Source organism: Zootoca vivipara, chromosome 9 (assembly GCF_965207765.1).
Source record: "Zootoca vivipara chromosome 9, rZooViv2.hap1.1, whole genome shotgun sequence".
Taxonomy (NCBI): domain Eukaryota; kingdom Metazoa; phylum Chordata; class Lepidosauria; order Squamata; family Lacertidae; genus Zootoca; species Zootoca vivipara.
The window spans coordinates 49383850-49439076 of NC_142592.1; the positions used below are offsets into that span (position 1 = coordinate 49383850).

The 55227-nt window shown below is 43.2% G+C and overlaps 1 protein-coding gene across 1 annotated transcript; it reads left to right on the forward strand.

Annotated features, from left to right (window-relative positions):
* The first annotated feature begins 1937 nt into the window (after positions 1-1937).
* GNPTAB (N-acetylglucosamine-1-phosphate transferase subunits alpha and beta) lies at positions 1938-53885 on the forward strand. Its single transcript, XM_035126756.3, has 21 exons — positions 1938-2116; positions 4595-4680; positions 13220-13339; positions 14334-14375; positions 17872-18077; positions 20736-20800; positions 21034-21168; positions 31172-31333; positions 31940-32119; positions 32342-32512; positions 35120-35243; positions 36208-36411; positions 37618-38747; positions 41147-41346; positions 42444-42663; positions 44896-45009; positions 47272-47357; positions 48961-49059; positions 49605-49772; positions 50500-50590; positions 51952-53885. The coding sequence occupies exons 1-21, from the start codon at positions 2000-2002 to the stop codon at positions 52027-52029; spliced, it is 3798 nt and encodes a 1265-aa protein (XP_034982647.2). The 5' UTR covers positions 1938-1999; the 3' UTR covers positions 52030-53885.
* Positions 53886-55227: the final 1342 nt, after the last annotated feature.

The window sequence follows — 55227 nt, forward strand, 5'->3', positions numbered from 1 at the left end:
ATTCAGCTTGCAAGCTTAATATTGGCAGGAGCTGGCTACAAATTACTGTATAGCATAGTCACTCTGGGGAATTTGTCCTTGTCTCCTCTCTTCCAATTAACCTCCATCTCCAGGGCCCACTCCATGACAACACAGGGGAATGCCCCAGTAATGTCACCAGGAGCCACCACTAAGTCTCAGGTTTGGACCCTGAAATCTCTGTGTCTGGGATACTCCTGACCTGGCAACCATAGTCCTCAAAGGGTTTCAGGGTGTGGGGTGTGGAGGGTGTCCCACCATTTGAGGTTTTTTTTTGGGGGGGAGGTATGTCCAGACCTAGCTGCATTAAATTATTTTAACTTATCCATTGGTGTATATGGACAACTCTCTCTTCTATACTACAATAGGTCCATTTCTAACGAGATAACACATTCCAGAAGACAGTGTTGGGAGGAGACTATAACTGTTTGCTCCATGGCAATTGTGCAATGGTGTACCAGAGTTCTATCCTTGTTTAACATCTACATGAAACTGTGTGTGATTTCATCAAGGAATATGGTGTAAGGTGTCACCAGTATGTGGAAACACCTAGCTGGTATTTCTTTTGAGTATTCAGATCAGCAGAAGAGCCTCTCCTGGCGGTTCCTGAGTTGTATTGTGCAGGCCCACGAAAAAGCCTTTTCAGTGGTGCCTCCACATCTGTGGAGTGAGGTGTGTCTTGCCCCCAAGTCTGTGTTCTTTCAGATGCTGCATACAAACGCCACCTTTGTCACCAAGAAGACGCTGGTGGATTAAGTCCTTTTTAGGGTGTTTTAGATTACACTGTTTATGTAATTTATGAGCGTTATTTTAATGCTTTTACATAAGTAATCTCTCTCTCTCTCACTCTCACTCTCTCACTCACACACATTAAAGGCTGAGGAAGAAAAATCAAGCCTGTTGCTGCCTCAAAAATCTGAACCATCATTCTAGACCTGACTGTGAAAAGCTCGTAAGAACACAAGCAGAGCTTGCTGGATCAAATAGCCCACCTAGTTCAGCATCCTGTTCTCACAGTGGCCAATCAGATGCCTATAGGAAACCCCCAAACAGTACCTGACTACTCTCTGCTGCTGTGGTTTCCAGCAAGTGGTATTCCGAGGGGAGGGACAACACAGCCACCATGTTTAGAAGTACGTACGGTAGCAGCAGCAATAGTAGTAATTTTATTATTTATACCCCGCCCATCTCGCTAGGTTGCCCCCAGGCAGCCCTTTCCTACACCTATCTGTATAATCTTTGACAGCCATCCAAGTTGGTGAGGTGACCATTGCCTCACCCTGTCGGAGCAGATTCCCGTTCGACTACGCGCCGTGTGAATAAGTGTTTCCCTCCCTTTTTGCCTGTACTGAATCGTCCCACTTCCCAGCTTCCTTCGGTGCCCCAAGAACCCTAGCAGCGCTACGAGGCAGAAACAAGGGACACGGGTGTGTGTGTGGAGAGAATAGACAGGGGGACAGACCCGTGTCTGCCCTCCCCTCCCTTTTAAACTTTTCTCATTTTTAAAACGCTTGCATTTGGCTGGGCAGACCTTCACGCAGCGTTTGCGGTTTAGACTGATTCGTTTAATTTAAAGACTGCGAGGAAGAAGGCCTTTCTTTAGCCAGCGGTCACGAGGCCGTGCAAAAAGGCCGACGAGCGCATGACTGTTCCCCGGGCAGAAAAGGGGACTCTCCGCGCAGCTGTTTCCTCCTGCTGCCGCTCGGAGCAAAGCCGCGCGCGCGCCCCTTCCGCTCGCGCAGCAAGAGGAGGCGGAGGCGGCGCTTGCCCGCTGCAGCAGCTGCAGGCCCGAAGGTGGCGCCGTGGCTCCGTAGATGGCGCCGTCGAGCCCGATCCCGGAAGCGGCCGCCTTTGGGATGCACCCGGCAGCGGGGTTGGGTGACGGCTGCTGCTGCTGCTGCTCGGATTGGCCGCTGGCCGCAGGAGAGGAAGGTGGGCACCGGCGGCGGCGGGCTTGTAGGGTGATGGTGGCCGTCGGGTCATGCTGCTGAAGCTCCTGCAGAGACAGACCTATACCTGCCTCTCCCACAGGTATGGGCCTTGCCTTTGCCTCGGAGGCATCGTCCTCATGATCGTCTCTGCCCTGCAGTTCGGAGAGGTGAGTGGAGACCTGCGGGGCCCGCTCAGGAGCTGCCGCCAGTAGCCAGCTGGTAGCCGGGGGGTTGTTTTGTTTGCAGAGCAGTATCCCCTCCCTCAGCCGCGCTTCCAAGATCCTTCTCCCGACTGTACTTTCCTTAAAATCCTGCTAAGGGTTCCTTCCCTCCCTCCCGCCCTCCTTGCATGTGACAGACAGTCCCGGTTTTCCCTCTTCCCGTCTCCGCTCCACTCCCCCCCCCGCCATCTTTCTTTCCCCCTGCATTTAAGCAGCTGCGTTACAGGCACAATTATCTGCTCCATTGCATCTCTTTTAAAGTCGGGAAGATAGCCTGTTGGATGGATTTCGGCCTGGCAGGTATGGTATGTGGCTCCTAAAGACACGTACTTTAGCAGAAACTTTATTTACAGCACGTGCTGTGCCCTTCTCATCTTCCTGAAGCCCCCATCCATTCTTCTACACGCACATCGTTTCCCTTGCCACTTTAATCGCCAGTTTTTCTTATTTATATGGCGCCCACTTCCCCCTGCATTCCCCCTGCCTTTTCTCTGGATTTCTCCTTGCATTTGTTATACTTCCTTTCTTTATGCATAGCTCCCATTACCTATTGTACAGTTTCCTATACTGTACAGTACTCTCCCAGCCTCCTCCTCCCGCCATATTCTATTCCTCCATAAGTTTTGGGCTACAACTCCCAACACCCCTCCCAGCGGGCATAGTTGTGCTGACTGGAGCGGATGGGAATTGTAGTTTGAAACATCTGGAGGTCACCAGGATGGCCAAGGCAGTAGTAAGGATTATTCCCAGTACTTTATGATGTTACCCAGGGAGTTTTGCTGTGTGTGGAGTTGGGAGTGGAGCAAAGAGGTGGAGAACAATGAGGAGAATTATGAAGGGTGACTGCAGCTGGAGGAAGAACAAGCAAAATGGATGTGTGTGTACTTGTCCCTTTTCCTTGTGAATGGTGGCAACCAAAACTTGGTAACTGTCAGCAGAGACAGTGGTTAATGATAGGCCCTAAAAAGTACTAGCCACTCCACCAAAATATACATGTTGTTGTTGTTTAGTCGTTTAGTCGTGTCCGACTCTTCGTGACCCCATGGACCATAGCACGCCAGGCACTCCTCTATTGCACTGCCTCCCGCAGTTTGGTCAAACTCATGTTCGTAGCTTCGAGAACACTGTCCAACCATCTTGTCCTCTGTCGTCCCCTTCTCCTAGGGCCCTCAATCTTTCCCAACATCAGGGTCTTTTCCAAGGATTCTTCTCTTCTCATGAGGTGGCCAAAGTATTGGAGCCTCAGCTTCACGATCTGTCCTTCCAGGGAGCACTCAGGGCTGATTTCCTTAAGAATGGATAGGTTTGATCTTCTAGCAGTCCATGGGACTCTCAAGAGTCTCCTCCAGCACCATAATTCAAAAGCATCAATTCTTCGGCGATCAGCCTTCTTTATGGTAAAATATACATAGGATACTTGCAGAGAAACTGCTCTTGACAGTTTTTGATGCCTGTGTTCATGCAGATCTTGTGATCTGATGTGCCCCTGCTCCGTTCTTTATATCAGTTTTATCTCATTGTGTATCCCCAGTGTTGGGCCTCAGTGGGGAACAATGTGCTTAATAACATATGTTCTTAGCTTAAACAAGCTAAGAACCCAGCAGCAAACTTTTGTGTCCTAGTTATCAACATAAAGTCTTCATGTTGAAATAGTTTCTGGGATTGAAGCACCCGATTTATCTTGCTGACAGGGGAAGGGAGGGAAAGTGAGATAAGATGTGAACATTGTGTTTTCTAAATATAAAAGCTTAACTGTCCTTGAGTCTGACAAGTTGTGCAGATTTTGTAAATTTCTGGATGTAAAAAAGAATTTGGTCATCTAAAAATGATTTCAACATAGTTTGGATCGTCTGGAATGGCTCTTGAGGTTTGCATGTCTATGTGAGTAAGATGGAGAATTTCAGGAAAAACCAGATATAAGCATTGCTCTTCTTACAGTGTAATCCTAAACATGTCTACTGAGAAGGAAGTCCTGTTGTATTCAGCGGGGCTTAATCCCAGTGAGCGGGTTTAGGATTGTAGCCTTGGTATAAATCTTTTCAGTAGGAGGGAACTCAAACATTGACTTATTCCTTGCTGAAGCGTAAGTGGTTCTGCTCTTCTTTCTCTATTGGCCTCTCCAGATGACCTGTTTATTGCGCATTCATCCTGATTTGTTTGCATCCCGTTAGCAATTATTTCTTCTCACACTTTGCAGTGCATTTTCTCGTCACTTTCCAAACAGCAGTGAGGTGGAAGGATGCTATAATCTTCTTTAAATGTGCAAACCTAAAGTTCTGGTTTATGATCGATTCACTTCTGTAAAATAATGACAGCCTGGGATTGCCTTATACTACCATCTGAAGATCAGTGCCACTGATTTTAAATGTCAATCTAATGCATCACCATTTTACGGTATGAAATAAAATTCTACTTCTTTTGTAGGTTGTTCTAGAGTGGAGTCGGGACCAGTATCATGTTTTGTTTGACTCTTATAGAGACAACGTTGCTGGGAAATCATTTCAGAACAGGTAAGTCCCAGATCCAGAATGGCAGTCCCCCCCCCCTTGGTGTTTGTGAAAGCATTGGTGAACAGTTGCACAATGCGTTCTTTCCCCACCTTCAGCCATTTCATTTCTTCAAGCTGTCATTGCTAAAACAGTTTTCGATGGTGGGGGAAAGTGCCCAACAACTTTGCCTGCATGTTGCTACGCTTCTGTCCATCCTTCCTTCCTTCCTACCTACCTACCTACCTACAGTCTATATATGAATCAGATTTCTGATGATGTGGCGGATAATGCAGAAGAAAAAGTGTGGTTGCAGAAAATGGCGATAAAACTTTTCCAAATGCTTGGCTGTCGCTTTGATACTCTGTCCATCTTTTCCATTGAACCTGTATATGGGTGTGCAATCTTTGTATCTATTGCCCCTTCTGCACTGTACATTTAAAACTGTATTATGCCATCTTGAAGAGTCATGACCTTCCCTAAAGACTCTTGGGAACAGTAGTTTGTGAAAGGTATTGAAAGTTGTTAGGACACTGTGTATCTCTCCCCCCGGAACTACAATTTCCAAACTTAACGGTGAAGAAGAGATATTAAATCCACCTGAGAATTGTATCTTGTCTGTTTTGACTTGCTCCTCAACTCAGACTCTTTGGCGTAATGCAGCATCACTTACACACACCTTTCCTCAAATCTTCTGTGAGCCTCAAGCAGATGGAAGCAATGCAAGAGACTCACGCTGCTCCTTCCTAATGCTTCCCTGCACCCCAAGTCCTCTGCACATGGCAGAGGATTCTTGTGTTCTACTGAAGCTTTGGAGCAGGCGGAAACTTTTGCTTGTTTTTAAGCTCAGCACATTGTGTGAGACTTCCCCCTGAGTTCTCCAGTTTTTGGAGGTGGCGTAGGGTACATCTCGTAGAGTCATCTTATCCAGAGAATAGTATGTCGTCCCTAAGAGCCAAGGATAAAGGAGGGGCTGCTTTTAAAAGAGGGAGTATCTGTAGTCGCAGCTGGTCTGATTGCAATGCCCTCATCTCAACAATTAAAGGTTCAAGCAACCTGATAGCAAAGTCTTGATAGAATGGATACACCTCTGGGTAGTCAGTTGGGTATATGCTACATCTGATTTTCAATATCATATTGTAATATTAGAGGGGCTCAGCCCTCCTGTTTGCTTCTCTTGCCAACCCCCCCTGAGAACGCCCTAGACCAGGGTGGCTGCAAAATAATAATAATAATAATAATAATTAATATTTATTATTTATACCCCGCCCATCTGGCCGGGTCTCCCCAGCCACTCTGGGTGGCTTCCAACAGAAGAATAAAACACAATAATCTATTAAACATTAAAAGCCTCCCTGAACAGGGCTGCCTTCAGATGTCTTCTAAAAGTCTGGTAGTTGTTTTCCTTTTTGACATCTGTTGGGAGGGCGTTCCACAGGGTAGGCGCCACCACCGAGAAGGCCCTCTGCCTAGTTCCCTGCAACTTGGCTTCTCGCAACGAGGGAACCGCCAGAAGGCCCTCGGTGCTGGACCTCAGTGTCTGGGCTGAACGATGGAGGTGGAGACGCTCCTTCAGGTATACTGGACCGAGGCCATTTAGGGCTTTAAAGGTCAGCACCAACACTTTGAATTGTGCTCGGAAACGTACTGGGAGCCAAAGTACTTTGGCATAGAACCTGCAGGCTGCATTCTTCTGTGTCCTGCAGAGAAGCAGGAAGAGAGCCCTTCTGCTGCCTTCCCAAAGCTGGATAAGTGAGGTGCCAGACTTTGGGAAGGAGGTGCGAGGCTCTGGAAGGGAATCCTCCCTCTTCCTTTCCAAAGCTGAGAAAGCACTATAACTAAACTTTCGGAAGGAGGCTGGATGACTGTAGGATCCTGTCAGGAGAGCCCTCACACCTCCTTCCCAAAGCTGAGTGCTGTGCTTATTCAGCTTTAGGAAGGCAGTCTGAGATGGGGGGGCATAAAACGTAGCTGAGGGCCGCCCAAGAAGGCATTGAGGGCCACATGCAGCCCTCGGGCCATGCGTTGGACCGCCCTGCTCTAGACCTTCCTCAACACACTGTGCAACTACAAAGCTCCCTTTTCACCTTCCTAACCTCATTTCTGAAACATTTTTTCTCTTTTCCCCAGGTCCACTTTCTACCCGCTATTTCTCTTTCACCCATATGGCCATACCTCTCCTACTCTTATTTCTGCAACTCCACCCTCCTTATTGTTGAATTACTTTGTTAGAAATCTATTGGAATAGAAGAATGGAAACAGGAACAGTAAAATGTGTTACAGCTCACTAATTTGGTTTTGACTGTGGTGGAGAAGTCATAGTCATGCCAGGTTTGAGTTTGAATCATAAAGATTACTCACTTGTTTCCGTCTTCTGACTTCAATTCCAAACAACCATTGATACACCCCCCACCCCCACCCCTGAGAACCACAGGACGTAAGTAACTGTGCATTATTTAATTAGCTCTTAAAATTTATAATGTGATCCTCAAGCTTCTTTTTCTTTCTGAAGTAATTAGTCAAAATAAATTCGGGGGCAATTGCATTGGCTCCCTAAAGTTCAGTAAAGCAGGAAAATTGTCTAGAAAGGTAATCTTCATTGAAAGCAGGATGTAGTTTTTGAGGTCATGTTGCTACGAAACATTTGTGGCAATTCTTCTCCACAGAAAATATAATCACTATTAGACATTTTAAATCCCCAGATATACCTTCCACTCACCGGTATAGTATACCTCCTGTCTACCAAGTAAAGTATTTATTTTCATTGTTGAACAATGAATGGGGTTTTTTTTCTTTGTAGACCGCAGGCCAATGAGGATGTGGCTGATGTTATCAGTCTTAATATTTCAGTTGGCTGCAGGGATCTATCTCTTCCTGGTTGCATGGCCTGTAAGATAACAGTATCTTTATATATCTGAAAATACAGTGTAGAACGTAACATCACCTTGGATATTAGCATCTTCATTATGTGTTTAATATTGAAAATATTTGTTACGGCTGAGAAATGGAGGAAGAGCTGAGAACTGGGAGCACAACCTGTACCTCTCTTTCTCCTCTTCTAGTTCTTTAGACAAGTGGCAGCTGCAGAGACTGGTTTCCTGGTTTGTTTTTTAGAACATCATCAGAATCCTGCTAGACCCGACCAAAGATCTGTCTAGTGCAGCCAACTAGATGCTTGTGGGAAGCTCACAAGCAGGAAATGAATGCAACAGTCCTCTCCTTGCTTGTGGTTGCAGCTGGTATTCAGAGGCTGCCTTTGACATTGGAGGCTAGTGGCATTTGATTAAAACCTTTGCTTAAAAATCTCCCAAGGAAGGAGAGCCCCACTACCTCTTTTTGGAAGCCTTTTCCACTGCTGAACAGCTCTTACCGTCAGAAAGTTCTTGGGATAGTGATTTTTATGTCTGAACTGAGCGATTAAATTTGCTCATTGTGGGTTTTAAGTGGAATTTACATGTGGTTAGGTTCACAGCCTTGGTTATCTTGCCTGGCTCCTTGGGAGATGCATTGATGGAGAATGTAGATGCCTTTTGAAACTCAGGAGCTTTCAGCAGCCTAGATTTCAAAACACTGACAATTTGGGAGCATTCACAGCTCATTGAAATAACACTTCTGCTTGGGTGAAAGCAGTGTTGGCCCAAGTGAAAAGTGGAAACTTGGAGAAGGGCTCGCAGGCCTCCTTTAATCCGATATTTTCCTGGTCGGTTCTGTAGCCAAGAGAGGATGGAATAAGGTTTTCTGTGCAAATACATCAGACTGACAAAGCAGCACAGTAAACCTAAAATAGGGAAAGGCTGTATATAAATAAAATCGACACTGGCATTGATAACTCAGAATCTGCTATGGAACAGATCTTTTAGTATAAACCATAATCTCCACCCAAGGGTTGTTCCCAGTTAATGTTTGGATTATCGTATCACAGGTTTTTCTCATGGTTCCTTTGACTGTGTGCTCCTGTTTCCTGGAGGGAACAGGTGCTCACATCCAAACTAAGCAGAATTTAACTTTCCAATTGTCAGCTCTCAAACTGAGGTTAAATCCTGCTGGGAACAGCACTGGGGAAAACACAGAATTGAACTCTCCTACCCCTCAGCTGGGGACGTGGGTGGCGCTGTGGGTTAAACCACTGAGCCTAGGGCTTGCCGATCAGAAGGTTGGCGGTTTGAATCCCTGCGACAGAGTGAGCTCCCGTTGCTCGGTCCCAGCTCCTGCCAACCTAGCAGTTTGAAAGCACCTCAAAGTGCAAGTAGATAAATAGGTACCGCTCTGGCGGGATCGCCAGAAGCGGCTTTGTCATGCTGGTCACATGACCCAGAAGCTGTACGCCGGCTCCCTCGGCCAATAAAGCGAGATGAGCACCGCAACCCCAGAGTCGTCCACGACTGGCTCTAACGGTCAGGGGTCCCTTTACCTTTACCCCTCAGCAGACATCACATGTGATGTCCACAGATTGACAGGTGAATGTGGGTTCAGGGTAGGGGCCCTCATGGGTTAAATGACTGATGGGGCAAGATTAGAAACCACTGGGGGGCATCCCTGGTTTAGAGCAACTGTTCTCCCAGCCCTACCTAGAGATGCTGAGGTTTATACCTGGGACCTGCAAAGCAGGTTCTGTCCCACTAAGCTATGGCTCTTCGCTGAAGAGCTATGTGCTCTTCTCCTAACCTTCTGGAAGAGGAAATAATGGAGTCCTCCAAGAGCCGTCTTTTGTTCCATCTCTGCCAGCATCGCCTCCTGATCAGAAGCAGTATTTCAATCTGCTGCTGCCGCCAGACTGAAAGGAATTTCCATTTGTTTCTGTATCATGCCTTCCTTTGTGTCCTAAGTGTCGGCCAGTCTCTTTGCATAAGCCAGGTGATTAAAAATAAATTGTTTTTGGATAATTGGTGGTGTAGGATGGCTTGCCAGCATTTCAAGGATTGGGCAGACACAATAAATGTTTTAATTTTCCTTAACTAAAATTAAACTCCCTAGGGATGCCAGATTTAACTTGAGACACTTGTCTATCTGGATCAGCTCTCGAAAAAACTCTTGTTATTTGGCCAAAGCAAACCTTCCATTTATACAGCTGTGTGGGTCATGTTCCAGCTACTGAACAAAGTCTATTTATCATTAAGAGGCATGGCTAATTTGGGGTGTAGCAGGGTATTAAGAATATCCCAGTAGACTATGTTTTTGTAAGATAAAATAAGGTGTTGCAGAACCATTGCACGTGTGTTACAGGACTTTAATAATGGTGCAACGGCAAGGTTGTAAGGAAAAGATTCACCTGTAAGCCAATTCATGCAGGGTTCGGGGTGCATATATTCCCTGTCTAGCAGGTCTTGAAAGGAATCCTCATACAATGATATGAGATAGAGATTTTTCCTTTTCTAAGACTGCAAAAGTAGATGTAAACGAATAGATATAAAGCCAGTCAAACCAGGCAGTTTTGAAGCTGGAATTAACTTTATAATTGTAATTAACTTTTTTTTTTTAAAGGCAACTACCCCTATTAAGTATACTTATTAAATATCTACTTAACTCTCACACACTATCTATTGGTAAACAGGAAAACAAAGTACATGTAATCCAATGTGGTAAACTGGATCTCAGATAATTTATGACAGGCTTCCTCAACCTTGACCCTCCAGATGTTTTGAGACTACAATTCCCTCTTAGAATTTTGAAGTGTCAGGCATAGCTCTAGTGGCTTTAGCCCAAACGTAGCAGAGTTTTCCTGCACAGCGCAGAAGCTAATTGAGGTGGAAATGACTAGTTGGCTAGACGCAGAATAACTATTTACAGGATTTAATAAAAGAAAATAAAACAAGCAGAGTTTCTGCATGCAAAGCAAAGCAAAATAAATCCTCTCTGTCTCTCTCTCTCCAACCATACACAGCACTCCTACTCCTAACACCCAACAAGAAACAACTGTGCTAGCATTCCTAGATAACAGAGTTCAGTGCTGGTCGTTAAGCGAGTAGTTTCCAGGCCAGGCAGACCTTGGCTTTCTGCCAAGAGTAAATTGACACTGCCTTGAGTTAACTGTGTGAAGCAAGAATCTGTAAGTTTCCCATGAGAATCAATTAACAGAAACTGAACATTCCCATCATCCCTAACCACTGGTCCTGCTAGCTAGAGATCATGGGAGTTGTAGGCCAAAAACATCTGGAGGGCCGAGATTGAGGAAGCCTGATTTAGGACATGGAGAATTTGGGGCCCCTTGCAGAATGGCCCTCATTGCCCCTTTTCCTCACTTTGTAGATATTTTTTAGTATGAACAGAGATGTACCTGCATACATTCGGGGGCCAGTGGATGCCATTCACTTGTTCTTTTTGCCCCAAACAAGTGATGGACAGATTGTAAGCGGTTCCAGGGGCAGCAGCATGCTGTGGTTTGTACGAAACATGTAGATGAAAGGAATCACTTTCTTGCACTGCAAAGTAGTTAAACTATGGAGGTCGCTGCAACGGTAGCAATCGCCACCAACTTTAGAAGGGGATTTGACAAATTAATGGAAGAGAAGGCTATCAGTGGCCACTCGTCATGGTTTGCTCTGGAGTTCCTCGGAATATTTGGGATCGCAAGTGGAAGTGATCCGTTGTGCTTGTGGGCTTCCTTGATTGGCTGTTGTGGGAACAGAATGCTGGGCTCGATAGACCTTTGTTTTGAACCGGTACGGCTACTCTTTACATTCGTTCCTTTGTATATCTGTGGGTGAAGGAATGAGGCCTCCCTCGGTCCCTTCCTGGACATTTGCTGATCATAGGCACCAGGTGGGACTGCATGTGAGCTGGTACTATGTGTGTTAGAAGAGGGTGCGCAGGGGGTCTGGCTGTGGCGAAGTCAGGAAAAACAGGCAGTCAGGATGTCTCCTTGGCCAATTTAACACAAACAGTGGCATAGCCAGAATACATCATGAATGGCTGGTTGTGACACATTGTTTTCCTCCGCAGAAGTGTTTTTAGAAGGGTTCCGACAGAGGCATAGGTGGAAAATGTTACATTGAGTTTGAAAATCCATACTGGTTTTGAACTTGGGCAGGATGTGCCAGCAGAAAATGTGATTTGCCCCTCCTACTTTTCATAAGAGTTTTCCAGAGTTATAAGTTAGGATCTGAACTCCTGAGTTAAGAGCTGAGTTTAGGAATTAAGACAGTGGTTGTCAAACCCTGGGGAAGACCATGGAACACCTAAAAGAGGGAAACAAACTTTTTGGCTTCCTGAGGCAGGTGGGACCTTCCTCTCCACACCAGCCATAGATTAAATGCCTTGTGGCAGAGGAGCCTAACAGATTCACGCTGGATTTGTTGAAGTGCCCTGCTTCCCCACTTGCCACATTATAATCCCATTCTTGTTTATGAAAGCACCATTGCTTCGTTCTAATGGTGTGTCTATATGGTTTCTTGATGGATCAGAGATGGCTTAATGTGGGAGGTGAGTGCCTTCTTCCATGGATCTTTGCACACAGTGATGGGTTGCATGCAATTATGACCCTGTGCAAGGAGCTCTGCATAATCTGCTATGGGAGGTTTTTTTTGGGGGGGGGTATTATGGTAGATGTAAGTTTTATTTGTCCATGGAGTTTTCTTGGCAGGGATACTGGAGTGGCTTGCCAGTTCCTTCTCCAGGTGGATCACGTTTAGTCAAAACTCTCCACTATGACCTGTCCATCTTGGGTGGCCCTGCATGGCATAGCTCATAGCTTCTCTGAGTTATTCAAGCCCCTTCGCCACGACAAGGCATTGATCCATGAAGGGGAGGCATTGATCCATGAAGGGTGCTGGAGGAGACTCTTGAGAGTCCCATGGACTGCAAGAAGATCAAACCTATCCATTCTTAAGGAAATCAGCCCTGAGTGCTCCCTGGAAGGACAGATCGTGAAGCTGAGGCTCCAATACTTTGGCCACCTCATGAGAAGAGAAGACTCCCTGGAAAAGACCCTGATGTTGGGAAAGATTGAGGGCACAAGGAGAAGGGGACGGCAGAGGACAAGATGGTTGGACAGTGTTCTCGAAGCTACGAACATGAGTTTGACCAAACTGCGGGAGGCAGTGCAAGACAGGAGTGCCTGGCGTGCTATGGTCCATGGGGTCACGAAGAGTCGGACACGACTAAACGACTAAACAACAACAACAAGTTTTATTTATGTATTAAGACATTTATATATCTCCTGGTCTAAAAGCAGCACACATTTAAGAACGGGGATCCAAACTCAAAAATAAACATTTGAGAAATACTGCATTGGAAGGAAAGAACATAAAAAGTTGCAAGTTTTAAGAAGCTTTCTAGATGCAGGCAAAAAGGGTGCAAGATGATGACTAGAGTACAGTAAGTGTATTTTTAGTGTGTGCTGATGCAGAAGCACATTGATTAAAAATGAGAAATTGATGAAGAGACAAAGCTTAACTGAATGTTTTGATTATGCCACACATAATGGAAAAGGTTTATCGTTTGAAACCCATGAGTTTCAACTGACTGTTTGCAGGCGAACGTAATCTGTCCTGCTGTGAATTGCTTTTCAATTTAAGCCTGGACAGGTTGAGCAGGTTTCTCTCTCTTAATGGGATTTCTCTTATAGGCTTTGCTTGCCAATGCCTATTGATGTGGTGTACACCTGGGTGAATGGCACAGATGTTGAGCTGATCAGGGAACTGCAGCAAGTGAGGAAACAGATGGAGGAAGAACAGAGAATGATGAGGTAAGAACACTTCTCTGCAAGCACAATGAGGTGAGCTGCCCTGGCTGGAGGTAAGAAAACTAAAACAATTGGGTTCTATCAAGTTTTGCTCCCACTCAGAGTTGAAACTAATAAACACGACTAACTTGGTTGGCATCCATCTGCCTTGGGAGACCATAGAGGAGCACGCCTTTGAGGGCACACCTTTGGGGGTGAAGTCAAACTGTTGTAAGGTTATAGCACCTTCTGCAGCTGTAGAGACTTGCTAACATAGGCCCATTAATTTCAATGGGTTTACTGTGAGTAGGACTTAGTCGGATACAGCCCAAGGTTTTGCCAGAAGGATGTGAACCTCCCTAAGATGCCATAGGCTTTTGCAGGTGAGTATATTCATAAGATTGGCTTTTGCCGTTTATCCTTGTTCTTACCTGTTCCTATTCTTGCCCATCCAGTGTCAATTGGAAGAAAACGTCTAGATACTTCATGTTAGAGAATTTTGCATGTTACCTGTTTTGTGCTTCTGGTGTAATATTTGAAAAGGGACTTGCATGTAGGATATTAGCAAGTTGATTCATACCTGCAGCTTGTACATCTCCCACATATAAGACTCTTTTTTGAGAGAGTATTGTATCAGGGGCATGGCATTTTGCTTTCTCGGGTGCTAATAATTCTTGTCTCCTAGACTCCTCACTTGCAAGCAGATAACATGAAAACAATGTTTTGTATGTTCAGCTGGCTCTGATCACTTGGTTTGAGTGCGACTGTGATAGTCGTCTTGTTCTCACCAAAGAGGAGGCTCCCTGATTCTTGCCTTAGTTCAGAGTGCTCCAAACAGTGAACTATATAGAGGCTATAGCTACATTTGGATTTATAGAACAACCAAGGATGCTATGAACACCGTTCTGTTAGTTTTCTAAAGGGCGATGAGAGTAACTAGAACCTGTGTGCATTTTGGGTGTATACTGTATGTTAATTCAGGGGGAATTTAATAGTTATGCGTTTACTTGTACTTTAGGGAAATTCTCGGAAAGAATACAACTGAACCAACTAAGAAAAGGTAAGAAATAATACAGGGTTTTTTTGTTTAAAAGGCTTTCAACTATCAATATATTAATTTCTGTGTGAACTTTAACTGACACTATAATTTCAAGTGAGTGAAATAAATAAATTTAAAATAGCCGTGATCAAGGGGTAGGACAAAACTGGTACACTTTCCCTCATGTCCTAAAGTAAATAATTCATTTTTAAATCATTATTGTTGTTGTTTTGTTTTATTTCTTGTACCCTGCCCAGCTGACTGGGTTGTCCCAGCCATTCTGGGTGGCTTTCAACAAAATATAAAGGAATACAACAAAACATCAAGCATTAAAAGTTTCCCGAAACAGCGCTGTCTTCAACTGTCTGCAGAAAGTCATTTAATGGTTTATCTCTTTGACATCTGACAAGAGGGCGTTCCACAGGGTGGGCACAACTACCAAGAAGGCCTTCTGCCTCGTTCCCTGCCTCGTCACTCAAAAATCAGACTTTTGTAGCTATTCCCAATGATCCGAACACTCCTAAAGCAATATGGGTGATGTCCACCATATGGACACAACCTCAAAACGTGAAGACATGGTTCATTGTTACCGTTAACTGTAAGAGAAAGGTTAATGAAGTGAGCAACAAGGCCTATGTAAACCCAACTAGCAGCTGCCAAATTGGTGCAGAACATAGACTGTTTTCTGCTTCATTTATTTTTGGCTTCTGTATTTTATCAGGCTGGGCAACTTAGAAAGGATCTACTGGTATGCCATACAGTAGTGGTTCCTCCCCCCCCCCCCGACAACTTGAAAATGGCTGAGGGTCTTGGCAGACCACTTAATAACTTTTTTTGCCTGTTGTGGTAATTTCAGTGCACTGTGCTGGCTGCTGTATGGTGGAAATAAAATTGCCATACAATAAAATAAAATATATAAGAAATAAAAGAAGCAATGAAATACAATTTTAAAAAATCAATATGAATATTTAACATGCCGGACCTGCTATCTCCCATCTACAACCACAAATCCGCAGACACACCACGGGCAGCCTAAATGAAGCTCATGGACCACAGTGAACCCCTATAGTGCCGTGTTTCTCCAAAAATAAGACACCGTCTTATATTTATTTTTCCTCAAAAACACACTATGGCTTATTTTCGGAGTATGGCTTATTTTCGGAGAACACATTAATACTGTGACATATGACATATGTGTAAAGAAATGATTACTTTAAGTACAGATTTGACTTGGGATATATTTGACTTGGGACTTGGGATATATTTAACTTGGGACCCTACCTGCCCACAGACTGTCTTGCCAGAGTGGTGCATGCTCTGGTTATCTCCTGCTTGGACTACTGCAATGCGCTCTACATGGGGCTACCTTTGAAGGTGACCTGGAAACTGCAATTAATCCAGAATGCGGCAGCTAGACTAGTGACTGGGAGTGATCGCCGGGACCACATAACACCGGTCCTGAGAGATCTACACTGGCTCCCAGTACGTTTCCGAACACAATTCAAAGTGTTGGTGCTGACCTTTAAAGCCCTAAACGGCCTCGGTCCTGTATACCTGAAGGAGCGTCTCCACCCCCATCATTCACCCCGGACACTGAGATCCAGCACCGAGGGCCTTCTGGCAGTTCCCTCATTGTAAGAAGTGAGGTTACAGGGAACCAGACAGCGCCTTCTCAGTAGTGGCACCCGCCCTGTGGAACACCCTCCCAGCAGATGTCAAGGCAATAAGCAACTATTTTACTTTTAGAAGAGAACAGAAGGCAGCCCTGTTTAGGGAAGTTTTTAATGTTTGATGCTGTATTGTTTTTAATATTCGGTTGGAAGCCGTCTAGAGTGGCTGGGAAAACCCAGCCAGATGGGTGGGGTTGTTGTTGTTGTTTAGTCGTTTAGTCGTGTCCGACTCTTCGTGACCCCATGGACCATAGCACGCCAGGCACTCCTGTCTTGCACTGCCTCCCGCAGTTTGGTCAAACTCATGTTCGTAGCTTCGAGAACACTGTCCAGCCATCTTGTCCTCTGTCGTCCCCTTCTCCTAGTGCCCTCAATCTTTCCCAACATCAGGGTCTTTTCCAAGGATTCTTCTCTTCTCATGAGGTGGCCAAAGTATTGGAGCCTCAGCTTCACGATCTGTCCTTCCAGGGAGCACTCAGGGCTGATTTCCTTAAGAATGGATAGGTTTGATCTTCTTGCAGTCCATGGGACTCTCAAGAGTCTCCTCCAGCACCATAATTCAAAAGCATCAATTCTTCGGCGATCAGCCTTCTTTATGGTCCAGCTCTCACTTCCATACATCACTACTGGGAAAACCATAGCTTTAACTATACGGACCTTTGTCGGCAAAGTGATGTCTCTGCTTTTTAAGATGCTGTCTAGGTTTGTCATTGCTTTTCTCCCAAGAAGCAGGCGTCTTTTAATTTCGTGACTGCTGTCACCATCTGCAGTGATCAAGGAGCCCAAGAAAGTAAAATCTCTCACTGCCTCCATTTCTTCCCCTTCTATTTGCCAGGAGGTGATGGGACCAGTGGCCATGATCTTGGTTTTTTTGATGTTGAGCTTCAGACCATATTTTGCGCTCTCCTCTTTCACCCTCATTAAAAGGTTCTTTAATTCCTCCTCGCTTTCTGCCATCAAGGTTGTGTCATCTGCATATCTGAGGTTGTTGATATTTCTTCCGGCAATCTTAATTCCGGCTTGGGATTCATCTAGTCCAGCCTTTCGCATGATGAATTCTGCATATAAGTTAAATAAGCAGGGAGACAATATACAACCTTGTCGTACTCCTTTCCCAATTTTGAACCAATCAGTTGTTCCATATCCAGTTCTAACTGTAGCTTCTTGTCCCACATAGAGATTTCTCAGGAGACAGATGAGGTGATCAGGCACTCCCATTTCTTTAAGAACTTGCCATAGTTTGCTGTGGTCGACACAGTCAAAGGCTTTTGCATAGTCAATGAAGCAGAAGTAGACGTTTTTCTGGAACTCTCTAGCTTTCTCCATAATCCAGCGCATGTTTGCTATTTGGTCTCTGGTTCCTCTGCCCTTTCGAAATCCAGCTTGCACTTCTGGGAGTTCTCGGTCCACATACTGCCTAAGCCTGCCTTGTAGAATTTTAAGCATAACCTTGCTAGCGTGTGAAATGAGCGCAATTGTGCGGTGTTGTCTTTGTCCATGGAGTTTTCTTGGCAGGGATACTGGAGTGGCTTGCCAGTTCCTTCTCCAGGTGGATCACGTTTAGTCAAAACTCTCCACTATGACCTGTCCAACTTGGGTGGCCCTGCATGGCATAGCTCATAGCTTCTCTGAGTTATTCAAGCCCCTTCGCCACGACAAGGCATTGATCCATGAAGGGGATCAATGTATAAATAAATTATTATTATTATTATTATTATTATTATTATTTTATTAAACAGAGATTTTTGGGTGTGTGTGTGCTTATTTACAAAAGCTAGTCAAAGCTGAATAGCCACGTGCAGCTTTGAACCTGAGAGCAAGCCTGACTTTTGCTGTCTTGATCCTAGTGAGAAGCAACTGGAATGTTTACTGACACACTGCATAAAAGTGCCAATGCTCGTCTTGGATCCAGCTTTGCGGAGCAACATCACTCTTAAGGACCTGCCATCTGTCTATCCCCTGCTGAGATCTGCCAACAATATATTCCTGGTTGCGAAGCCAAAAAACCCTTCCACCAACGTTACCGTAGTTGTGTTTGACAGTTCTAAAGAAGGTAAGGATCTATTTTAAGTCTTCTCCCACTAATTGGCAACATATGGTTTTAGTTTACCATAGGATTACTGCTGTTTCAGGGGACTCTTCTCTAGGGGATTTCCTCCTCCTTCTCCTGTTGTTGCAATGATTAAAGGATGTCAGTAGATAAACTTAGTAAGCAGAGGAGAATGTGTCCTAAAAAAGCCCCCCCCCCTAAATGTTCTAGAAACTTGATTTAAGTACAGTATATGTAGAGAAAAATGTACACGTAGTGAATGATTTGGTGTCCCCCGGTTTATACGCAAAAATATTGGTGGTGGTGCCTCCTTAATGAAAATAACGACATTACCACTTATTTTATTTGGAGAACAATTTGTTACAGTTTCTTAATTTTTCAACAACAGCAGCAGAGGGATTTTGCATTGGGCAAATAGAAATAGAAATACTTTATTGTCACTGTACCACTTGTTTACAGTGAGATTAAACAAGCCCCCCCCCCACAATCTCTTAGTCCTTGTCACTCTGTGTGCTGTCGTATGACCACCAACCCCCGAACATCAACTGCAATGTTGCTGTCTTCCATTCAGCAGCCTCACGGGCCATGGGTAGAAACTGTTCTTTAACCTGTTGGTGCGGCTTATCATGCTTCTATATCTCCTGCCCGAGGGCAGGAGATTTAAAAGGTGCTGGCCAGGGTGTGAGTCATCCCTGAGAATGTTCCTCGCTCTTCTGAGGCAACGGTCTCTTGCGATAACATCTAGTGGACTCAGGGGACAGCCCACGATAGCCTGTGCTGTCTTCACCACCCTCCGTAGGGGCTCTCTGTCCATGGCTGTCAAACCAGCATACCACACCGTAATGCAGTATGAGAAGGAAATCATCAGTTGCTGTCCAACTTGGTTCTTTCACAAGACCCTGAGGAAATGAAGTCTCTGTTGGGCCTTCTTACCCACCTGGGCTGTATTGAGTTTCCAAGTTAGGTCTTCACTAAGATGGACTCCCAGGTATTTAAAGGAAGAGACTCTCTCCACACAGCCCCCCCCCCCGATATACAATGGGGCTAGCTCCCCTCTCTTCCTCCGAAAGTCCAACATCTCCTTTGTCTTGCCAATGTTTAGGTGCAGATTGTTCTCAGAGCACCATGTGGATACCTTTTGAACCTCCCCCCTGTACGCAGATTCGCCACTGCCTGTAATTAAACCCATTATGGTGGTGTCATCAGCAAATTTAATAAGTGCAGTAGATGGGTCAGATGAAATGCAATCATATGTATATAACGAATACAGGAATGGACTTAGCACACATCCCTGTGGAGTGCCAATGCTGAGCTTCAGGGAGGTAGATGTAACAGGCCCAATCCTCACTCTTTGTGTCCGATCTCTCAGAAAGTCTTTAATCCAATCACAGATGTTAGACGAAAGGTCCAGGTCCCTTAGCTTTCCGATGAGAATGTCTGGAAGGATGGTATTGAAAGCTGAGCTATAATCAATAAACAGTATTCTGACATAATTCCCTGGTCTCTCCAGATGACTCGCTGCAAGGTGAAAAGCTGTAGCAATCTGTTGACCTATTTCTCCTGTAGGCGAACTGATGGTTATCAAAGTGTGGACCATGTTGTAATTGTTCTCTCAGTGCTCTGCATTTTGCTTTCATGATGAGGTGAGGTGTTGCATAGCCTGTTCAGATTGCCTTTCTTGCTCTTTGAGACGTGCCACTCACGGTCCCTTGAGACATTGCTGCCCACAAGAGACACTGATGCATCTTCTTTGTCTGTACACAAGGAGATGGTAGTTGTATTTATTTTTTATTTTGTTTATGAAGCACTTCCCGTAAAACACCCCAGAGCAATTTTAACATTAAAAGCAATTCCGTGTCCAACAGAGGAACAGGGATTAAACAAAAAACAAAAAACTCCACTTAAAAGGCTTGTTGGAAATGAAAGGTCTTCAATAGGCAACCAAAAGATAATATATGAGAGTGAATATGTGCTGCCACATTAAAGGCCAAATTCCTAGGTCATATGGGACAGATTGCCTGACAATATGGTATCTGTAGGAGGCCATTGTCTGCGGAGCACAGTAATCGGATGACTATATAAGGGTCGAGACAGTCTTTTAGGTATCCTGGTCCCATAGGACTTTGTACCAGCACCTTGAACTTAGCCCAGTAGCTAATCGACGCAAAATAGCCCCATGAGGACTTTCTTTGGGGAGAGAGTGTTGGAAAATGGAGGGAGGGACATTAAATGGAGTTGCTGGAATCCTTCATCCTGCAACATTTTGTTACAGGTCCCAACCTCCAGATAAAACATGTTTTCTTACTTCTTATTCTGTTAGCAATAGCTGATGCAGAGAAAGCTCTTCATCATGGGACTGTGGCATTGGGATTTGTTTCTCCCATTGGCTAACAAACATTGCATTTGGCTTTGAAATTTAATAACCAACTCTGATGGTTCGGGGGCAAGTTATCCCCATTCTGCAGTATTGTTGTTTAAAAAATATTTATTTCATAAAATTATATACCACTGGATTGTAAGAGAAAATTGTAAGAGAGAAAGTGTCCCATAGCAAGTATATGTGAGATCTTAAAAGAGTTTTTATTTACAAATTATGCAGTGTATTGCTGCAAAAATTCTGTAAAAGTTTTGATCTGTGATTTGAATTATTGAATATTCCAGCTGAAGATGCCCATTCTCAGATGTTAAAGGAAAGCAGCAAGCAAGCAGTGTGGAGAGGCTATTTGGTATGTTCCTTTAAAATGATGATGGTATACATACTAGAAAGTTTGGATCCTTGCAAGGTCCTGTTTCTAAAAATTCTTTGTTTTGCTGTAATATTTCCATAACTGCTGTAATAGCTTGTAAGTAAAATTTTCATGCTAAAAGCGTGAGTTCTCCCCTGGGGGGCACAATGGGAAAAAATGTGTTAATTCTTTAAAAAGAGAATTAAGTAAATAATAAATTCCCTTACTTGCAGACTACAGACAAAGAAGTTCCTGGTTTAGTAATAATGCAAGACTTAGTTTTCCTCAAAGGATTTCCACTTACATTCAAAGAGACAAATCAACTAAGAGCGAAACTGCCCGAAAGCCTTGCTTCCAAGATAAAGCAGGTAAGTGTCAACTAGGATAAGATTAAAATATAGCAGATGATTGTGAATAATGGAGTAAACTTTCTGCCAAAAACCATTTTCTCCTTGCATGCAAATCAAAATGAATTCTCCTATTCATTTACCATTGTAGTAGTCTCATAGGTTATTCAAAAGATGCCAAATCCTGATTTGAAAACTTTGGCTGCAAACTAAAAATTCTGATGGAGATGGCCTGCTTGAGGCAGGAAATCCAGGAAGTTGGTCTAGTTCAGGGGTCGGCAAGGTTTACCTCGCCCGGGCCAGTTCACTCCAGCGGAGATCCCTCTGTGGGCCGGATTGCGCACCCGCCCACGAGTTCCGGTGCTGTGGAAGCGAGTACCTGCGCTGCGCTGTGCCAGTTTAGCGCAGTGCGCGGGGACTCGCCGAGAAAGTGGCTCGGTTTGGGGGTGGCTCGTGGGCTGGTTAAATGACCCCCGTGGGCTGCTTGTGGCCCACGGGCCTTAGGTTGCCGACCTCTGGTCTAGTTCTGCATATGCACCATACATTGAAAGCACCATCCCCGCTCCAAATCCTGGGAACAGTGGCTTACCTCTCACAGAGTTGCATTTCCCAGCACCCATAACACACTGAGGTTCCTATGGTCACTTTAAATGTATGGTGTGTACACCTCCCAAGTGTCCTACAAGACCTTCCCCAACTCCACAATTCTATGAGCTCTGGCACCCTGAATTACAAGCCACTGGAAATGTAAACTATGTACAGTACCTGCATATGCCCAATTTTGCATTAGCCCAATAAATATCTGTCACAGATGGGTGTTGGCTACTCCCGAGTAAGCACTCCACACATCCTCTGGATTTTTCAGAGTTTTATTGTGCATGCTATATACAGTAGTGAGATGTCTCAAATCATGTCTGCTCTGCATGGGGCAGAAGCCCACAATGGCGTCTCGTGGGCTCTGACCCCCCTTTTAAGACTGGGCATCCAAACGCTCCTCCTCCTTGCTCTATGGGTCCTCCGTGGTCCCAAACCAGGCTCCTGAGGTGCCGGTCTACCTCCTTTCCAGCCCCTGCTGAAGCTAGCTCCTCCCCTGCTTCCCTGCTACCAACCTGGAGCTGAGCCACCAGGACTCTGCAGAGCCCTGTACCCGTCTTAACCCTTCCTGTTCCTGATTTAAACTCCCAGACTTGCTGCTGCTCTCCCATCTGATGGAAGTAAGCAGAGTGGGCTGCTCTCTGCAAGCCCTCTCTCTTACAATATCCTTGGCGTGCTTTGCAAAAAGTGTTTGCTGCATTATTCTAAACTGAACTCGCAAAAAAAGTCTGCCTAACAGTGTTGGTCAACACACACAGCTGTTTTGGACCGAATTCAAAGTTGCACGCATGCCCTACGTGGTCTACGTATAGAACCATATGCTTGCACATCAGATCTAACTTTTATATAGGATCTGTGCAGCTACTTCCATCATTTTTTGTGAATTAAAGGCTTAAAGAGATTGGGCAATCCCAGTGGGATTTTGGTCTTCCCCACCCTCCTCACTCTTTGAACAGCAGAGTCATCTTACAAGCATCTTTTGGTTTCAAAAGTGGTATGCAGCCTGATAGGCTGATGTTTGAGAAACTCAGCCCTTAGGCACCCAGATGTTAGTGTGTAGTTCTTTGGATCCCAGCCATTATCCTTGCTCAGATGCCTTTGTTAAATCCTTACTACAAGGAAGCTGTTCTATTAAATTGTTCCACACTACAGTCATACCTCATGTTGCGTCTGCTTCAGGTTACATGTTTTTGGGTTGAGTCCCGCGCCAACTACCAGAATGGGTTACTTCCGGGTTTTGCCGCTCGTGCATGTGCAGAAGCGCTAAATCGCGCTTTGCTCATGTGCAGAAGCGCTAAATTTCGCCGTGTGTGCAGCCGCGGCACTTCAGCTTGCGTCAGACGAGCCTCTGGAACGGATCCCGTCCGTAACACAAGGTTCCACTGTACTGTACAATAGTTAAACCGTTGTGTTTCTGCTCTCACAACTGGATACAAGTCTGATTATTTGAGTGCCTCTTTAGCTGTTATATTGTTGCACCTTCTGATACTTGCCTCAAGCTGGTCTTCCGCCTGATTTAAAGAAGTCTTTAACGGTACGGATTGATGGAATGAATGTGTTGCAATCAATTTAAATTGCACAACTTTGCATTTGAGCAGAACAATGAAATTCTGTAAGAAAAGAAATCCAATCCAGTTCCAATCCAAGGCACTGGAAGTTGGAAGAAAAAGTTGGTACCATTGAAACAAATAATTTGTTTCATTTAATGCCATAGTCCGAAATTGAAACACTGCATAGAAATCAGCAATTGGCCACTAGGTGTCACCCTCCTCTTTTCAAATCTTCGTGAATGTTTGGTCCAAGGTTTTGCAAAGGTGACCTAAAAATAAATATTCCAATCTTATGCCCTTCTTGAGCCAGAGAGTTCAGTGCTGTTAAACCAGTATTTCAGTGCCAATGTAGCTATTTACCTAGCATAGACCAGAATGAAGGAGTGAATCATTTCTATTTTTTTGTTAGAAAGTTTGAAACCCAGTGTTTGTCCAAACATTCCCACTGTAGCTGTTACTCAAAACTTTCATATCTGTCTTGCAATTTTTGCATGCTACAAATTTGGGGTGCTGTGTGTGGGAAGGCTTTTCCATGATACTCATTTTTTAAAACATCACGATTCCTTCAATATTTGATTCTGGTGGCTGAATTTTGGCTGCAAGGTGCTCACAGACTAAATATATGACAATAAATTGATGCCAAACAATACACATGGAAAACAACCTTTGTTCCACGACTATATTTAACTTGATTCTAGTAACTTCTGATACCTCTTCCTGAAAGCGCTAGAGCTGAAGCCTGTGGCAATAATGTTATTTATAGACAACTTTAGGGATTAACCATGCTTATAATATTGTAGTGTGTCGTACAGGCTGTGTTAGAAACTGGAGGCTATATTCTGGATTTTAATTGCAGTCTCTATATCAGGGGCGGGAGAACTTTTTCATCCCAAGGGCCACATTCTCTTCTGGCAAACCTTCCAAGGTTGTGCAGGGCCAGATGCAAAAAGAGACGTCTAATTATTAACCACAGCTTGCTGTTTTCTCTGAACACAATGAATTGTGGTTTTAAAAAAAATTAAGAATCTTTATTTGCATCAGCCACTATCCATAGCAATAAAATAAAATACAATGTACTGAAGATAGGGGTGGCAACTTAACTATACAAAATAAATTCTGGAGGTTTACATCAATAAATAATAGATCTTATTCTAATTGCCCCTGCTAAAATTTTTGCTGTTTTTGCTGTCACCTGGTTATATTGATCAGCTAGAAGAAAGGACACAGTAGCAATGATTGAACGACCTGGTATGTGGTAGTATAGAATGGTAATAACCCCACTCCTCAAATCTTTATAAAGAGTACAAGACAGAAACACATGGGCCACTGACTAAATGCTGCCACTAAGCGTTTTCCCAGTGGAATTTTTTGAAGCCACCCTCAAGTACAGCCGAAGGCAGTATATTTCATCTTGCGTAAGTGAAAGCGCCTCTGTGTTTTGGAATTGTTAGATTCTGCAAATAGGGTGCCAACATATCAAAACGACTAGGTGGAAAATAATAATATAATGGACAAAATTTCCTTACTACTTAAGTTGAATTGATCCAGCTTCATAAACTGTGGTTTGAGGTTTGATTGTTCTAAACAAAAAGGGGAGTTAAGGGGTGAGTGCGTAGCAGAGTTTGATCCAGGAATGCCTTTCACCGGGGTGGGGAACCTGCAGCTCGCCAGAGTTTGTTGGACTCCTGTGCCCATCAGCCCCACCCAGCATTGCCAGTGGTGAGGATGATGGGCATTGTAGTCTAGCAACATTTGGAAAGTCACAGGTTCCCCCACCCCTGCCCTGGAGCCAAAAGGCTTGCTTACTCATACGGCCTATGACAAGACAGATTTTTACATTTCCATAACTCATTTGGCATGAATAGACTCAGGTGGTTGTGAGAATTTGTTTCTCTCTTGCCTTTGTGTTCGAAACAAACCACTGCTAAAATTAACTGGAGCGTGTCAAATTTTGACAAAACAGCTAATGAGTGATTGTTCCAGGGAGAGACTAGATTGATTCCCTTCACAGTAGACCGTGATTTATTGTAATGTCTGAACATGGCCACTATGTGAACAACTTCCTTTTGTCAGTTATGAGCTTTCCGCTTTGTTGAATAAACATCTTAGATTAGAAGAAAAGAAGAAGAAGAAGAAAGACTTTTTCTCCACCTGCACCATTCATAATTTGATAATCAATTTTTTACCACTTGGTAGCTCTCCTTGTTAAACTGTAGTCATTTGCTTAATTTGGGATCCATTTGGGGAATATGCTTTTATCAGTACAGGTGTTTTGTTTGTTGGGACTTGGAACCACTGAGAAAACCCAGGAAAAGGTCGAGCTTTGTCTTATTCAGGGTAACTTTATGCATGCTTCCATAGCGGTGAGGATGAAGAGGATAAGAGACAGGGAAATCCTGTGTCCTTAATACAGCCTTCCTGCGTGCAGTGGAAACTTCTGCGAAACATTGCATAAATATATTGGAGGGGACGGCATGACATTGTTGTTCTCCTAAATAAATGTGAGGCTGCTTGATGGCAGCTTTGCAATCTGTAGCATTTCCACAGCATTATTTTTGGAGAGTGCTTGCTGGTATCCATAACTCTACCTCCGTCTCAACAACTACCGAGGCCACCCTTTCATCGGTTTGCCCAGATGATGCTCTGGAAGGGCTGAGATTTATCGGATTTTCCCCATGACAGACCTCATGAGTCAGATTTAGAGCTATCGGGTGGCGCATGAATTCAAACCATCAACGGCCTTAAAATGTCACAAGCGTGACAGCTGGGCCTATGTTTGCTGTGAGAATGGGATGGGTAAACGGGACAAATGTCTGAAAGGAAAGAGGAAAGGTCAGGTTTTTTTTTTAAAAAAAGAAAGAAACGATTTTGGGGTTGGGGTTCATTTATGTTAAATAAATGTAATATAAATGCAGCTGAATAGCATTTGTTAAAAAAAATCTGGCAGTATACTGCTATAAAGCATTAAATGCAGGGTGTGGAATTTTTCCCAGCCTGAGGATCACTTTCCACCGTGGGCCTCTATCCACTTTCCCCATGTCATGTGTGATTTTATAAACTTCCGTCTAACTCATCTCTTGCCTTTTATCTAAACTGAAAACTCCTAAATGCTGCAACCTTTCCAAATAGGGAATCATTCCCTCATAAGGAGCTGCAGTTTTTTTTGGGAAAGTCAGATGGACAGGAAAGTGAAGATTGCATTTAAGCTGGGCAAAAATTAATTTATTGCATGGATATATTTCAAATATTAAAAATGCACTTGGGTTGGTTGCCCCCCACCCCTGCTACTGATGCCCAGTGGAATTTCATAGCCTCTGATAGTGATGTATTTTGGCACATACACAAAATGGGTGCACACGGGCAACTAAGCAAAGTATATAAATGAATATTCTTCTGTGCAATTACCCTTTAAATCCCAGAGGCTGCATGTATCTTTTGCTTTCTAACCTTGGTTCAATTCTGGTCCTATGAGCAGCTATCAACACAACTTTTGCAAATACTTACATAGTGAGCAGTTGCCCACCTTCCCTCATTTGCTCAGTGCTGCTGTGACTCTTGATTCTCTGCTTATGCATATTGCAGCTTTAAAGGGCTACTGCTTATAGCAGGGGTCCCCAGACTACGGCCCGGGGGCCACATACGGCCCCCGAGGCTCTTTTATGCGGTCCCCGGGGACCCCCGCTGCCCGCTCTTACCGGCGCGGTTGCCGACTTCCGACCCAGGAAAGCGACGGAAATAGCTTGTGCGCACGAGCAAGCGTCATTTCCGGTGTACTTCCGGGTCGGAGGAGGCTTCTGCACATGCGCACAAGCTATTTCCGGCCAGAAATAGCGTTTGCGCATGGGCGCGCCCAGCCCCCGCGCGTGCTCCCCCACCCTCCGGCCCACCACGCAATCGGCGCGACGGGCATCCGGCCCAAAGCCGGGTAAGTTTGGGGACCCCTGGCTTATAGCCCATTAAGATCGACAGATAAGGTGAGGGACTCTGAACCCCATTTACATACACCTCAGTGCAGTCCAGCAGGTCAATGCTCTGCTGGGAGGTCGTGCAATCCAGCTGCTCTGTGGTAGGGTGTGTGTTTTTCACTTGGAGCCCAAATTAGCCACTTAGGAGTTTGCCTGGGACTAACTTTACTCGCCTGAAGTGAGGAGCAAGTTGCAATGCTGCCTTTAACACGCCTACACATGGCTAAGCTTTCAGATCTCACCTTGGGACCAGTGTAGCTTTTTTACTTTTTTTCTGTTGACCACTTGCCTCAGTAAGTACATCTGAAGATTGCTTTCTTTGAATAAAAAAAGCCCGTTGCCCTTTGTGAGCCACATTTGCTGTTTGACGTTGTGCCTAGCACACCAACCTTTTGCCTCCCCCTGATCTAGCCCATTATGAAAGCTGATATCTAGACTTAACTGGTGGCAAGTGTTAAAAATAGCAAGCAGATCAAACAGTTCCCCAGTAATAAATGACCTTAGCGGTGGATTGGAAATCTTGGCTGAGGATTCGGAGAAGACCCACAAATGGATTAGTTCTGGAGCGTTTTTGAATCTCAGATTTCTAGTTCCTTTAAGCCATTTCAGAAATGTGTATTGGCGAACACATAGATAAACAAACAACTGATGGGCAGCTTCATTTCAGGATATGGTATAGTATCTTAAAAATGACATTCGATGCAAATGGTATTTTCAGTTTAAGGAGACTGGATGTTACAGGATCGTGAAGTTGGTTTATTTTTATTTATTTCAAAAAACAAGAAGTCCTAGATTCACTGTCCATGGATTGTAGGGTAAATAATTTCTAGGACTCTAGCTGCATTCAGACATAATTACTGGGGTTCAGTTGCAAAACAAGTCCTGTGCTTATGGACTTTCTCCTACCCCTCACTTTCTTCTCTTCTTGTGCTTGGCTTACTTGACCATTTCGTGCTTTGATCAAACCATAGTTTATCGTTTTATCTGAACCAGCAAACAGTGGTTTGAGCAAGCCTTCCAAACAACAAACCAGCATCAAACTGTGACTTGCAATCCTGATTTGGAGTCTTAACTTCAACTGTCGTGATTTGTATGTAATAGCAAACTACAGTTTAAGCAAATTAGGAATTTATGAAGCCAGGGATTACTATAGCACAGGAGCTGTTATCATTGTTTGGATGATAGAAGTTACGTCTGAATACAATTTCTCTTTCTAGCTAACCCTTGTTGGTTTTCATCTGTTTTATCTACCTAACTTTTAGTGTGTTATGGGGGAACAGGTACTGGCTTTTCCTGAGAAAGGTAGAAGCTGCCATATGCTGAAGAGAGCTAGCGTGAAAAAATGGATCAAGTGTTAGACTGAGAAGACCTGGGTTAAATCATGAAATTTATGGATTTATGAGAATCTCTCTCTTAGCCTAACCTTCCTTATGGGTTGAATTTGAGGATTAGAATGGGATAGCTTGCATATACTACCCAGGGCTTCTTGAAGAAGAGGCAGGCTACAGATGTGGTGGTAATAATCTGGGTCCGTAATGATGTGGAACCAACTGGATGATGCACACATGATTCTGCAACAAAAAGGCTTGTTTGTTTATGGCCTCATAGCATAAGGTTATCGGAGCTGTTTACAATATATCAGTATGAAAACAATAATGGGACACTTGGACTACATTGGTTATTTAAAAGGCTTAGGTGACCTAGTGCTGGAAAGAAGACAAAGATGGCGCCAGGTGACCTTCCCTGTGAAGGCTGTTCCATAACTAGGGTGCCTCCACCAAAAAGGCCCTCTCTTTGGTGGTGACCCACTTCACTTTATTCAGTTGTTGTTTAGTCGTTTAGTCGTGTCCGACTCTTCATGACCCCATGGACCATAGCACGCCAGGCACTCCTGTCTTGCACTGCCTCCCGCAGTTTGGTCAAACTCATGTTAGTAGCTTCGAGAACACTGTCCAACCATCTTGTCCTCTGACGTCCCCTTCTCCTAGTGCCCTCAATCTTTCCCAACATCAGGGTCTTTTCCAAGGATTCTTCTCTTCTCATGAGGTGGCCAAAGTATTGGAGCCTCAGCTTCACAATCTGTCCTTCCAGTGAGCACCCAGGGTTGATTTCCTTCAGAATGGAGAGGTTTGATCTTCTTGCAGTCCATGGGACTCTCAAGAGTCTTCTCCAGCACCATAATTCAAAAGCATCAATTCTTCGGCGATCAGCCTTCTTTATGGTCCAGCTCTCACTTCCATACATCACTACTGGGAAAACCATAGCTTTAACTATATGGACCTTTGTAGGCAAGGTGAAGTCTCTGCTTTTTAAGATGCTGTCTAGGTTTGTCATTGCTTTTCTCCCAAGAAGCAGGCGTCTTTTAATTTCGTGACTGCTGTCACCATCTGCAGTGATCAAGGAGCCCAAGAAAGTAAAATCTCTCACTGCCTCCATTTCTTCCCCTTCTATTTGCCAGGAGGTGATGGGACCAGTGGCCATGATCTTGGTTTTTTTGATGTTGAGCTTCAGACCATATTTTGCGCTCTCCTCTTTCACCCTCATTAAAAGGTTCTTTAATTCCTCCTCACTTTCTGCCATCAAGGTTGTGTCATCTGCATATCGGAGGTTGTTGATATTTCTTCCGGCAATCTTAATTCCGGCTTGGGATTCATCTAGTCCAGCCTTTCGCATGATGAATTCTGCATATAAGTTAAATAAGCAGGGAGACAATATACAACCTTGTCGTACTCCTTTCCCAATTTTGAACCAATCAGTTGTTCCATATCCAGTTCTAACTGTAGCTTCTTGTCCCACATAGAGATTTCTCAGGAGACAGATGAGGTGATCAGGCACTCCCATTTCTTTAAGAACTTGCCATAGTTTGCTGTGGTCGACACAGTCAAAGGCTTTTGCATAGTCAATGAAGCAGAAGTAGACGTTTTTCTGGAACTCTCTAGCTTTCTCCATAATCCAGCGCATGTTTGCTATTTGGTCTCTGGTTCCTCTGCCCCTTCGAAATCCAGCTTGCACTTCTGGGAGTTCTCGGTCCACATACTGCCTAAGCCTGCCTTGTAGAATTTTAAGCATAACCTTGCTAGTGTGTGAAATGAGCGCAATTGTGCGGTAGTTGGAGCATTCTTTGGCACTGCCCTTCTTTGGAATTGGGATGTAGACTGATCTCCTCCAATCCTCTGGCCATTGCTGAGTTTTCCAAACTTGCTGGCATATTGGGTGTAGCACCTTAACAGCATCATCTTTTAAAATTTTAAATAGTTCAGCTGGAATATCATCACTTCCACTGGCCTTGTTATTAGCAGTGCTTTCTAAGGGCCTTAGAAAGCACTTTATTCAGTGGGGGCCTCCAAAGAACATCTTAAGATTCAGCTAGGTACGTATGGAAGACGATGGCTTTAAAGGTTTAAAGCAGCGCTTTAGATTGGGCCCAGAAACAGACTGGAAGCCATTGTGGAGTCATCCTCCTCAGGTTCCTCCAATGCACCTTACGTTGACATTATGTGTAAACCGAGTATGCTCAGTCCACAGGGTTCCCCCTGCCCTGTAAAGATTTTTGCACTTCCACAAACCTTGAGGTCTCACTGAGCGTGGGAATACCTTCCTGTTGTGCAAGTTTATATATATAGTATCAGGATCAGCACATGGAGAACTCAGATTGCTATAATGTATAATGTTCAATTGTTAGTCTTTCTTTGAGAAATGTTCCCTTTTGATTCCCAGGTGCAGTTCCCTTGTGAATGATACCTTTTTATGTTTCACTTGGATTACAGTTTTGTATTGAATTCTCTGCTCTCCCACCTACCTCTTCTAACTTACGGCAAGAATATTGTGCTGTCAATGAGTCATGCAAAAAGCAAACAAACCACATTTCATTTGTGGGTACGTGCCAGGATTGGAATATTGGTTTCTCCTTTGTAGTTGCAGCTTTATTCGGAAGCTGGCGTAGCTCTCTTGCAACTGAATAACCCTAAGGATTTCCAAGAGCTGAACAACCAAGCTAAGAAGAACATGACTATAGAAGGGAAAGAACTGACACTTAACCCTGCTTATTTATTATGGGATCTCAGTGCCATCAGCCAGGTAGGAATCATTCTCTGGTGTATGGGCATGCTATTATGGCAAAGCTTCATGAGATTTAGGTAACGGATGACAATGACAGAGAATTGGCAGCAATTTGAAAACTGTATTCCACACAGCAGGCGTAGTCAGTGTGATGCCCTCCAGATGATGCCAGACCACAACGCCTGTCATCCCACACTAGTTACTGCTGGCCTTCTTTTGCAGGCTTCTGGCCTTTGCTCACTGAGGGAAGCGACATGTAATAGTTGTGGAATAGAGTTACACAGACCTTAATGATGGCAGTAGCAGCAATGCAAGACAGTTAACAAGATGTGACACTTTAAATCCTTTACTGCTGATATCTTAAAACTTACTGTAGATGTGAGAGCCTGAATGGAAAATGGTGGAGGACACCCCCACAACCCCCCCCCCACAACCTTTTAATTTCCTCAACCCTTATGTATTTAGCTGTGAAAACACATGCCCCCTCTGCCCTGAAATTATCTCTCTTTAGGCAAAGCACCACATGAATCCGTCTTTGGTGTTTTTAATTGAATAATGGCAGCTTTTAGACGCAAATGTCGCTCTCATTCTGTCAGTATAGTTGTGTGTCACTGTCTTTAATAGTCTAAACAGGATGAAGATGTTTCAGCCAGCCGTTTTGAAGACAATGAAGAGCTACGGTATTCACTGCGGTCAATAGAGAGGCATGCTCCCTGGGTACGGCATATCTTCATAGCCACCAACGGGCAGATTCCTTCCTGGCTTAATTTGGATAATCCCCGGATATCTATAGTAACTCATCAGGTAAAAAGTGTCTGACTCTGTTATCTGGGAACTCTTGCCCTAAATGGCATCATTAAGAAGTGTGGGATATACAGGCATATTCATGTGAAGTTTTCTTCGCTGCAATTGCACCCTACACGTGAAACGCTGACTTGAAATGTTGCATCCAAATGACATTTGGAAAGCATTTTGAAACCTCTCATGAGATCCCCCCCAAAATAATATTTCCTTTTATTGTTCTAGGAGATATTTCAGAATTTGAGTCACCTACCCACTTTTAGTTCTCCTGCCATTGAAAGCCACATTCATCGTATTTCAGGTCTGTCCCAGAAGTTCATTTATTTAAATGATGATGTGATGTTTGGAAAGGATGTGTGGCCTGATGATTTCTTTAGTCACTCCAAGGGTCAAAAGGTAAGCCACCACAAAATAATTTTATGTATGCAATTTGAGAGATCAGACAGCTTTCATCATTTAGGAGATGCCTAGTTTGATTTTGCTTTCACCAAGCTTGACAATAACAGAGGTGACTAATATGAGAACAAAACTTAAGAATGGTGAGGTTAATAAGCCAGAATATGCACAAGCCATGTGCTCTTGCAAGTAGCCCTTTCACTGCTCTTTCTGTGTGAGCAGCAAAACAAAGCAGGAAGCCAGTTAATCATTACATTTATGAGGGGTTTGCAAGTTTGGCTTGTTTAGAAACCATTAACTATATTTCCTGGTTTGTGTGTAATGGGCAGCTGTGGTTCATTTTGTGTGTTTCGTATGATGGAGCTCATGCATGTTGTGGTTTATTAAACCAAGTTTTGATGGTACAAATGCAATCAGTTTGGTTTTCCAGGGGTAACTGACCAGAATATTTAAAGCAACATTTTGGGTTGCGGAGATGGGGGTAAAGGTGCATTTTGCAATGAGTAATCTCTACTGGATATATTAAATCTCAAAGCTCTTAGTGTAAAAACACAAAAATATCTAAAAATGATTAACTATGTAATAATTATTTACTTAGATTCTGTTTCCCTAGTCCAAAATATCCATCTATTTGCAACTAGGGCGCCAAGTATTTCTGTATCGCTGCTGGCAAGTATTTTGAAGAGTGACCCTGTGAATAATACATGATTTATGCACCCTTTATAAGTGATGCAGTATGTACAGTGGTACCTCTACTTACGAATAACTCTACTTACGAATGTTTCTACTTACGAATGGAGCTCCGTCCGCCATCTTGGATGCAGTTTAGATAGGATTTTTTCTACTTACGAATTTTTAGATAGGGTTGCTTCGACTTACGAATTTTTTCTCTCAATGTATTCCTATGGGATTCGACTTACAATTTTTTCTGACTTACAAATGTGTGTTTGGAACGCATTAAATTCGTAAGTAGAGGTACCACTGTATGTGCTTTGTACTTGGGTGTTTGAGCCAGAATTCAGAAAGCATTGTGAGAAAGTCTCACTGAGGATCAGCTTGATGCTTCTTGGCCACATCCTGGGAAGCATCTGCTTCCCTTTGTGCTTCAAGACTTGGGCGGTGATATCCATTTGTGGCAGCTCACTCACACAACAACCATTCCACCAGCGCAGGGATGTGGAAACTCTTGGCTCGTAGGCCAAATTTGACCCAGCAGGTTTGCCCTGTGAGGCCATTGCTCTCAAACTTCCCACACCTGACACCTGAACTTTTGTTATTGGAGCAAGGTACAATCCCACCACTCGTCAGCTGGCGACAATGGGAGTGCATTTTGCTCCAGGAGCATGAAGTTGTTTGCATTGAAACCGCTGCTAAAGCAAAGGGGGAAAGCTCCATTCTAGCAGCTGTTTCAGTGTAAGCTTTGACAGGTGGGCAGGGCAGCCTGCCTGTCAATCATCTGACATCACAATGGCACCAGGTGATTGACTGCCCCAGCTACCTGTGAAAGTTGGCCCAAAGATCTGCCCTCCATGAGGCAGAAAGCTTCCTCATCCCTTGCCTACCAAGACTCTTGCTCTTAGTGTACTGCAACAAATGAGTGTCTTGCCCTTGAGAAAGACGCTGTGCAGTTCCTGCTATTATTATACTTTGTGACAGTTGTACATTACTGTTTTCACTAACGCTAGCACAACAACATCAGCTCTCTAATTTCAGGTGCTAATGTTCCAGTGGATCTCACTCTTAATAAGTATTTGTCTCCTCGTCTGAGTGCTATTGAAAAGGACGTGTCGCCATGAGAAAATAGCGACACATCAAATAATGTGATTTAATGTCCCTTTCCCTTTTGTATGCCTTCACAGATTTATGTCACTTGAGCAGTATGGCTAAAAGGAAAAGCTGGAGAGTTTACAGGTGAAACTCGGAAAATTAGAATATCGTCGAAAAGTGCATTTATTTCAGTAATGCAACTTATTATTTTTTAATTTTTACAAAGGCTTTCTTTTGGAAATTCCACAGTAATAAAACAAATAGTTACAATAATACGAAAATAAACATCGCTATTACATTTCATTAATTACATTCCATTTATAATTGACCCGCCTAAAGACAAATAATCACAATTACAACAAATAAAGGCATGTCATGTATCTATCTCATATATTGGTTTCACCTTTTAAGTTGCATTACTGAAATAAATGCACTTTTTGACAATATTTTAATTTTCCGAGTTTCACCTGTATATCTCTAAAGAAGGGATATTGTATAGATTGAAAATATTCTGAAAATAGAAAGAAGAGGATGGAGAATCAATATTTTTATTTTTGGCAAATATATAGCAGGTTGACATCCTTGGAAAGGCAGATAGTCAGATAAAAGTAAAGCAGGTTAGTTTAGCTTTAAATTATCTGTTTTCATTAATCTAATAACTAGTATTGTTGGGCAGCAATTGAGGCTGAATGTCAGTTAACTTCTTTGGTCCCCAAGAAACTTCCCGTGCACCTTTAGAGTACAAACATAGGAATTGCAAATCAGTTTGCCTGTGTAGAAGTGAGTTTAAATACGTTTCTAGGAGCTGTGAGAATAAAGTAGTTTTGTCTCCATTATCAGGTTTACTTGACTTGGCCTGTTCCAAACTGTGCCGAAGGATGCCCTGGTTCGTGGATCAAAGATGGCTACTGTGACAAAGCCTGTAACAATTCTGCTTGTGATTGGGATGGTGGTGATTGCATTGGTAAGGAAGGCATGAGTACTGAGACCTGGCTTTTTGCATTTCAGAAGTTCGGAGACTGTGATATATTATTTTGCAAATGTGAAGAGATTATCTCTTCGGAGTGTATTCTTGCAGACTCTTGGGTAGCTCTAGATGTAAGCTCACATTTGAAAAAGCCATTTGCTTTCACAATGCACTCTTTTCTCGGCAATAAATCGCAATACCTTGGGTTTCGAACGCTGCGGGTTGCACGTTTTCAGGTTGCGGACTGCGCCGAATCCGGAAGTACCGGAATGGGTTACTTCCGGGGTTTGATGCTCACACATGTGCAGAAGCGCCAAATTGCGTCATGCCCGTGCACAGATGCGGCAATGCAGGTTGCAAACGCTGTGGGTTGTGAACATGCCTCCCGCATGGATCACGTTCGCAATCCGAGATAGGACTGTAGTGAGCAGCATTGACCCTGAGTGTCTTCTGTGTAAAGGAAAAGGGGGCACTGGATATAATCACACTTTTCGAGTATGTCACCGTGTGAAAAATGTTCTTTTTTTGCAAGTCAGGTGGCTGATGCTTTTCTAGGTGGAATATAGCATTCCTAACCTTAGGATAGATTATTGTCTTTTGACAACAGAGATTCAGTGGTGGTTAGCCCCATAATTCTGCTCCAGATTTTGTCTCCCTGCCTCCCTGTACTGTTTTTTAGCATAATTTGTTGGCTAGGCTTGAGCATCCCTGCTTTCCATAAGAGATGCATACCTCCCCTCTCTCATGCTCGCAAAATTGATAACCTTAAGGATGTATTGGTTTCCTGTATAAAGTATCCTTTAATTTAAAGCATACAGAAGTGGGTCATGAATTAAGAACCATGCTGGGGTCTGTTTTCAGAAAGCAAATGCTTAACCAACTCTTAACTTGTACACTTGAAGCTTTTTTAAAAGCAGCAGTGAGCAATTTTCTACACTCTGTTTCTCTTTTTCTTTTATAGGTAGTAGTATCGGTAACCGTTACGGTGCAGGTGGTGGAGCTGGTGTTGGTGTCGGGAATGTCGCTCCCTGGCAGTTTGGTGCAGGAATAAGTGGAGTTTCTTACTGCAACCAAGGCTGCGCAAACTCATGGCTGGCTGATAAATTCTGCGACCAGGCATGCAACGTCCTTTCTTGTGGATTTGACGCTGGTGACTGTGGACAAGGTATGTTAAAACAAATGGAGTCCTCGTAGCCTTTTGGCTCTTCCATACTGTTTAATGTATGTCTGGTGTGGTCATTCGGTCTAGATTGATGGAAGGGAGTTGCTAGATTTAACTGTACTTTGAATACATTTGAGAGGGAGGGGGGAAAGAGAGAGAGAGAGAGAGTCTGCCCAATGTCCATCCAGTTATGAACTCATAACTGTTAGAGATTCATTCCCTGTGTTTGCATTCATGGGATTGTTGTCAGTTGGCATCAGTCGCTGTGATGTTCAGGCTGGAGAAACCCTTTGAAGCTCCCGAACGATCTACCAGGAGGGAGAGAACATGCCAGTCGGGCATGTGTCTCTGCCAGGGTCCTACTCGCGAGTAAGAGATCCTAACAATAACATCATGTCCAAATTAGTCCAGTGTAAGAGAGAAAGAAGGGGAAAACAAATGCCCAGTATTAATATGTATGGACTAGCGCCTCTAAATCTTTCCTTCATACTTAAATGTTTAGTTCTACCTTGGCTGTAAAGAGTTATTGAAGGCAGACCTAATGCTTGAAAGGCACACTTAGACTTTATTTTTAAAAATATATTCATTTGTTCATTTATGCCATTTATCTATTTGCACAGACTAGGTGGAGCTGTACCTTTATGAATATTTTGAATTAAACTTTTAACTCTTTCTATTCCTTCAATCCATCTCAAACCATTATTTATTTTAAGATGTTGCAGTATATTTTGGTTTTGTTTCATTTTCTTATGTGTATCATTATTTAGTATATATTATTTGTAGTTTGGTTAGTTTGTTGTATTCTTCTATGATTTTCTGTGTTATATTGGCTTGACACCAAATCAGTTATCGTGTATGTTACCATTATGGAAATTCCAATTCTGATGTTTTAGAACTCTTTATTTTGGAAAAGTGATGTTTGTTGATCTTAATGTTAAAAAATCAATAACAATTATTTAAATAATAATTATTAATAATAATAATAATATAATAACTGCAAGCATTGTGTGGTCACCTTGGAGGAAGGGCAGCATGAAAATGTAGGTGATACAAATAATTATCTGGAAATCATGTGATGTTTTATATAGTTTTAAATTGTATTTTTATTGTGTGTTTGATATGTGACTTGTAAACCACTTTAGGGAGAAATTTTCTTTAAAAGCAATATGCAAATAAGCCATATAAGTAAACACATTTATGTTTTTCCAGATCGCTTTGATGAGCTGTACAAAGTGACTCTTCAAAAGAACCAGACTCATTATGTCATTCCAAAAGGCGAATATTTGCCCTTTTTCAGTTTTGCTGGAATAGCCAAGAAAGGGCTTGATGGCGCCTATGGTGATAACCCAATAATCCGCCATGCTTCCATCGCTAACAAATGGAAGACCATCCACCTGATAATGCACAGTGGAATGAATGCAACTGTGATCCACTTCAATCTTACATTTCAAGGTAAAGAGGATGAAGAGTTCAAGATGCAGATCACCCTGGAAGTTGATACAAGAGAAGAGCCAAAAATGAACACAACGTCTACCCAGAAACCTGAAGGGGATGCAAAAGCTGCAACTTTGGTGCCAGAAGCTGAAATGATATTTGAGGATATCCCTGAAGAAGAACGTTTCCCGAGAATTAGAAGCCACCCAAATGGAACAACAGAGAATCTGGAAGGGGACATAGTAATTCAACTGCTTAACATTTCTGCCCTTCCGGAAGATGTGAGGCTGGCCCTACAGAACCTAGATTTGCAGCTAGCCATTGGTGACATCACTCAGAAAGGGTACAATCTGTCTAAGGCAGCTCTCCTGAAATCCTTTGGGATGGTACCAGCAACAACGAGGGCTGCGTCAAACAATTCCCAGAAGATAAGGGGAAAAGAAGTAGTTGACGGCTTGGAAAATGGGAAGAATCGCACGATTTGGCAGAAACCTGACCAAGATGCCGGGGATGGCAGAAGAGATGTTGAAAGAAGAATGCACGATACCTTTCTGCTGGAGTTCAAACCTGTAAATACTACTCCAGTGGCTATGAAGGTGAACAGCCGTTTCCCACTAAGACACAGCTCTGTGTTAAAATCTAAACCTGTACCTTTAACCCAGAATAAGGGTGAGCGACTTGAATCTCCAGAGAAAATCCTAAATGTCCTTGTACAGAAAGAAGCTCAGAAGACAAAAGAAATAAGGGAAGGTAAAACTGCAGGGAGAAAAAAGGAAGAGGCAGATGCCAAGGAAGATGTAGCCGAAAGTCAAGGCTTGCCACGAAGGAAATTGCAGCATTACACTGGAAATTACCGAGGCTTTTTGCCGTGGGAGAAGCATAAATACTTCCAAGACCTTCTTGATGTGAGTATATCAAATGGGTAGGATAGTGTCAAGCAAGGAGGATTAAAATAAAATATAAATGTTTACAGTGGGACCTCGATTTAGGAATTTAATCCGTTCCGAATGCACACTCGTAGGTCGAAAACTTCGTAAGTCGAGTTTCCCATAGGAATGCATTGGAGACAGAAAAATTCGTAAGTCGAGGAAACCGCATCTAAAAACTCATAAGTCGAGGAAACAGCATCTAGCCGCAAACGGGTTTTCCGTTCGGATGTCGAAAAAATCGTAAGCGCACGGCCACTTTTTCCGCTCGTAACTCGAAAACGTCGGATGTCGAATAGCTCGTAAGTCGATGTCCCACTGTATTTAAAATGCTGGCATAGCACAGTGGCTCAGAAAATGAGCTGAGTATGCAGAGGTCAACTGAAACTCGCTTTGCCATAAACTCATTTGGTGATGCTTTCTGAGCCTCAACTCCCTACCAACCCCTCCCACTGCAGATATAGTGAATGAAGTCAATATTCCTATTGATTTCATATGCTATTCTATATTGAAGAAGCTTTTATCTTGCTTTTTGTCCACCAGTTGGAGACAAAAAAACTGGCAATGTGAGCATCTTAACCACATCAACAGTGTACAAATTCTCTCTCTCTCTCTCTCTCTCTCTCTCTCACACACACACACACACACACACACACGACAACCAGTACTGCATAAGAAAGCAGGGACACAGGTGGTGCTGTGGGTTAAACCACTGAGCCTAGGGCTTGCTGATTAGAAGGTCGGCGGTTTGAATCCCTGCAACGGGGTGAGCTCCCGTTGCTCGGTCCCACCTCTCGCCAACCTGGCAGTTCAAAAGCACGTCAAAGTGCAAATACAGTAGATAAATAGGTACCGCTCTGGCGGTAAGGTAAATGGTGTTCCATGCGCTGCTTTGGTTCGCCAGAAGCGACTTTGTCATGTTGGCCACATGACCCGGAAGCTGTATGCTGTCTCCCTCAGCCAATAAAGCGAGATGAGCACCGCAACCCCAGAGTCGTCCACGACTGGACCTAATGGTCAGGGGTCTCTTTACCTTTACCTTTACCCATCAGCTGACATCACACGTTATGTCCACAGATTGACAGGTGGATGTGGGTTCAGGGTAGTGGCTCTCATGGGTTAAATGACTGATGGGGTAAGATTAGAAACCACTGGGGGGCATCCCTGGTTTAGAGCAACTGTATAAGAAAACTTTATAAGGGAACAGCATTAAATACACATCAAACTAAAAACTTAAAGCTGAAAGCCTTCTTAAAAAATCATGGTTTAGTCAAATGCCTGAAGGAATAATGTCTTGAAGTATGAGGGCTGTCGCTTTGAAAGTTGTTTGCATTCTATATAGGTATAATATTAGGCCTTCGGTATCTTTGAAGAACTAATGATTTGATCAAGGAATGCTTTTAAAACCACTTTTACACAGCTGGTACTGTTGTTGTTCCCTGCCTAAAAAACCAAACAGTTATAGAATTTAAACTATATATCAATATAAAAGCACTGTTAAAAACATACAGGTAGTTACAATAAAAATAGCATGCCAATGGGCCCTTTTATTAAAAAGCAGTCAGTTCCCAAAACCCTGTTGGAACAAGAAGGCCTTCTTCTGCCAGCAGGAGGACAACAAGGAGGAGGTCAGTCTTTTTAGGGAGGGAGCTGGGAGCAGCCAGCAAGAAGGCCCTCTCTCATATCCCCACCAAGCATGTTTGTGAGGCTGGCAGGACCTAGCGAAGGGCCTCCCCTGAAAATCACTGAACACAGGCAGGTGTATATGGGGGGATACGGTCTTTCAGTAAGCTTAGGCCTAAACCATATAGGGAATTAAAGGCCATAACCAGCGCTTTGAAATGTGCCCGGAAATGGACTGGTAACCAGTGGAGCTCTTCTATCAAGGGAAACGTATGCTCCTATAACCAGCCCCGGTCAACAATCTGGTTGCAGCTATTTGAGCCAGCTGAAGCTTGCAAGCACTTTTCCAAGGCAGCCCCTTGTAGAGTGTGTTACACGCGTCACACATAAAATTCCCCATATGGTGAACGACCTGTTGGACCACACAATCAGGCAGGGGCCCTGTTGATGGTGGTGACACTGCAGATTGCCTGGTTGGTGCTGGCAGGGTCCTCTTGGTGGTAGTTGCTTGTTGGTGAAATGCTCTCCCTAATGAGGATGCGATAGTCTCCCTCATTATTAACTTCTGGGGGGGGGCGGGAATATAAACATTCCTCTTTAACAAGGTATTTGATGGCTGTAAGACCTATCCCTGGCCACCCTGATTTTTTTTAGTTTTGAGAGTAGGAGATGGCTTTTAGATGTTTTAATTGTGTTGTTTTAATATTGGCATGTTTGCAACTAATGTACGCACAATTTGCATTCTTGTTTTCCAGGAAGAAGAAGCGTTAAGGAGGGAGATGGCTTATTTCACAGATAGTAAACTGGTTGGAAGGCAGCTGAAAGACACATTTGCCGATTCTCTCAGATACGTAAACAAGCTTTTAAACAGCAAATTCGGATTCACATCTCGCAAAGTCCCTGCTCATATGCCTCACATGATTGACAGAAAAGTCATGCAAGAATTGCAGGATCTGTAAGTCTGACATAGAGGAAAACAGTAACCCTTTCATTTGAAATATAGATATCCCAAGTTGGATCTGCCTAAATAGGTTTTCTTACCAAGTGAAATAAGGGAGAAATACGAGCTACTTCTTCTCACAAGCAGTAAGTGAAGAGGCTGACCTGTTTCTGGGCTGCAGCACTTGAGATTGTAGGTCAGGGCTCCCACAGTGAAACACTCCTCCATGCTAGCAACACACACACACACACACAATCACTGGACACTGAGATCTTAGATTCAGGTTTTACGCCCAGCCTTCTTCCTATCTTACCATCTTCTATAGAGAAAATATTGAAGTGGGGAGAGGTTATATTGTGCAGATTTCCATCTCATGAGCTCCGTATCCTCTGTCTCCAGTAGTGCAGCCCTGAAATAGGTGCACCTCATCTGCCATTGTTTTGAGAGATATCCCATTGTCCTTTTGCCTCATCATTGCATGCAGACACACACACACACACACACACACACACACACACACACACACACACACACACATCCTTTCTTGCCTTTGTCGGTTTATCTTCCATGTTGAAAGGATCAGGTTTGCTTCTGAAGCAATCTTTGTCACTAGAAGCCTGTTTGCAGCTCCAACTTACTTGCCTATTACGGTCTTCCTTAGACAGGGGTAGGATGGCTACAGCTACGATAACTTCCAAGTTGGACTTACGATGTGTTTTGCATGCAGCTGCCCTTGAAAACAGTCCAGAGGTTGCAACTGGTGGAAAATGCAGCGGCCAGGGTGTTAGGGCTGCCGCTGGTTGTCCACTTGCAACACCTCTTCTGAAACAATTCTACAGGTTGGCAGTTGTCTTCCAGGTCCAATTGAAGCTGCTTATGATGGCATTTAAAGCTCTAAATGACATTGACCTATCCTTCAGACTATCCTCCCATACTAACTGGGTAATGCCCAGATCCCCAGATCTGCTGGTAGTCCTAGTCCCTAATGAATGTTTTTAGGAGGCTTATGGGGTGAGGAACTTTGGGAGGGCTTTCTGTGGCTGACTTATATGGACAGGTTATTCAAGTTTTCTGTAAAGCCGATTCAGTTGATTTTCAATGTTTCTGGACAGGTTTCCTGAGGAATTTGACAAGACCTCCTTCCACAAAGTACGGCACTCCGAAGATATGCAGTTTGCCTTTTCATATTTCTACTATCTCATGAGTGCACTTCAGCCACTGAACATTTCCCAGGTTTTTGATGAAGTTGATACGGATCGGTCTGGGATTTTATCTGACCGGGAGATTCGTACATTGGCCACAAGAATTCATGAACTTCCTCTAAGCTTGCAGGTAAATTTTTTTTGGGGGGGGGGGAAATACCCCACTGAAATTCTGTATGGAGGAGGGAAAGTTAATGAAAAGTAGACATTACAGATGTTGTTTGTTCAGTGGCATCTTAACACTTCTGTGTTAGTATCTGGTTGAATACTATGTATTCAGATTTTGTCAAAAAGCAATTGATTAAATTAAGGAAATGCATTAGAATATAAAGGGAAAGTGTAGTGTTCTTATTACTGGGACATGACTACAGGAACATTTTGATGCATTGGTGAAGATAGGGAATCTCACCAAACTTGGAAGCAAACTTCCTGTCTTGCTCCTGTTCTGATGAATTACACTTAAATCTTTTAGAAAATACAGGTCGCAGCGGCAACAAATGGTTGCATGGCAGAATATTTCTAGTCGGCGTACCAACCAGCTGTGCCCTTTTCCAGGATCATAAAAATTGTGAATTTGTATGCCACTTTTCTGTCGTATACCATGGTCAAAGCTGCTTATAACATCCAAAATCTTTAGAATTGCAGAGTTGGCAGGGACCTGAGGGCCATCTAGTTCAACCCCCTGCAATACAGGCATCTCAACTAAAGCATCCATGACAGATGGCCATCCAACCTCTGCTTAAAAACCTGCAAGGAAGGAGAGTCCACCACCTTCTAAGGGAGACCGTTACACTGTTGGAACAGCTCTGAACCATCAGAAAGTCTTTCCTGATGTTTGAAAGGAGTTGGAACCTCCTTTCTTGTATCTTTGAATCCACTGGTTTGGGTCCTAGCCACTGGAGCAGGAGAAAACAAGCTGGCTCCATCTTCATTATAATCTCTTCTCCCTGCCCTCCCTCTGGTGAAATAAGAACATAAGAGATCAGCCCAAAGGCCTATCTAGTTCAGTTCTGCACAGACGTGCTTATGGTAAGCCCACAAACAGGGCTTACCTGCTCTCACCTGCTCTTTAGCAGCTGGTATTTTACTTCAGTTTTGACAGACATACAGAAACACCTAACAGTGGAGAACCTGTGACTCTCCAGATATTGTTGGACTCCAATTCCCATAAGCATCAGCCAGCAGTGGCCAATAGGGATGATGGGAATTGTAGTTCAGCCTTGGCTGACGAGCCAGAGGTTCCCTACGCCTGACCTATAGAATGAATTGTGTGTGTTTATTTAAAGGCTCCTTGGTAAGTGCAGCATGACGTGATAGAGGTAAAACTGCTTTCTGTTTAAAATGTGATAAATTATAAATGATTATTTATCCATGGTCAATCTTGAAAGTCATGCTGAATTATCCTCAAGCAAGCCACTGTACACACTGGTGGCATCTCTTACAAAGATACCTGTTGAGCTGAGTCATGCAGAACAGGGAATTGCATGCTTAATAGAGCTAACAGGAAAGGGGAGGGAGGTTCCACCTGTAGTAGGAAAAAGTGCTCGAGGCAAGGCCAACAAAGTGCAATTAAATTTTAATAGGTAGTTTCTCAACGTGTTTTGGCTGACTTCAGCGGCTAGGCAGACACAAATTACATCATTTTCTAATATGCTTTATGCTGTGTCTTCAGGTATGATTGTGATCCCTTTGGGGCACTTATAGGCTTGTGTCTCTGCGCAAAGGGAACAATCCTTCTGAGCAGTGGTGCACTGTCTATGCAAGGATGTATCCCCATAATGCTCTCCTGTTTTGCCTTCTCTTCCCCTTCCCCAAGGCATTCTGGGGGATTTGTAAGCATAGCTCCATCTTCATTATAATCTCTTCTCCCTGCCCTCCCTCTGGTGAAATAAGAACATAAGAGATCAGCCCAAAGGCCTATCTAGTTCAGTTCTGCACAGAGGTGCTTATGGTAAGCCCACAAACAGGGCTTACCTGCTCTCACCTGCTCTTTAGCAGCTGGTATTCACTGGTGTTGTGCCTCTAATCCTCATCATCATCATGACAAGTAACTATAGATAGCTGTATCCTCCATGAACTTGTCTAATCCTCTTTCAAAACCACCTAGATTTCGGGGAGAAAGTTTGTACCCTTAGCCTTCTCCCGGCTATCTCATTCCTGTGCGAGTGACTTTTAAAATCATTGTTTGAGGGAATGTATGAGCTCCCACCTGCAGTCTGAAGTAGAGCCCAGGCACAGTTCTCACTGATGTAGTGAAATAGACTTTCATAAGCATGGTTGTGTAATTTTTAAAACAGTAAAGCTCATGAATGCGGGGAAAGAAAATGCATAACCTTTCTCTTTTCTTTTTTTTCCTTGCTAGGATTTGACAGGTCTGGAGCAAATGCTGATAAATTGTTCTAAATCGCTTCCATTCAATATCACTCGGATTCACAACATACCACCAACTCAGGAGGCATATTATGACCCCAATTTGGTAAGGAACTGTTGCAAACCTATTTTCATCTCCCTCTCCAATTGGTGCAGACTGGCATTTCAAAAAACAACTTTCAAAGTGTGTGGTATAATTTCAGATGGTCAAAAACCAACGTTTAAATCCCTGCATTCAGTAATCTGAGATGTCTTGCTCCCCGTTAATTTCTTTTGTGAGCAAATCTCCCTACTTCAGACATGCGCACAGCTTGAGCTTGACCATTGCTTTTATTTGCGATTTAAGAGCAAAGCTCCCTCCCTCCTCAATAGAGTGCCAAGAGCTGCTGCTGAATGTCCTCTAAATTTCAAAAACACTTAGTCCTATAACACAGAACTGCTGTAATTCAAGGACAAAAGAAACACCAAACCATCTGGAGAAATGATCTGGCAGCCAAGTACTGTACCTAAAGGAGCACCTCTCCCAGTATAAATCATCATAGGTCCTACGATCAGAAGGGAAGGCCTTGTCAGTGGTGTTGCCTCTGGTTGCTGCCCAGTTAGCCTTGATCCATGAGAGGGCCTTCTCAGTGGTGGTTCCCCATTTATAGAACGCCCTTCCTCGTGGTGTGCATCCCCCTCCCTCATTATTGACTTTCAGGAGAAATTTTAAAAGATTCCTGTTTACCCAAAAATTTGATGGCTGATGGAATCTGGCCATGGCAACTGTGAAATTAATTACTGTGAGGATATATTTTTACATGTTTTTAGTTGTTCTAAACGCTTATGGTTTTGAATTCATAGAATCATAGAATCTTGGAGTTGGAAGGGACCCTGAGGATCATCTAGTCCAACCCCCTGCAGCGCAGGAATTTCAACTAAAGGATCCATGACAGATGGTTATCCAACCTCTGTTTAACAGCCTCTAAGGAAGGAGAGTCCACCATCTCTCGTGAGAGTCTGTTCCACTGCTGAACAGCTCTTGCTGTCAGAAAGTTTTTCCAAATGTTTAGTTGGAATCTCCTTTCTTGCAACTTGATGCCATTGGTTTGAGTCCTACCCTCCAGAGCAGGAGAAAACAAGCATGCTCCCTCCTCCATGTGACAGCCCTTAAGATATTTGAAGATGGCTATCATATCTCCTCTCAGTAATTCCCCCCACTCCATTTAGCATTGGATCCTTTAGGTGGCTAGCAGTACAATCCTATGCATGTCTACTCAAAAATAAGTCCCATATTGTTCAGGCAGTAGCAGATGGTATTATGTTGGGACCGTACTACTCACCTGACCTCTGGCCATCCAACAGGAAGGGTAAGGCAGCAGTGAGGTTGGTGCGATGCAAATATGCCAGCAGAATTGGCTCCCCCAATGCATTTGCACCATGCCAACCTTTCTGCTGTCTCTTCCTCCTCTCAGTCACTATATGCAGCAGTGACCAGCCAGAGAGACGTCAGGTGAGTGGTGCATCCCCAGAACACCATCTGCTACAGCCCCTGTATAGGACTGCAGCCTAATTTGCCCAGAATTTTCCATCATGGTTATTGTTTTTGTTGCTTTTCCTGCATACCAGTTTACAAAACACAGGAGTTCACAGTATAAAATTTGACATGAGAGATGCAACAGAGGAAGGGGTGGGAATGGAGGGACAAACTAAGCATGAAGTTTATTTTAACTACATAACAGCTTGGTTATGATAAAGTAAGAATCCTTCTTATTAAATAAGCTCAATTCTGTATGTTTTTTTCTGTATCCTCCCTTTTTTGTGTCTTAATGCCCTTGATAAACACTTCTAACAATCTGCCATTTTATTTCCTTAAATAAATATCTACTAAATATAGCATCATAATTAATATCTTTTGTTTCTAACATCATGACTGAAGTTATTTTTGAAATGTTTCAGTTGTTGGATTTCCAAGAACAAGGCTAAACCTTTAAAAGGCTTCCCTTGAGAATAGGAGAGTTGTTTCTCAGAATTGTTTGTGAGTGGATTAGGAATCATAAGACTAATGTATACCAGCTGTTCAGATCTCACTTGGAGTAGTTTCCTGGTTGACATTGATTGGCTTGCACCGTAGCATTTTTCTGCCTCCCTGCAAAATACTGGATTAAATGTCTTGTTACATATGAAATACAAAAAGTTATTTGTTTTCCATATCATCAGTATTAATCCGAAGAAGTTTTGCTGATCAGCAGCAAAAAAATACATTTTTTTTTAAAAGGAAAGCAAACAACTAGGTGGGAGTTCACTACATCATGATTCCATTTAAAATACAGAAAAGCAATATGCATAAATAACCCACCAATTAATTGATTGTTTGCCCCATTTTCAGCCCCCAGTGACAAAAAATCTGCTAACCAACTGCAAGCTTGTGACTGACAGAATTCATAAAGCATATAAGGACAAAAACAAATACAGGTATCTAGTATTATTTTACTTCAGTTTTGACAGACATACAGAAACACCTAACAGTGGAGAACCTGTGACTCTCCAGATATTGTTGGACTCCAACTCCCGTAAGCATCAGCCAGCAGTGGCCAATAGGGATGATGGGGATTGTAGTTCAGCCTTGGCTGGAGAGCCAGAGGTTCCCTACGCCTGACCTATAGAATGAATTGTGTGTGTTTATTTAAAGGCTCCTTGGTAAGTGCAGCATGACGTGATAGAGGTAAAACTGCTTTCTGTTTAAAATGTGATGAATTATAAATGATTATTTATCCATGGTCAATCTTGAAAGTCATGCTGAATTATCCTCTTACAAAGATACCTGGTGGGCTGAGTCATGCAGTAAGCCCAAGAGAACAGGGAATTGCATGCTTAATAGAGCTAACAGGAAAGGGGAGGGAGGTTCCACCTGTAGTAGGAAAAAGTGCTCGAGGCAAGGCCAATAAAGTGCAATTAAATTTTAATAGGTAGTTTCTCAACGTGTTTTGGCTGACTTCAGCGGCTAGGCAGACACAAATTACATCATTTTCTAATATGCTTTATGCTGTGTCTTCAGGTATGATTGTGATCCCTTTGGGGCACTTTTAGGCATGTGTCCCTGCGCAAAGGGAACAATCCTTCTGAGCAGTGGTACACTGTCTATGCAAGGATGTATCCTCATAATGCTCTCCTGTTTTGCCTTCTCTTCCCCTTCCCCACATGTGCAGTGCTCCAAGGCATTCTGGGGGATTTGTAAGCATAGCTGCCAAGTACCCCGTATTTCCCCAGGAAACCCCTGTTTTTCCTTACCGTTTCCCAGAGGTCTCCCATTTCAGCTCCTCTCCCGTTAATCTCCCTTATTTTGGTTCCTGTCGGCGGCCATTTTTTGGGTGCCGCTTTGCCCATCTATGGGCACCAGAAAATGGCCGGCACCGGAAGTCGCGTCTACGAATGTCTGGAAGTGCGTAGACAACTTCTAGGCAACTTCTATGGGCACCGAAAATGGCTGGCACCAATACCGGAAGTTGCGTCTGCGCACTTCTGGACATGCGTAGACGCGACTTCCGGCGCCAGCGCCGGCCATTTTCTGGTGCCCATAGATGGGGAAAGTGACACCGGAAGTTGCGTCTATGCAGCTTCTGGTGTCGCGCGGCTGCCAATCCCTGATTTCTCCGCGAGAGACTTGGCAGGTATGTTTGTAAGTCTGTGCTCTGCCTCCTTGGTCTGGGGCTGGGTGGGGACACAGACCTTCCCATCTTGTAATGCCCTCCATGCCAGCATGGATCCCAGATGGACACTGGGGGTGGTGTATAGAAAGGACTACTCACATTAGAAAGCATCATCCCCAAACCATAAATGAGAATTAATCGTGGTTTAAAAATAATAATGCAGAACATACGTTTTTACAGAAGTGCTATAGTCAGTCTCTGACATACAAGTTTTCTTGTATGAATAAATATAGAAAAATGATTAAGACCAGTATGGGCACATAGCTACTCAGTTATTAAAAATACATAAAATCATTTTAACGCAAGTGACCCCATTGCTGTAAACCCTTCGTTTGATATACTGTTATGTTTTCTTATATAACACCAAGGTTTGAAATCATGGGAGAGGAGGAAGTTGCCTTCAAAATGATCCGCACCAATGTTTCTCACGTAGTCGGACAGCTTGATGACATACGAAAAAATCCCAGGTATGCAGTTCTCATTCAGATTTGAGGGGAAATGTTTACTAATTGTGGTTTGCTTGAACAAAGCAAACAGCAGCCAGTGGTTTGGACATAATGCTAAAGCTAGAGACCATGGTTTGTTTCTCCCAACAAGAGTGGGAAGAAGCAAAATAGGCATGATCGAGTCTGTTTTGGCAAACTATTAACTACTTTTAATGTGGTGCCTAAGAATCCCTAGAAACCCAATACAATGAAACAATTTTCTTATAATTTAGGCCCTCAAACACCTTGAATTGATCTTGCAACTGTGAACTATATAGAAGGATTGCTTTTGTAGGAATTATATATTCCTACACAAAAAACTGCTGCTATTTTATGATCCATTATTATGTACAATAAATACTCTGAAACCTTCTTATTTTGTATACAAGAGAGAGCCAGGCTACTGAAGGTTTTTAGAAAATGAATTGAGATAGGGGAGTGTGTCGTTTGCAGATACAGTAGCAGCTTACTGCTTGTCCCAACCAATAAGAACGTTCGTTTTCTTGATACATTTTTTCTTCTCCCAGAAAATTTGTTTGCCTCAACGACAACATTGATCACAATCATAAGGATGCTCAGACAGTAAAGGCAGTCCTTAGGGATTTCTATGAATCAATGTTTCCCATACCATCCCAATTTGAGCTTCCCAGAGAGTATCGGAATCGTTTTCTTCACACCCAGGAGCTTCAGGAATGGTAAATGTTTCAGAACCCTTGAAATGAGCATACTAGGGACGCGATCTTCAGGATACTGTTCTGCTGGTTCGAAATGTGGCCACCAGATTCCTGATTGGTGTTTGGAAATCTGCTTTAACAACACCTACATTATATCAGTGTGTTTATGGCTCCCAGTGTGTTTCTGGTCCCAATTTAAAGTGCTGGTCTAAACCTTAAAGGCCCTTAAATGTTTAGGCCCGAGCTATCAAATGGACCTCCTGCACTTGTATTATCCTGCCCATACACTGATATCTCAGTTGGAGGCTACCTCCTAGGTTTATGAAATAGAGAACCATAAGAGAGAGAGAGAAAGAGAGGTGGCCTTTTCTGTGGTGGCTCCACACTTTAGGAACTCTCTCACAGTAGAGTTAAGGCAAGCAGCTACATTTCAGGTTTTCCATCAGACCTTACACTCTTTTGTTTTGATTTATCTTCCCTGAGTAATATTTTGTTCTGCTCACCAGAGGAAGCTGGATTTTTATTATGCTACTGGAGTTCTGAATTTGATTTTTAACTTTGTGAGCCTGATTTATTCATGGTTTTGGCAATACTGATTTTTATTCTTGTAGTTTTTGTTGCTTCTAACCTGCTTTGAATGGGCTTTGCCTAGAAAAGTGGCATATCAATATTTTAAAATAAGTGTTTTGTGTCTAGCAATATATGGACATTTAATACAATTTTGTTCTTTTAAAAATGCTACGTTTAGGAGGGCCTACAGAGACAAGCTGAAGTTCTGGACGCATTGTGTGTTAGTGACATTGATTGTGTTCACTGTCACCTCATTTTTTGCTGAGCAGGTAAAAGATATAATTTTATGCAAATATTAAACTTTCTTAGGATATCACTCTTGCTAAACCTTATCACGAAAAGTCCCAGTAAAGGGTTTTGTAAAATATATTAGGCCAGGGTTACTGTTTTAGCCCAGGCATCCCCAAACTGCGGCCCTCCAGATGTTTTGGCCTACAACTCCCATGATCCCTAGCTAACAGGACCAGTGGTCGGGGAAGATGAATTGTAGTCCAAGACATCTGGAGGGCTGAAGTTTGGGGATGCCTGTTTTAGCCTGTTTGCACCAGCTGCTGGATGTCACATAAAATTAGTTCAGCAAAGGTTGTGGAGAAGCAGTGGTGGAAAACATAGCAGTGGAGAGAGCAGAGAGTTGACTGGATGGCTTAAAATGCTCCCTCCAACTCTGATTCAGTGAGAGACACTGAGACTACATTCATAAGAACAAAAGCATTCAGTAGATGTTAGTCCGGATGGCATTCCTTACATCTGTATAGCTGGAGTCACAGTTTCTGTTGCTTCAGTTCAATTAAGATCAGCTCTTCTTTGCTAAGGAACAATGCGCATAAACAGGTGTGGGAGTTAATCTGGCTAAAAAGCTGGGTCCAGGAATAAAGATACACATCACATTCTCAATAATACCAAATATCTATTATGGAGGGAGAGTGTATGAGGAGGACTGAATCTAGTCTTCTGCTCCTCAAATCTTCCCCTTCTCTAGAGAAGTGCTATTGCCAGCAAATTGGTGTGAGGTACACATAAACTCCTGGATCAAGTGAGGAAATGTATACAGGAGCCACTCCTGAACATGCATGTTACTGAGGCATTTATGTGTAAACATACAGGTGAAACTTGGAAAATTAGAATATTGTCAGAAAGTGCATTTATTTCAGTAATGCATTTTTTTTTAATTTTTACAAATGCTTTCTTTTGGAAATTCCACAGTAATAAAACAGATAGTTACAATAATACAAAAATAAACAAAAAATAAACATCGCTATTACATTTCATTAATTACATTCCATTTATAATTGACCCACCTAACGGCAAATAATTACAATTACAACAAATAAAGGCTTGACATATCTTGCTTTGCCTTTTCACCTTTTACGTTGCATTACTGAAATAAATTCACTTTTCGACGATATTCTAATTTTCCAAGTTTCACCTGTATGCTCCCGTTTGCCCCCACAAGATGCATTATGTTGTTAAGTCTGTTCCGATCTCCAGAGGTGAACTAGTCCGCCATGGAAATAGTTTTGCCGGGCAGAGGCGGGCTGGGAAGGGGGGGATGGAAAAGAGCAATGTGATTCTTTTGATTTTGCCAAGTATTCATTTACACACACCAAAAAAATGTTCTTTAATTTTTCAGTTAATAGCCTTCAAACGAAAATTCTTTCCAAGGAGAAGGATTCAAAAAGAAGTTTGCCACGAAAGAATGAAGGTCTAGAAGACTTCTGTTTGTAAATCAGTCTACCTCAACATGTGATGAGCATGTACAATGTTTCGTCTCAGAAGTGTCTTGATAGTTGTGTGCCGGGCATGAACAGAAGTGTCACCATCCATTACAGCTTTTGTGGCTCTGTGTATGACACCTATACTACTGAACAGCCAGAGAATTGGGCCCCTAGGAGGATCGGTGAGGTTCTGGATCCAGGAGACCCAAAGCCACCAGTGCCCAACCCTATTTTGTGACTTTAGCACTTACTACTGCCATTGTGGGGAACCTGCTGTGGTAGTAGCTTTCCACATACTTGGCTGAAGCTGGGACCAGTGCAGGCTTGGCAGAGAGGCAAATATTCACCATCCTAACCATTGCCAGCTATCAGCTCAAGAGGGGATGTTTTAGGAATGTGCTCTTACAGACAGTGTGAGGAAGGGTTGTGTTGCCAGCTCTCAGACGGTTGTAATTCACAAACATAATTTCCGGAGTGCATTATCCTTTTTTATAAAAAGGGTTACTGAAAGAAACATAGCTGCATTTGTTGCAGTAGCCTTTGCCAACTAAATAATAATTTTGGGAATTGTCCCTGAGCTTGCATCCTAAGGCATTTGATGTGCCATTCAGTTAACCTTTCCCTCGATGTTTTGAGCACAGCTGTAAACTTGCCTCTTGAGTACATGGAGGGCAGGATGTGAACTGACTCCCACAACACTCCATTCTAACTGCCACCTACACCATTTCTCAGGCCTTGTTACGTTATAGATTCGCCATGGTAGCCAGTCCATTGACCATAGGGCTAACCATGTTTATTGTTCCTCAGGCTCCTGGCCAATAGGCTACTTTGAAAGAGCAGGACGAGAGCTCCACGTGGAAAGCATAAGAGAGACTGAGCTTCTGGGGGGTTTCTAGGAAAGTCCAGGTATCCCTGTTAACACAAATCCCTGATTGGAATAGCAGCAGCTTGATGTGGGGGATAGTCCTAATGTAGATATTTTGAGCAGCTGTGCATCCAGCTCTTCATGTGCAAAGGAACAGGATAGTAGCCTTCGTGTCTGCCCCCCCCCATTAAGGTACCCTCTTCATTTTGTAAAGTGTCTCTAGTTAAAATATAAGGAGGATTCATCTATAGAATGAAGGATTAGAATGGTGAAGTCCTATTTGCTATATTGTTCTGCTGCTAGACTATGAAAAAATGGTATTTAAATACATCTTCTTTGTATAATGCCTTTATTGATCAAAATGTAAACTGCAGCTCAATCTACTCCATTCAGTTTCTAGGAAACACTAGTAAGAATTGTACGCCTAATTAAAAAAAATTAGGGCTATAAACAAAAGGGACATGGTTGCATTATGCGTACAAGCAGTGTATTTAGCAGCAAAAGTGCCTCTCCATATAAGTTTTCAATGCTTTGTATTGTTTTAACGGTATAAGTAAGACCATGACACTCAGCCATTTTTTCATATCAAGCATTCACTTTCAAAAATTCGGATGTAGTCTAGTGATCTGCCCTATTATGTCAAAACAAATCTCAGACCAGGAAAAGAAAAGGGATTTTTGTCCCAAACAGATCGTTTTAAAAGAAATGTCTTCAATCATGATATTAACAACTTTTCAGGACTATAATCACCTCGGTAATTATTTTATCATGAAGACGGAATTTTCAATGTACATGTGCTGTAAAATATATGCTTTCTTTTAACAGATGTTTTTGATTTAAAAATGTGTGTGACAAGAAAAATGATCAAGTATTTAATGCTCTGAAAAGTGGTTAAGTATTTTTAAATCAAAAAGGCACCTTATTCTTTATCAAGTGCATCCACCTAATTTTAAAATAAATAAATCTAGTTCAACTTCTTTAAAATGCCACTTGTCTTGCCTGTCTTAAAAAGCAAAGCTTCATTTCACAATAAACTTTAAAGCAGCAATTGCATTGTGGCTCTACTCATGACACTGAACTATGTTGTATGTATCCACTGGATTTCTACTGTGGACAACATTGTCCACCCGCACCCTGGTTTGTGTCTACTATAGTGTGTAGTGACCTCCAAATTAGGAAGGCCGTGATTAATGCTAACTAGTTTGTATCCAAACCGAAATCAAACTTGTCTTTGGTAAATACAGTTACTCTGTCAAGCAGCTCATTGGTCCAATATTTAGAGTTGGCAAGTAAGAAATTCTAGATTGCGTACAAGTTCAACTATACATAGAGAGCTAAACTAAATGTTAAACACAGATGCACACCTGACTGCTTTAAAAGAAGAAGAAAAGGTTTGAGGACAGCATCAGCGGGGGACCAGGAATGGGAAAGTAGCAAGGCTAGAAGAGAGTACAGCTATGGAAGGTACAATTTCATTATATAAACTGGAGCAATCTTCCAATGAATTTATGGTAGTCTGTCCCATTTTCTGCCCATTTTCTCCCACTTTTCACCTTGTGTTGGCTCAAGCAGTTGTACTTGCAGTTAGAGTCCCTTTCACACCTTTCCTGCATTGACCATTTGGAAGGGGCACAGGATTCTACCCACAGATCCTGACTTGCGCATTCAGCAGATGACATGAAAGGGTATTTATGCTCAGAATGCACAGAGGTTGGGAACAGGATTAGCAGGTGCAATCCAGTCCACATGTATGGTCAGGAATTGGAGAAAAGGTGTGAAAACGACCATAGTTTACACAATGAGAGTTAAGTACAGTAGTAGGATGGATTGTACCATTGTGCAGATGGGGGTTTATAAGAAGCAGACTGCTGGAAGCTTTCTCCCTGATAGAATAGTATTTTTACTTGCAGTGAGGGTGGTTGTTTTTTCTTAATCATAAAAACAAATGGCAGTCTGTAGTGCTACAAGGCGGCTCCTTTTGTTGTTGGCATCCATCTTTCTCGAAAGACAATGTGCATCTCTGGGGGTGAAGTCAAACTGCTACATTGGTAGCACCAAAGTGGCCTCCCTGAGGTGCAAGTCTGTACAGTTTGTTGGTCCCCACCCTGCACTCATCTCAGGGCCCCTCCAGGCTGGTCCAGTATTATGCATATTTTTTTGGCACAATAAAAGTGCATTGCTGGATTTCTTCTGCTTTAGACGCCCCCCCCCCCCCGGCCCGGTGCTGCTTCCTCAATGCTACCACCTCAATATCTGAATGAACAAAAGTGGAACAAAGAATAAGCCAGGACATTTGGTTCCCTTCAGATGTCTTTTTCATGTCACA

What these genes read in the sequence shown, in the direction of transcription:
- GNPTAB (XM_035126756.3), top strand. Translation starts at nt 2,000, where the DNA reads ATGCTGCTGAAGCTCCTGCAGAGACAGACCTATACCTGCCTCTCCCAC. An exon ending in CTGCCCTGCAGTTCGGAGAG is followed by an intron (nt 2,117 to 4,594) that starts GTGAGTGGAGAC and finishes CTTCTTTTGTAG; the next exon opens with GTTGTTCTAGAGTGGAGTCG. An exon ending in GTTTGACAGTTCTAAAGAAG is followed by an intron (nt 18,078 to 20,735) that starts GTAAGGATCTAT and finishes TGAATATTCCAG; the next exon opens with CTGAAGATGCCCATTCTCAG.